General features: G+C 37.7%; 1 protein-coding gene across 1 annotated transcript; it reads right to left on the bottom strand.

Moving 5' to 3' along the window:
- Positions 1 to 12,653: 12,653 nt before the first annotated feature.
- Positions 12,654 to 58,970, bottom strand: KIF5B (kinesin family member 5B). The gene is made up of 26 exons (XM_049881688.1): positions 58,400 to 58,970; positions 48,778 to 48,865; positions 42,827 to 42,900; positions 41,547 to 41,651; positions 41,083 to 41,131; positions 40,147 to 40,202; positions 39,974 to 40,061; positions 39,591 to 39,715; positions 38,750 to 38,854; positions 38,098 to 38,243; positions 37,108 to 37,256; positions 36,475 to 36,668; positions 35,424 to 35,492; positions 33,260 to 33,466; positions 31,395 to 31,538; positions 27,760 to 27,948; positions 27,027 to 27,144; positions 26,257 to 26,318; positions 26,051 to 26,160; positions 25,012 to 25,113; positions 24,158 to 24,218; positions 23,976 to 24,047; positions 23,700 to 23,804; positions 22,642 to 22,858; positions 21,741 to 21,891; positions 12,654 to 15,136 (listed from the first exon to the last, which is right to left on the bottom strand). Exons 1-25 carry the CDS (start codon positions 58,523 to 58,525, stop codon positions 21,761 to 21,763), a joined length of 2,892 nt encoding a protein of 963 aa, XP_049737645.1. The 5' UTR covers positions 58,526 to 58,970; the 3' UTR covers positions 12,654 to 15,136; positions 21,741 to 21,760.
- Between the last annotated feature and the right edge of the window lie 11,881 nt (positions 58,971 to 70,851).

The following is a 70,851-nucleotide window of genomic DNA, read 5'->3' as shown; positions in this document are numbered from 1 at the left end:
TTTGTTCATTCTAATTCGCCTACATCTGCATAAAACAAAAGTTCATTTTCAAAGCAATGTGGAAGGGGATGGTGCACAATTCCAGTTATTGTATAGAAAAGCTGTATGTCTAACTTTTCATTCAACGAGAAAACAATATATCCAAGATGTTAATGTGGGTGTTTTCTGTAGCTCATACTGATGATGTCTTTTCCCTCTCTCTCAAGAAACAATGGGCGTTTATTTGGGATTGCTTAGATTTAGTTACACTACTTCAGTATTCATTTTAAACGGCTCTTAACTGTTAAGTGGGTGAAAAATGAGTTTACGTCTTGAATATTTGAAATAGTTTTCATAGGATCTAATTTTACCTACAGCGGGAACATTTGGAAGTTTATAGTGTTAACATTATTCTGGCAAGTTAATATGAATTGAAGATCATTAAATATTTCTGCATAGATCATGAAACAAATACTTATGGCAAAAATATTAGCACTTCCAGTTTTGAACTAATTTCTGCGGACATTCAAAAAAACAAAAACAAAAACTTTTCTTCCAAGTGTACAAAATTTGGAAGAGTTAATTGAATAAAGAAAGGAGTACTTTCAATACTCCTTTCTTTATTCAATTTGAGGTCAGTTTGAGTGACCTTATGGACTTTTTTCATATGAATATGAGGCCTTAATTAGAAAAAAAAAAAAACATATGTTATAACTGTAGAAAAGATTACTTGGCATCACAGAATTATAGAGCAACACGAGACCTAAGATTCACCTTGACATTTTCAAATGACAATTCTTTGTTCTACCAACGAGCAAGTTGAATTCTAGGTTAGAAGCTGGAATTAGGACTCAAAGCCATATATCCAAGGAGAGCCACCTGATGACAGAACACAAGCTGAGGCTTGAGAAGTCAAACAAGCTCTAGATACTTGTTTCAAAAACAAGTGCTCCCCCCCCAAAAAAAACAAAAAATTCAAGAAGAAAAAACAAAAAACAGTGGCCTACCCATGAGTACTACACACTTTAAAAAAATCATCTATATGAGATGAAATCGACTCGACAGCACTGGGTTGGGTATATGAGACAAAGATGAAAGGGTAAGAGGACAGGGAAACCAGGTTACTGGAAATGAAACATCCAGAATGGAATTAATGAGAATGCTGACACTTTGTGGAAAATGTAATCAATGTTACTGAACAATTTGTGTAGTTAATTGTCACATGGGAACCGAATTTGCTGCGTCATCTTTTCACTGAAAACACAATAAAATAATACTAAAAAAAACACTGGTCCTCTTTCCCACTTCACCGCTTTCCCATTCCCCAGATGCAACCATTTTTTACTTATTTTTTTAATCTCTGTATCTCTAGTACTCTTTGATTATTCATGTTCAGGCATTATCAATTGTCTCATCACCTTGGAAGATGAAGATTTGAACTTTTTTACCACCATCAACACACATACACACTAAACCCTTCTTCCTCCCACTAAGGCCCTATCATGCATTTAGTTAATAACCCATGTTTATATTACAATGACTGTGAAATACCAATCACAGCTAAGCCATGTACAATATTATGATTACTTTTCAATTCTTATTTCATGACAATTTTTTGCCAGCAATTTTCTTTTTTTGTTGTTCCATAGTATTCTCTCTAAACCAGTATCAGCTGCCATCAAGTCATTTCCATCTCATGGTGACCACAGGTGTGTCAGAATAGAACTGTGCTCCGTAGGGTTTTCAACGGTTGGTTTTTTCAGAATCTTTAGGTTAGCAGCTGAGCATGTTAACTGTCCAGGCACTTCAGTATTCTCTGTACTGATTATTTATTCAACCCTAAACTCTTCTCCAATTGTACAAATCTTCTCTCAAAATAGAAACCCCGGTGGCACATTGGTTATAGTGCTCAGCTGCTAACCAAAAAGTCAGTGGTTCAAACCCAGTAGCGACTCCACAGGAGGAAGATGTGGCAGTCAGTTTCTGTACAGATTTACAGCCTTGGAAACCCTATTCTACTCTGCCCTATAGTGTCACTGTGAGTCAGAATGAACTCTATGACAGTGGGTTTCTCGCAGAATGTGCAATCACATTAATTACTCCATCCATTTTACCTTGGAAACATATCTCTGGTTGCCTTCTGACTGGCATCAGTCTGGACTGGTTGCTCTTTATGCTGTCACCTTGGGGAATCCTTTTTTTATTGAAGGCTTCTTTTGTTTGTCCTGGGTCCTACATCTTCCTTTTTTCTTAGTTCAGTCCCTCCTATTGGTCAAGCAGTAGTTTACCAGGAAAGGGCACATGAGAGGTAAAATTTTTGAGAACCTGCGTATCTGGAAACCTTGCTAACTGAAAGGTTGGAGGTTCAGGTCCATCCAGAGCTGCCTCAGAGGAAAGGCCTGATGATCTACTTCCAGAAAATCAGCCACTGAAAACCCCATGGAGCACAGTTCTACTCTAACACACATGGGGGTGCCATGAGTCTGAATTGACTCGACGACAACTGGTTTATCCTAAGATCATTGCTCCATTTTCTTCTAATTTCCAAAACTGTTGTTTTATGCATCCTGATTCTTGGTCCTTTGTATGAAGTCTCTGTTATGGATTGAATTGTGTCCTCTCAAAACGTGTGTCAACTTGGCTAGGCCGTGACTCCCAGTACTGTGCGATTGTTCACCATTTTGTCATCTAATGTGATTTTCCTATGCGTTGTAAATCCTACCTCTATGATATTAGTGAGGTGGGATTATCGGGAGTTATGTTAATGAGGCAGGACTTAATCTCCAAGATTACGTTGTGTCTTAAATCAATCTCTTTTGAGATATAAAAGAAGCGAGGAGAGACATGGGGACCTCATACCACCAAGAAAGTGGTGCCAGGAGCAGAGCATGTCCTTTGGACCTGGAGTCCCTGCGCTGAAAAGCTCCTAGTCCAGGGGAAGATTGATGACAAGGACCTCCCTCCAGAGCCGAAAGAGAGAAAAAGGCTTCCCCTGGAGGTGACACCTTGTATTCGGACTTCTAGCCTCCTCACTGTGAGAGAATAAACTTGTTTGTTGAAGCCATCACTTGTAGTATTTCTGTTATAGCAGCAGTAGATAACTAAGACAGTCTGGTTTTTGCTTTTGTTTTTATTTTAGAGTCTTTGTTTACTGAAAATTCACAGTGATGTACCTTAGTATGGGTCTGCTTTTATTTATTGTGCTGAGCCTTGGAAATTGGTAAGCTTCAGTTCAGTTTTCTTAAAGTATTTAATTGATGCTTTTCTGTTTCCTCTGTCTTTGTGGGATGCCTATTCAGATTTGAGGCCTTTTGTTCTATTCCTCTGATTTTCTTTTCTTTCCTGCTCTCCATCTATATTGGTTTCCTAGGGCTGCTGTAACAAAACGCCACAAATTGGCTGGCTTATAAGTACAGAAATTTATTGTCTCAAGTTCTGAAGGCTAGAAGTGCAAATCAGGGTATTGGCTGTGTTGATTCCTTCTGAGGGCTCTGTTATGGATTAAATTGTGCCCCCCCCCACAATATGTGTTGTGAATCCTAAACCCCTATACCTGTGAAAAGGAGCCCTGGTGGTGCAGTGGTTAAGCACTCAGCTGCTAATTAAAAGGTCAGTGTTTCAAAACCACTCAGTGGCTCCGAGGGAGAAAGATGTGGCAGTCTGCTTCCATAAAGATTACCAAAACCTAACCAAATCCATCGATTCCAACTCATAGCAACCCTATCAAACCCTCTTGGGCAGTTCTGCTCTGTCATATTGCACCGCTATGAGCTGAAATCTATTCAAGGCACACAACATAGTTATGAATGTAATCCCACTTGGAACTAGGAATTTCTTTGTTACGTTAATGAGACCAAATCAGTGTAGGGGGTGCTTTAAGCCAATTACCTTTGAGATGAAAAGAACAAGTTAGGCATAGAGAAACCAAAAACCAAACCCATTGCCATCGAGTCAATTGTGACTCATAGCGACCCTATAGGACATAGTAGAACTGCCCCCGTGGGATTTCCAAAGAGCAGCTGGTGGATTTGAACTGCCGACCTATTGGTTAGCAGCCAAACACTTAGCACAAATGGAAGGGAAGATACACATCACATGAAGATTGCCAAGGAACGGAAGAACAGAACCTGAAAAGAGACAAGGACCTTCCCCCCAGAGCAAACAAAGAAAGCCTTCCTTTGGAGCTGGCGCCCTTAATTCAGACCGCTGGCCTCCTAAACTGTGAGGAAATAATTTTGTTTGCTAATGCCACCCACTTGTGGTATTTCTGTTGTAGTGCTGCTAGATAACTAGATAACACAGGCTCTGAGAGACGAACTGTTCCATGCCTCTCTCCTCGCTCCTGGTAGCTCCAGGTGTTCCTTACAGCTACAGCATCACATCAGGGTGCAGATGGTATCGCTGGTGATGTGAATCCTGATCACTTGGTTAAGATAAAAACTTCACTCCCCCGACACCCTTTTAACTCTGTACTGAAGTCACTCCTGAGGTTCATCCTTCAGCCAAAGATTAGACAGGCCTATAAAAGAAACAATAACACACATAAGTCAACCGTGTACATGAGACTAAATGGGCACAGCAGCCCAGGGATGAGGACGAGACGGCAGGAGGGAACAGGGAAAGCTGAACAAATGGAAGTGGGGAATCTAAGGTCAAGAAGCAGAGAGTGTTGACATGACATCACAGCGTTGGAAGCCAATGTCACAAAATAATGTGTATTAATTTTTAATGAGAAACTAATTTGCTGTGTAAACTTTCACCTAAAGCACAATTAAAAAAAAAAGTTAAGTGGTTGCTGTCTTCTGTAAGCCAGGTTTGATGGTTGGTGACGATATTATAGAACTAGGTTAGCTGACAGCAACAGGGATGATAGAATCACTCCACCCCCAACAACAAAGGTGAGGTGCTGGGGCTTAACTGCCAGAAGACAGGTGGATACAATTATCATAATAAGCAGCAAGTTGGAGTGGCAGCCAACAGGTACCTGATCCACAGGGAGTTAAAGAGATGGTTAACAGAACACAGCATGTCTAGGAAGGAAATAAATGTACAGCCAACAAGGGTACTCCTCAGCATTTACCATCAGATTATCCAGGATGGAAGTTGCCCTACTAATAAAAACTCACAATCCGTTGTCCAGTTACCTAAGCCAGATTTCCAACCCAGAACACATTGAATGAAGAGGCTGGGTCTCCAGGAGGAAGGACTTTGCAACACCACAGCAAGTACACACTGTAAAAATTCCCCCAGTCTTGCCTCAAAGGGGACTTAGAGCCATTTATTCAGGTAACTGTACACTGGAGAATGTGGAATATTCAAACTTTCTTTTTTTCATCTGATTTTTTTTTTATTCTGGTAAAAGTATATACATTTGCCAATTCCACATTTGTTACATGTACAATTCAATGACATTGATTACATTCATCATGGTGCACAACCATCACCAGTATCCATTGCCAAATTTCCCGTTACCACTGGGAATATCCAAACATTTTGAGAGCTGTTGGACACAGAGTCTAAATTGACACTGATACTCAGAGACCCAAAGAATTATCATGGGCGGGGGCAGGGAGAGGTTAATAAACGGGAGTCCTGGCCAAGATGTAAATGAATATGTAACATGTAAATACATTAACACTCCACGTGTTCCATGGACTGACTTGATAGCCATTTCCCCGTCATGTGTAACTAGAATCAGCATACTTGGTAGCTGGCATGCCTCCTACATTGTGTCTTTGGCCAGTGGATATGGGTTATCATAGTGAGAAAGGCCAAGGAGAAGCCTCCGAAACTGCCGTGCCCTCCCTCCCGACCCCTACCAGCCAAATCAGTCAATAACATGTTCTTTTTTCTTCAGATTAGAAAAGAGGACCAGAACCAGTTCCCATTCTCATGTTGCAGGCAACGATGTACATATACAATTTTGCCCCATGGCTGTAAAGTCTCCTGCCCTCTACTGTAATACAGTCCAAAGAGGTCTGGACTGTCTGGTGACCGACCCCGGAGAACATCGCATTGATGCTGTTGAGCTTATCGAGCTAGATGAGCCACAAGTGGCTAGCACACTGGAGGATTTTAAGACACATGTGCTTCAGAGTGTGGGAGATAAACCTTTACTAAGAATCAGAGGCCTGCCCATCTGTAAAATATTTAGGAGCCCAAAGTCAAGGTATGCCAAGATATCCCCTCCAAAGTAAAAGGCAAGTTATTGAATCTTGTACCAGCTGCCATGAAGGAAGCACAATGCCTGGTAGATCTCTGGGTTGTGGAATAGCATATTCCGTATCTGGAATTATTGCTACAGCCCATACCAGGAGAAGCAAAAGGCTGCCAATTTTAAGTGGGGCCCAAATCAGGCAAGGGCTCTGCAGGAAATGTAGGCTGAGGTGCAAGCAGTCCTGCCACTTGGGCCATATGACCTGAAAACCCTATGGTATTAGAGGTATTAGTGGTGGGAAAAGATGCAGAGTGAAGTTTGTGACAAGCCCGAGGCAGAATTGCAATACAAGCCCTTGAGGTTCTGAAGCAAGACCATGGAATTTCCGTAGAGAATTCTATGCCTTTTGCAAAATAATTCCTGCTGTGATACCAGGCCCTACTAGAGATGGCACACCTGACTGCAGGACACAAAATGACCATCAAGAACCAGGCTTGGTCAAAACCACAACATCGAAGGTCTGTGGTATGTCCAGGATCAAGCATGGGCAGGACCGGAAGGCACAAGTAAAGCTGCAAGAGCTGGTAACCCAGACCCCCATGCCATTTGCCACCATGGCAATAGGTCCTCTCCCTTAACTCATACCTACAGTCTTATGAGGGATCCCTTGTGATAAGCCGATGGAAGAAAAAACCCAAGTTTATTTATGAATGGATGGTCTTGATATATAAATGCAAGCCAAATATGGATTATAGCTGCCCTGCAGCTTCACTCAAGAACAGCCTTGAGCTTGAGACCATGGTCTCATGGAACAACTTAGTCATTGGTATAACATAGGTCATAAATATAACGTCCTACATCCAAGTTTGGTTGAGTAGCGTCTGGGGTCTTAAAAGCTTGTAAGCAGCCATCTAAGATACAACTATTGGTCTGTACTCATCTGAAGCAAGAGCATGAAGGAAACCAAAGACTCAAAGAAGAAACTAGTTCACAGGACTAACAGCCCACAGGAACAACACAGACTCTTCTGAGACCAAAAGAACTAGACAGTGCCCAGCTACCATTACCAACCATTCTGACCAGGGGACACACTGAACTCCTGTGTCTAGAGACTAGCAGGCAAAGAGAGGAATTACGATCTTGACAGGGATAAGTCACCCTGACCATCACCTCAACAAGATGGACTGATACAGTGGCTGCAACGATGGGCTCAGGCATAATGATTGTGATGGTGGCGCAGGACTAGGCGGTGTTTAGTTCTGTTGTACACAGGGTCACTATGAGTAGGAACCAACTCAATGGCACTAGTAACGGAATAGCATAGATGTTCATCTGTTTCTCTATACCTTTGTGTTCATCTGTGACAAGCAGAAAATAATTTAGCTTGCTTTTTTTTAGAATTAGTAAGGTTGAAAATTTTTTTAATTCTATCTTCAAATGGTCTTTTTATACTTACACTGAAATCATGAGAGCATATATCAGAAAAGCATCATCATGGATTGAATTGTGTCCCCCCAAAATATGTGTCAACTTGGTTAGGCTATGATTCCCAGTATTCTGTGGTTTTCCTCCATTTTGTGATTGTAATTTTACGTTAAAAGGATTAAGGTGGGATTGTAACACCACCCTTCCCAAGGTCATCTCCCTGATCCAAGGTAAAGGGAGTTTCCCTGGGGTGGGGCCTGTACCACCTTTTATCTTTCAAGAGATAAAAGGAATGGGAAGCAGAGTTGGGGACCTCATACCACCAAGAAAGCAGCATCAGGAGCAGAGCACATCCTTTGGACACGGGGTCCCTGCACCTAAGAAGCTCCTTAACCAGGGGAAGATTGAGGACAAGGAACTTCCCCCAGAGCTGACAGACAGAGAAAGCCTCCCCCTGGAACCAATGCCCTGAATTTGGACTTGTAACCTACTAAATTGTAAGAAAATAAATTTCTCTTTGTTAAAGCCATCCACTTGCGGGATTTCTGTTATGGCAGCACTAGATAACTAAGGCAGCATGTATTACCAGAAGAGTAATGGGAACGTCACTGTTTAAGGGATGGATGGATAAAGGAGTCCATGACAGGGAAAGCGAGCAAAGGTAAGTATGGATCAGAAAGCATGAATTAGAGCAGAATGGCCATTATTCTGGGCTGTGACAAACGACTGCAGCCAAGGAAGCCACAGTGTTGCTTGCTGGTTGAAAGTTCTCAGTGGAGCTATTGTCAGACATAATCAGAGGGAACTTAGTCCTATGGAGTGTGTATGTGTCTGTCAGGGATAGAGGTAGGAGGGGCCTTTGATGATTGCCTTTGAATTCAAGCTCAGCAATCTGGACCTCATGGCCATGCCTCTTCCCACCAGACTAGGGGACTCACTTTATAGCAAAGGTGATGGAGCGGGCCCATGACTAAGGAATATTATGTAGCTAACTGCCCCAAAGCTATTGGCCTGATGATAATGTGGAATAGAGTACTGACGCTGCAGTTGAAGGGCCATCTTGGAGATAAAAATCTACAAGGATGAGGTGCTATCCTCCAGGACACAGCATGTATTGAATCAAAGTCCTCTTTACGTTTTTTTGTCCCTAGTAGGAAGAATACATGGGTCCAGGACCAAGGGGTGGCTGGAGAAATGACCCCACTTACCATCTTTCCCAGTGACCCACTGGGGGACTTTGTGCTTACCTGCCTTGCAACTTTGAGCTCTGCAGGGTTACAGCTCCAGGTCAAAGGGGCACGTTTTTACTCAAATATAACTATAGGTTACAACTGCCACCTAAGCACTTTGAGCTCCTGTGTCTAGAGACTAGCAGGCAAGGAGAGGAATTACAATCTCAACAGGGGTAACTCACCCTGACCATCACGAAGAGAAAGGGCTATTCTGGCATAGTCGTTGTTAGGCTGCTAACCAAAAAGGTCAGCAGTTCGAATCCACCAGGCACTCCTTGGAAACCCTGTGGGGCAGTTCTAGTCTGTCCTATAGGGTTACCATGAATCGGAATTGACTTGACAGCAATGGGTTATAAGGAAAAGGCTGTTCCTCATTTGTGGGCAGAGGGAAATGTGGCACCTAGCTGACCTACTTGAGTACTTCTCGGTATTTCCTTCCCCGCTGTGTCAGTAAAAGGTCAAATGCAGGAACCCCAGTGTGGGAAGAGCAGAGATCATGGGCCGACTCCTCAGGAATGAGGATCTGCATCACACTACCAAGCAAGCAACCAGGAAGCGCAGCGATGGTAGCGGAGGGTGAGGGGACTCTGGAATGGATAGTGGAGGGAGTTATGGCCGACACCAGCAGAGGTAGCAGGGGTTTTAGTTCTTCCCACTGGTTTTTCTCTTTCCCCAGTGAGAGAGGTCCACTAGAATCTAGGAGGTGCTGATCCTTGACCAGTTCAGTTGATGTCAATGGCCAGGGGTGAACTGTGGTCAACTGGGATATACAGCCCTGATCCATCTTCAAGGAAGGTCTTATTGCCCAGCTGTCAGTTTCTTCAGGGTTTGCCTAAGCTGGACAACATCCCAAGGGTCTGCTGTTCTAGGATAATCCCACATCAGATCACTGATCAAGTCATGAACTTAAGGCCCAGCCATTACAGCATATGTGGGACAACTCTAATGGGCCATATACACTGCCAGAACTCCCTGTGAAGTTGGTCAAGGCTTTGCCAAGCCTGTATTACAGTTCAGCTTCCTCTGTGCAATCCTGCTTTCTCATCTTCCCTTCCAAAGGCATTGATCCCTAATAAATACCCTGCACCCTAAACTCTGCTTACAGAGGACCTAAGCTGCGTCAAATTGAAAGGATGAAGACTAAACTATTAACAATGTTTTTTACTCTTAAGAGGTAAAGGAATTAAAATGGGAAATGGAGTCAAGGAAAGCTGTTTGTAATATGTGTAGTAAGTTAAACATAGACTGGAAGCAAATGTCACAACTTTGAGAATAATTCTGAGTGGTGGGAAATACGGGACTTAGTACTTCCCAATTCTTTGTATTTTTTAGTTAAATTTCCAAAAGTTTTTTTTAAAAAACCTATACATCCTACCAGTGATCATTGCTTCATACTTCTTCCCACTAGCCAATTATGTGTGAATATGAAAAGTATATTTACTTCTTAAAAGTGAGAACAACTTAACTGCCTGGCCTTTGCCCATAAAGAAATATCAAATACTGCTGGCTGCATCAACTAGATCTAGAACTAGACAGTACAGACTCTGATGAATCTAATGACTTGGATTTTTCATGGTTCATTATCTAATGGTAATAGGACCCCTGGAAAAGTTCTCAGTTGCGTTAAGTCAACTGGTTAAGAAGAAATGGGCTTATCAAATTCTCTGGCCATATCTAACAGCTATATGATAGTGTATTCATTCCCTATCCTAGTTTGCCTACTTGTAACTGTATAAATCCTCACTAGTTTCCTCATTGATAAACTCCTTTATTTCACTCTGCATCCCACTCCTCAGACTTGTGGATTTTTTTTTCTTTTTAGTTTGGGAAAAATCCCTTTCTAGTTCCATTTAAACTGCTCCAGGAAAGGAATACAGTGATTTGGAGGTTCATAGAGCACATGTAAAAGATCAAAACCCAAACGAAGAAAAAACCAAAACAAATACAACTAACTGGTTATGTGGCCCTGAGATTAGCTGCAGTTTTTAGTTCCTCCCAGTTTTTTCTCATTTTCCCCAGTAAGAGAGATCCACTGGAATCTAGAAGATGCTGATCCTCGATCAGTTCAGTCGATTTGAATGAGGTAGGGGTGGACCACAAAAACAACTCATCGTTTTGGAACTTGCAAATAAAGAGAATCAAGCATTTATCTTGCTTTTCCTATACAAACTATACAACTGGGTAACCAAACTGATAGATGAGGACAAGTTTCTTTATACAGAAATACTGTAGCTAATGAATGACAGAATATCACCATTTTGTAGCCCCTAACAAATTGATGGATCTAGGCACTGACCATCAATGGCTGCTAACAACATGCAATGATAACCAACATTATGTACCACCTGACAGAATACCATCATCTATGAAGTCTCTCTTTAGTGGGTAGCACAAATTGGTTAAGTGCTCAGCTAATCAAGAGACTGGTGGTTTAACTCACCCAGAGGCGCCTCTGAAGAAAAGGTCACAGCTACTGAAAAACCATGAAGAGTTAGTTCTACTCTGAAATACACGGGGTTGCCGTCTAAGTTGGAATCAACACGATGGCAACTGGTTTTTAACTGATATGAAATACCACTACCTCCCCTCCCCCAACAAAAATCTGAATCTGATGAAGTCTGTAGGTAGATCCAAAACAAATTTACGAGAAATATAAAGGAGAGAGAAATTTATCTTAAATGAATCACAGGGATGCAATCAGCAATATCTGAGAAACTGTATAGGAAATGACCTGTTTTCTTGATAAATTAATCGTAAGGGGATAAAAAGAGAAGGGGAATTTATTGCAAGGTATGATATTTAATTGGATTCTGATTCAAATTATTTACAAAAACAAATTTTTAATACATTAAGAAATTATTTTTAGGTGTGAAAATGGTACTTTTAAGTTCCTGTAGGAGTCCCCAGGTTGTGCAAATAGTTAAGCACTCGACTCCTAACTGAAAGGTTCGTGGTTCAAACCCATCCAGAGATGCCTCGAAGAAAGGCCTGGTGATTTGCTGCTGAAAGATCACAGCCTTGAAAACCCCATGGAGCACAGTTCTACTCTGCAACACATGGGGTCATCATGAGTCGGAACTGACTCAACCACGAGGGGATCTGGATATCTTAAAAGGAATCCCTAGGTGGCACAAATGGTTAAGTGCTCAATTATTAACCAAAAGGTTGGTAGTTTGAATGCACTGAGAAGCATCCTAGGAAAAAGGCCTGGTGACCTGCTTCCAAAAGCCCTACGGAGGTAGTTCTACTCTGCACACATAGGGGCACCTTAAGTCATAATCGACTTGACAGCAACTGTCTTTTATCGTTTGTATCTTAAAGTACACATTGAAATATTTACGAATAAAAGCATATGAAGTTTGGGAATGCTTCAACATAAATAAGGTTAGCTCTAAGCTGATAACTGATCAAGCTAAGTGATAAGTACTTAGGGTTTCATTATTTATTCTGTCTGCTTTCATGTATGGTTAAAATGTTCCATAATAAATAGTTTTAAGAGACATAAACCAAAACAAGCCAATCACCACTTGAATTCAGAACAGTCTCTGTTTAGTCATTTTCCAGCTAGACCTGAATGACTACTGGGGAGGTATTTGAAAAACAAGTTTGAACAGAACATGTAGACCATACCAGAGCAACATAGGTGAGACAGATAATTCATTTCTAGCTCTTAATTCTTCAACCTATATATTTAATACCTGCTGTCCAAAGAGCCTGCGATACGTTAGAAAACAAAATATACATGAGTATAATAATAATTTATAATAGTTACTATTTGGTCAAGACAGAAAGCCAAATCATGGCTTGATAAAAAAAAATCAAATATTTCCATCAAATACGTTTTAAGAAAAGTCGTCACATTTCAAAAAAAATTTGCTTTATTTAAACACAAAACACATTTACAGCATGCATGTTAACTTAAAATTACATGGCGTCTTCCCCAAACCAATTATTTTTGAATGTATGTTCAAGCACTGAAAATAAACCGGCATATTCCACAGGTAGACTCAGATTCTTCTCTGTCATCTCATGTCAAACTGAGAGTTATGCACAGTAGTTAGTATTCTTAAGTTAGGCAAATAATTTAATTGATCACCATGAATAAATATTACTCTTTTATTTCACTGAGTTTCTCTTCTAAATCATTTATCAATACCATTTCAGAGGAACGTAAATATATCCAAAGAAAAATAAAAAAGATATTGCCATTTGAAGTAACTATCAATGTTCTATATGATCAGAAAGTTTCATTTACATGCTCTGTTTAATGACCTACCGTCACAAAAAGAGAGCCCAGTTCCATGCAAACAAATTTATGAAATTCCTGATATATTTTGTGGAAGGTTTGAAATTACAAATAGAAACGAACCATTATTTAAAAAAAAAAAAAAAGTATATTCTGAACCACATGCTAGTTACAATTTTATTGTTTGTTACACAGCACCAATACCCATGACATTACTTACAGGAATGAAACTACCATACGTAGACAAAAGAGAAAAAAATTCTGCTTCATTTATGAATATTGCCAAAGAAGTGAGTTTTCACTTGAAATCCATAAAATACAAACGTCTATGTGAGTGCAGCCAAATATTTCTCCATTTAGAAAACTATTATAAGCAAGCTACAGCGCTTTTTTTTAGTTAACTGCATTACTTCTATCTTGCTGCACCAAGATTTCATTTCCATTTGTGGAGTGTTTATTTTGAACAGTCCTAAAAGCAACACACTCATTTTAGAGGCTGCAGAATACAACAGTAAGGATTTTTGACTGTTAAAAAAATAAATAAATTTATCTTTTAAATCAAAATTATTATAAAAGTGGAAATTACAATAGTTAAGGAAATAGAAAAATAGGCCAATTATGATCTGAGTCTTCTGACTATGGCTCCAAATTTAATAATACAAATATCTGTGTATAAAACTTTTCAAAAGTTAATCCTGTCAGCCAGATCTTAACACAAAAACTTTCCAAGTTTCTCTACTGACTGAATAACCTTAAATCCCCATTCTCTCCTAATTTCTGCTAAAATAGTTGCAGTCTCCCCCACTGACGAAGCAAATATTGAAATCTCTTTTATTACTTTTATAACTCCCTAAAATAAATTGTTGACGTAGTCACTTAGGAAGAAGTGGCAAAATAGGTACACACTTAGTACTAATCACGAAATTACGGGTTTTAGCCAACAAAATAAGGATTAGTGACCTGCAAACACTTCACTATTATCTCACCTCAATAAGAAATAAATGATAGTGTATGACTTAGTGTAGCAGTTTAAAAGCACATCAGGGAGTTCTGACAAAAATTTCCCTACATATTTTTAAATTCACCATATATCTGTCCTGTGTCTTTACATTTACCCTCAATTTCCAGTCTAAAAATTTAGATCAACCAATACAGTACTAACATGAAATTATGTTTAATCCTGTAATTCCTTAATTCATTTCAACATATTAAAGATGACAAATGAATTATCTGTCCTATTATTATATTAGCTAGCAGGTTCACCAGAATCAAGCAGGGTATTTTCATTCCATCAAGCTATAAAAGTATGGAATGAGAAAGAAGAGAAATACAACTCTTCTTTCAAACTTTTTCTTAAACTTAAAATTTGCTTTTGATACTGTAAAATATTTCTATTCAATATCAACTTGGCAACAGGCGTTTCATGAGATAACAATTAAGTAGCCTTGTTCAGTCTCAGATGTCTAGTTAGGCAGTTTTAAGGATTCAGTGCTCAAACAGTAGTTTTCAGAAACAAACTTCAGGGATGATACAAATTATTTTAACCCTGAAGTCATCTCAAGGAATTTTAAAATACAGTACTGACCTGATATGATCTGATGCATTTTGTGGGCATGTAGTGTTACAAGTGGTAAAATTTAAGACATTTAATCTATAATGTTCTATTTTCCCTAAAATAAGGAAGACATTTATTTCAATAAGAGAAGAAAAACAAGAAGCAGTAGCAGCTAGGTAATTTAAACTGATTTAAAAATAAACACACACACACATGAACAAAAAACACAACCCTAATAAGGTACAGTTAGCTTGGCACAGTGAAGACTAAATTTAAGACATGAAAGACAAACTGTGTAATAAATAGGGCCACAGTCGTAAACTGTCATTTTTTTCCCTCCTAAGACGCCAAAATTGCACTCTAGTTGTGTTGGGAAGCAGCAGAGTTTATAAGAGTGGGTAGGAAACAGCTGTACAGGCCAGGTATAATTTATACATTAAAAAAAGTTATAATTCTACAGTCCCCGCAGGGTAGAGGTTAAAGTCACTGAATGACTCTACTTGATAATATGTCCTCTTCTTTCTTCAATTACTTTTCAATACCTGAAAATGGGAGAAAGCATAGAGAAGATCTTATTTATATAAAGCTCATGTTTATTTGCAATAATCATGAAGAATGACAATTAAAGTATACCAATAGTCTATATAAATATTTTAGTCAACAGCTTCACTTTCCCTAACACTAAAAATATGGCAATACTCAAGTATTTGATTTTTTCTCCTTTTATTTGTATCTTGAGTAGAACTATTTATCAGCAGGCAGTGCAACGATTAAAAGGAGGTCAAGTCTTTCGTTTGTTTTTATCCTCGCCAACAGAGCTATGACCGATGAAGTATTTGTTTAAAAAAAAAAAGGAAAGACGGCAAAATAAAATGGAAGCTAGCAGACTGTGTCAATGACATTCTTAAACCAAGGACCACTAAGTAGTAATGTTACATAAACAATATCTGCAAAAAAAAGGAAGGGAAAAAGAACAGGGGAGGAAGGAGGAATAACTAAGAAATGCATATGGTAGCAAAAGTGACAGTGAAATAAATAATTCCAGCAGTCAGCACCCTGTATTAAACTGTCTAGTTACCTTTGCATTTATAAAAACCCAAGCTATTTAAAGTGTATGCAAGCTAGGAAACCAGCCATGTAAAACTGGGAACTAAAGGCATCAGTGCTATTAATACAATGCCACCAAAACTAAACCAAGTGTTTTGAAATGTTTTTCTTAGCATTTTAAAAAATTAAATTATTTATCCACAAAGTATTTTTCAACAGTTTATCACCTAAGTGGATAATATACTCCTCAGACAAGGTTTAAGATTAATGCAAGAGTTTAAAAAATAAGAACACAATCATTTGGACCAGTAATAAACTTATAACCAATTATACTTTTATAATTATTTCAAGTATTGAAAACCTAGTTTAGCTATTTCCCTCATGTGTTAAACTGCTGTCATAATACTGGGGCCAGAGTTATACTTTCTAGCTAAAACTAAACTATATTTAACGAAGTTCCTGGTCTGTTTTTTCTGCCAATGAGGTGAGTGCAAAGTCTACACATGAGTTTTAATGTAAGAGCAATATCAAAAACGATCCACTCGATCTATTTCCACATGCTCTGAAAACCCCTGCCCAGCCACCACTTCCAAAAAGGTAGGGAAAGCAGCTCTGACCCACTGAATACCCACCCACTCCGTGCCGGGTAACATCTTAGTTCCAAGAACTACCTGCTATTAAAAGGGGGCTCCAAAACGTTCTTAGATCAAACAGGAAAAACACAAAGGCATCTTTAGTTGGCAGGAAAACCAGCTATTATATGTCTACTGATGTGACACCATGTTAAGCACATATAACCTACGATGTAGTCTTGTCAAAAAATGTTTTCTCTGAATCTAATTGTTATGGATTGAATGTGTCCCCCCAAAATTTGTTGGATTCTGAGAGTGCAGTAGTTAAGAGCTCAGCTGCTAACCAAAAGGCTGGCAGTTCAAATCTACCAGGTGCTCCTTGGAAATCCTATGGGGCGGTTCCACTCTGTCCTTATAGGGTCACTATGAGTCAGAATCAACTTGACAGCAACAAGTTTGGCTTGGTACCTGTAAATATGACCCTGTTTGGAAATAAACATTTTCATTTGTTATGTTAGTAAGGTCACACCAGAGTAGGGTGAGTCCTAAACTTAATCACTTCTAAGTGTCTTACAGAAAGAGAACGGACACAGAGAAAAAACAGAGAGGGAAGAAAGACGCCATCTGAGGACTGTTTACAAGCAAAGCAATGCCAAAGATTGTCAGCAGCCACCAAAAACTAGGAGAGAGGCCCACAGAAAGGATCAACACGACCAAGACCCATATCTGGACTTTTAATCTCTAAAACTGTGAGAAAATAAATTTCTGTTCTTTGCAGCAACCCACTTATATTTGTAACAGCAGGACTAGGTACACCAAGACACTAATCCATACTTTTCTACTTTCCCACATAAAGGAAATAGTAAGGATACAGCAACATAGCAATTACATATAGAAGCAATCAAACACATCTAAAGGTGGCATACATTCAAGATAACTGGACTATTCTCTTCAATAAATTACTGTCATTATAAAAAGCAAGGCTATCTTAGATTAAGAGACTTATAGGATATAACCAAATGGAAACAGTGGTCCTGGACTATACTCTGGTTTAGACAAATGAGTTGTAAAGGACATTTTATTTTTAAAATATTGGTTGGGTACATGCTTAAGTGTTCAGCTACTAACCAAAAGGTGGAATTCAAGTCCACCGAGAGGGCCTTGGAAGAAAGACCTGATGATTTACTTCTGAAAAATCAGCCACTGACCACCTGCGGAGCACAGTTCTACTCTGACACACACGGGGCTGCCATGAGTTGGACTCAGCTTGATGGAAGCTGGTTAGGTTTTGGTTAATTTTGTTAGGTGTGATAATGTTACTGTGGCTATGTAGAATATGTTATGTTTTAGAAATACAATAAACATTTAGGTCACGAATCCGCAGTTTAGTTCTATGCTAAAAATTTTAAATGAGAAAGCAGTTAGTTGTTTAAAAAGTAACTTGCTCAAATTCATAAAAGTAGAAAAGGATTCGCACTTAGATGGACTCCAAAATCCACGCTCTTTTCATTATCTGTCTCTCTTAAATCCTATATTGTCTCACAAAAATTAAATTGTTTGAAATGTGAACCTGCAAAAATAGTTAAGTCTCTACTCAAACTGAGAGACAGTATTATGTAAAATGTCAAACAAAGGACAAGGAAGAGTAAAACAGACTAGCTATAGTTATTTGTCAGAAACAATGAGAGTAAATCATCTCGTGATTATTTACACAGTACCTTTTAGTTTCCAAAGTACCACATATCCTGGATGTCTTAAAAGACTTAAAATCTGAGCTCCGGCCATAAGATGAAGTATTAGGCAACTATTAACTATTCATGTTGCAGAAGACAAGTTTAAAAAAAGCAAGCTACAAAGTAGTGTATGTATAATACAATAGGTATGTTACTAGAGTATTTATCAGCAGTTTATAAACTTTTAAAATGATGTCCAATTAGGATTTACTTTTCTGGATTTCTTTCTTTTTCATTTACTTTGCGGGATAACATTTTCCAAGGCTTACCTGTAGAAGGCGTTTTGAAGAGAGATAAAGTTACTCTAACAATATTTGATATAGTACCATGGATGACCTCTGGCAGCAGTTATGACCGATACGTTTGTTCGTATTTTTGTAGTCTACATTGTACTAAATGCCAGGGAAGCTTAAAAGTACTGAAAACCTTAGTTGTTCAGCTAGCCAGGCTACATTATCTGCGTTGAGGACTAAATGTCCCACTGTTTTTCTAAATAGCCCAGCTCACCTTGTATAGACATGATTTTAAATTCCCTATTAGCCCTTATTTTATTTTTCCTTTAATGTGGAAAGAGTTTCATTAATTCTTATTTAAAATGACAGATTAAGAATTGTTGAGCCTCTGGGATAGTAGACAAAAACAGGGTTTTTTCAAGAAGTTTATGGCTTGTCATCTTTTTCTTATCTTCTTCCTCATGGCTGCTTTCCACTTTAGAGTTATTAATGATCTAACCTTGACTGGGAAAAAGCCAGAGAAGTGATTCACGGCAGCAGCCAAAGGTGATTACCCCGCTTTTTTTTTTGTTTGGTTGGTTTTAATATTTTATTGTGATGCTAGAGAAAATTTACATAGCAAATTAGGTTCTCATTTAAAAGTTTCTATGCGTAATATTCAGTGACACGGGGTGCACTTTTTACAACGTGTCAGCATTCTCATTATTTCCATCCTGGTTGTTCTGCTTCCATTAATCTAGCTTCCTTGTTCCCACCTTACCTTCTCATCTTTGACCTAGGGTAGACGGTGACTGTTAGGTCTCATTTAGATGACTGTTTACAGGAAGGAGCACGGTATTCACGGGTGATACTGTTTATGTTATGAGCCACTCTGTCTTATGGCTGAGTGGTTTGAGCTCCAAGCTTAAAGGACATCGCAGGGCAATAGTCTCAGGAGCTCCTCTAGTCTCTATCAGTCCAGTAAGTCCAATTTTTAGGAATTTGGGTTTTGTTCTACATTTTTCTCCCGTTCTATCTGGGACCTCCTATTATGCCTCTGGTCAGAACAGTCAGTAGTGGTAGCTGGGCAACATCTAGTTCTTCTGGTCTCAAGGTAGGTGAGGCCGTGGTTCACGTAGACTATTAGTCCTACAGACTAGTCTGAGCCTTTGGTTTCCTTCTTTCCCTTTTGCTCCAGACGCACAGAGACCAATAGTTGCATTTCACGTGGCCACTCGCAAGCGTTTAAGACCCCAGACCCTAGTCACCAAACCAGGATGTAGAGCATTATCTTTATGAGCTATCTTATGCCAGCCAGTTGGCTGAGCTGCCCCTCCAAGACTATGGTCCTAAGCCCTCAAACCCAGTAATTCAATCCTGCAAGGTGTTTGGTTATGTCTAGGAAGCATCCATAACTGTGTCCCCATGTGCTTTATTTTATATACGAACATATATATGCAGCACACACAAACCTGTATATACATTTGCCTACATAAACACCTATCCGTGTACACCTATATATCTGTATGTGCTTACCTATACATATACAAGCATACATATACCTACGCAACCACACACGTTATTATTGGTTGTTGCAAAATTGTGTTATGTTGTGGCTTTTACCAAAATCGTCCCTATTCTTGTGTACTTCTTAGTCTCATCTTTTACCCTGGTCAAGTTGTGCTGACTCCACAATACCCTTATTCGGTATTGCCTTACGCGTCACCAAAACAAACAAGTGACTACTATCTAGAAAGTGATTCCTTCTCCCTCTCATCCCTGGTAACCACCAAAGAATGTCGCTTTCTGTATGTATACCTAGTCTTGTCTTTTTATAATAGTGAGATTATACAGTATTTGTCCTTTTGTGACTGACTTATTTCACTCAGCATAATGTCTCCAGATTCACCCACGTTATAGTATATCTTGACACCGTATCATTATTCTTTATGGCTGCACAGTATTCCGTTGTGTGTGTGTACCAGTTTGTTTAAGCAGTTTAAACTCTTTAACTTAAAAGTTATAATACAGGGACCAACTAGCTCAACTGGCTAACACAGTTTATTAAAAAAATGTTCTACACTCTACTTTGGTGAGTAGCACCTGAGGTCTTAAAAGCCTGTGAGCAGCCATCTAGGATACTCCACTGGTCTCACCCCGTCTGGAGCAAGGGAGAATGAAGAAAACCAAAGACACAAGGGAAAGATTAGTCCAAAGGACTAATGGACCACAAGTACTACAGCCTCCACCAGACTGAGTCCAGCACAACTAGATGGTGCTCAGCTACTATCACTGGCTGCTCTGACAGGGATCACAATACAGGGTCCTGGACAGAGCTGGAGAAAAATGTAGAACAAAATCCTAACTCACTAAAAAACACACCAGGCTTACTAGTCTGACAGAGACTAGAGAAACCCTGAGAGTATAGCCCCTGCACACCCTTTTAGCTCAGTAATGAAATCACCCCTGAGGATCACCCTTCAGCGCAAGATTAGATAGGCCTATAAAACAAAACGAGACTTAAATAGGCACACCAGCCCAGGGGCAAGGACTAGAAGGCAGGAAAGCTGGTAATAGAGAACCCAAAGTCGAGAAGGCGAGAGTGTTGACATGTCGTGGGGTTGTTAACCAATGTCACAAAACAATCTGTCTACTGTTTAATGAGAAGCTAGTTGGTTCTGCAAACCTTCATCTAAAGTACAATTAAAAAAACTTTTTAAAAAACCCCAAAAGTTATTAATACATAAAAAGGGCTCTAAAAAGATACATGTAAGATATCAGATGGTATCTCTGGGTGATATTTATTTTCTACTTTGTGATAGTCTTTAGGCCCCTACAATGGACAGATATTGCTTATATAACTAAAAATGAATGAATATAGATGAATAGAAAAAGGGCACGGAGGTAACGTATTTAAAAAAACAGCCCAACAAATACATTAAAAATATCCAACTTCATTAAATAAATCAACGAGAGGCCCTTTCTTTATTAAATCAAGAAGTTTAAGACTATTAACACTCAATGCTGGCAAAGATGCAACAAAAATGGACAGTATCCTTGGCTAATATGCAATTTGGTGCAGTCTTTCTGGAAAGCAACGAGGCACTATGTATTATGTATTAAGAATCTCAAAAACGTTCATAGCGCTTGTAATTCCACTTCTGGGAATCTTGAAGTAATCTAGTATGTGAGGGGGCATAAAAAGATGTACCATACTTCAAATTTCATATATGGAAATTTCAATTTTAGAAAATTTCAAATATGGTAAATATTAACATAATCAAATAACAATAAAAGGGAACAGTTATAAACTATGGTATATTCATTAGACAGAATACCAGGAACTAATAATAATAATCCAATGATAGGTTAAAAACAGTAAAGACACAAAATTTAATATATAGTATGACCTGAACTATGGAAAAAGACTCAAAGAAACCTTGCCAAGTTGCTTTTACAATCACATACATTAAAAAAAAATAATCATGACACTAACTGAGAATTCAAGACATTGTTTAACAACCTGTGACTGAGAGCTTCCATGTACAACTACAATTCAAAAGCCAGATACACATTACAAACCTGTGGACATGTGTAAAATGTTACGCTTGCTTGCCACCTCCGCCACGTACTGCCACTGGCTGGCTGTTCTGTACAAAGGCACCTCCTCCTCGAATTGCACCTGGATGTGTTGGAGAAGCTGCTGGATGTTGCCCAGGTCGAATAGGTTTAGCTAATATGAAAAACAAAGACTGACTTTAGAATAAAGTTTAACACATGACAACAATGACTACCTAGGTCTCTTCTCTCTCAGAACAAATTCCCAAATTTATGTTTCTCTTTGCCCTCCTGTTTCTCAATGCAGTCCTCCCTTTCTTTGTATTGGTTACATCTTTTTCTCCAGGAACCCGTAAAATCCTTGTTGTCACATTAGCTGCCGTAGAGCCAGCCCCCGACTCATGGTGACCCCATGTGTTACAGAGTAGAAGTGCTCCATAGTGTTTCCTTGGCTGTAATCTTTATGGAAGCAGATTGCCAGGACTTTTTTCCATGGAGCCAGTGGTTGGGTTTGAACCTCCAACTTTTAGGTTAGCAGCCAAAAGCAATCACTTACATCAGCCCGGCTCCTTAACCCTTAATATATCTTGTCCCGGCGCCCATAACTCATCTGAAGCATGAAATATTGCTGATGACTTGTTTCTTGTGATTCTCCCTCTGCTTTAATAACACTGTTCTATATAATTTCTCCTATCCCCAACCATTCTTGCGTGTTTTGCTAGTTCTCATTTATCTTCTTGTCCTGTAAATGTGGTCATTCTTCAATTTCTCTATTCTCTTCCAACAATGCTAATCTTCCATGAGTTAGAAAATAAAGACAAATATCTCCATACCAACACATTATGAATGAATCAGACTATGTTTTCAACTAAATAGAAACATTCAAACAGAGCGAAGTTTAAAGGTATGGATCTGCTCCACTAACCAATTTGTGCAGAATGTCCTCTCCTGGCCATATTCTTTGACCTGACTGCTTCCTTTATACGATCTACTTCTTGCTGATAGCGTTTGCGATCACGAGATGCGTTTTCTTTGGCTTCCTTCAGTGCTGACTCCAAAGCTTTCACTCTCTCAGCTGTAGCTCTAAGTCGCTTTTCCAACTTAGGAAGTTCACAGCGAAGATCTGCATTATCACGTACCAACTAAAGGCAATAAAGAAAATTTATCTGGCTTTAACATGAAATGAACTGAGAAAAGTATGAACATTTCACAATTTCTCTTTAAAAGGTAAGTAAAACTACATTTTATAGTAAGACTTGTTTTTCTAAGTAGCTAATTTAATTTAGACAGAAACATAAGGAGTACATATACATACATATCTATTTCTCTCACATATATAGTTTTATTTGGGGGCAGGGAGATTGCCCTCTCCCCCTACTACGTAAAGACTATCAGTTACCACACTAGTGATCTGTCACTTCAGTGAGATACTAATCTGGTGGAAATGAATACTCTTTTAAACATATAAGACCACAAGTAATCATAAACTTAGCAAACTATTAATACATGTTGAAGACAAGAAAAATTAGAATTTCTTTAACTTTTATAAAGTACTCTTGTGCAATCATCAGGTTTACAATAACAAAGAAAACAACTGAGTGTTATGAAACATTTTTTTTAGTAATATTAATCATTTATCATGCCATAATAAAAAATAAGCAAAAACACAGTAAGCGTTACTTTAAAAAAATATATATATATACTCTGGTACCTCAAATATAAACAGACCAAAAAAAAATACTTTAACTGTAAAGAATGTCTACCAGAAATCAAAAAATTATTATGGCAGACCAGAAATTGTACAGAGGAAATAAAATTACATGTTTTCATTGGCCTCTTTTGATAATGTGGTTATTAAATATTAATCCTCCTAAAACTTGCTAGTGGTTCTTTATAAAATAATGGAAAGGCTCAGGGTATGAAAATTCCTTAGGGCTTTAAAAGATTAAAATACTTGCCACCACAAAATATACTCTGTATTACCTGTTTGTGTACTTTAGTGAGTTGTTCAAGATTATTTTCAAGGAAGGAGATTTTCTGCTTTTGAGCAGCACTGCCTCCAGTGTCATCAGAATCTATCTCAGCACTCTGAGAAAAGAATGTAGATGAAGATTATGACAAAATTTAAAGATCACAGAATCCAAGCATTATACCTACATAAAAATTTTTATGACAGTGTAAAATCATTTCATTTATGAATACACACAGTTACACACAGTGTGATTTATACAAATACTTTCCTCAGTATTGTTGTATTACCTTTTTAACTCTGGTGGCCAGGTCCTGAACAAAGAGCTTCCGCAGGTTATGTAAAGTCTGAAGTTCTTTTGCCTTGAATTAAGAATAGCAGTATTTTGGGGATTCAGACTTCAAATTTAAGAAGGGGGGGGCAAAACCCACAAAATACTCCCCAATCCAATTTATTTTCAAGCTTTTCTTACCACTGTCTCTTCCAAACCCTTCAGGTCTTGTCTTGCTTGTTCTCGTCTATCTTGCATAACACTAAACAGTGAAAGAATATATATATTCTCAACTTTGAGTCCATAAAATTCTAGTTTTATTTAGCAGAAGATGTGAATCAAATTCTTTTTATCTGAAAGGATCAGTTCTTAAATTCAAATAAATGAAAAATGCTGAAGTATTTTACATTAAAATTATTCTAAACAAAATTATGACTGATGATTCAAAAGAAACTTTATAAAAATCAACTCTGAACTGGTCCTGATAGTGTGACCATTCCTAACAACAGCCTGTTTATTTGCCAATTATCTCTTGCAAATTCAAAGTATGTAAACAAATCAAGAGTTTTCTTTCTGCTCAGATTCTACCAAACTGAGTACTGACTATATACTCTTAGTAAATTAGCAAAAAGTAACTGGTAAAAACTTCTTTTGACAAAGCTAAGGCTAAAGCAACCATGTTCTTCAAGCAAAACCAAATTTTATAAAAATTCAGTTTTTGTGGTACATACTGCAATCTTTTAAATTATTTAATGTCCTGTTTTAGGTTCATTTTTTCTGATGGACCCTGAAGTCATAAGGTAACACAGAAATAGCAAGCAGACTGATGAACAGGAATCTGAATCTTGACTATCACTGAAATGCAAGGCCTTCCTTTCACTAAAATTCAAGAATATACTGGAAATTTTTAGGTATAAATCAAACCGAATCAAGAGAGTTTAAGAAAAACACAGTTCAGCCAACACAAAGTAAAAAATGCATCCACAAATATACCCAAGAGTAGTACCTGCAATCCTCTAAGTTTTTATTTTTAAACTCTCAAACATTTTACTCACGTAAGTTCATGTAGTTTCTTGCTCTTTTCCTGGTCAGTTGCTTTCAACTTCTCATGCTCTACTCTCAGACGTTCCTGTTCTAACATCATTTTCTGGTTTTGGCTGATAAAGAAAAGAAAAAAAACCCCATAGTATCAACATGACAGTTTTCTCAACGTGAGAGCTCACGATGAACTATATAACAATGTTATTAGAGCAAAAGGAAGGCTGCAAAAAATCAAGCCATCAGCAGTATTTCAATTAAAAGTTTTCAAACTTCTAACTCCTGTAATCTCCATTTTCAAATACTCAAGGCCTCCTCTATCATCCTGTCCCCCTTGAGAGCTGGGGGAGGCTGAGGAGAAGGGGACCTGGCTACTTGCAGCCAGCCACTATTTTTTTCATATTTTGCTTTGAAAGCATGATTCTACTCTTCCGTGCCTTTCATGTCCCTGAATCCTTATCTCTAATTCCACTAGGTATGAATAAGACCTAAGGCCCCAAATAAGTCATCACTTTTGTCTTGTCACTCTTTTCTGGTTCCTGTTCAAATCATGATTTAGTTGCAGACCTGTGATCTCTATAAATTCTATCCTAGGTGCATATAGTTATGGAAGTAAAGACTAAATTAAGATGACAACTTTTATTAAAAAAAAAAAAAAAAGCCCCAAACTTAAAATCCATAATTTCCAATAAAGTTTTTCTAAGTTAAGGATTTCTTAAAAAAGGAAGTTGAGGAAATCATTTGGAGACTGGTGTCAACTTGCAATAATAATGAGTTTAAGTTGGGGGATTTTTTCCCCTGCACATTTAGATCAAAATAGCTAAGAAAACTTCAAAAATTTTACTTGAAAATCTAGAAGTTATACTCATAAACGAGAAAATTCTGTATTTTCCCAGTTGAAAATATCAATTTCAATGAAAAATACAGGTTTCTAATAAGGACATACTGCCCATCAATAACCTCTTATTTCCTCTTATCTAAATATTAGGTTTTCCTAATTAGTTTCTAAATATCTCGGTTTAAGAGCAAGAGGACACAAAAGCATATAATACTTACTCTTGAAGATCAGTAATAAGTTTTTCTTTTGCCTCAATCTCATCTCTCAGATTACTGATTTGTTTTTGGTGAGTTTCTCTGTGGCTCTGAATCTGCTGTTCAACAGCTTGCTAAAATTATCAGGGGAAACGAAGTTAAAAGCAGACTAGTCAAAATTAATGACGATGAATTAAAGCCATTAGATTGCAATGTAGCATCACACTTGCCTTCACTTCATTTGCAGTCTGAACCTTATTTAAGTGTTCCTTTTCCATTTCATGGACTTTCTCTGTTTGAGAAGGGAGAGAAAAGAGAAGACACGAAATAAGCCTTAAAGTTTATCACGTCAACCAAGGAGCGAATACATTTTATGAGGGGTATGTTCCTTAGTAGTATTTGACTTAAAATTATCCAAATGCCACCCACTAATAATTTTTTCCCTCCAATGATGCGTTGACTAGTAAAGTTATATCCTTATACTTAGTTATATCCTGATTACTTACTTATACCTTTATAAAACCCGCTACCGTCGATGCTGACTCATAGTAACCTATAGGACAGAGTAAAATTGCCCCATAGAGTGTCTAAGGAGCACCTGGTGGATTTGAAATGCCAACCTTTTAGTCAACAGCCTTAGCACTTAACCACTACACCACCAGGGTTTCCACTGATATTATAAACTCTTCTATTTCCTTTGCTTAATCCCAGAGCAGAATAGATTAAGTGCATGGTAAGGAAGTGAGATAATTTTCAAAGTCTTCTATGTCTACACACACACACAAACTTCCTAACTTACTGTGAAATGTCCGGGTTGATCATTTCTATATTCAGACACAATTTCAAAAGTATGTTTCAAAGCCACATTAAAATGTATGATTTGTTTACTATTCTAAGTTATCAGTATTCCTAATATTTGCTATGAGTGTGAATATGTGTTCACTATAATTAAAGAAAGAAAGAATATAGATACAATTCATAAGTAACCGGGAACTCATACCTTGCGCTCGAAGCTGAACTAGTTCTTCACTGAGGGAATCGACAGATTCCTCCAGCTGTCTCTTCTTTTGCTCCACATTTTGAAGGTATTCAGTCAGTGATTTGATTTTGGCTTCATGCTTTTGGAAAAAATATACTGACATGAAGTGAAAAAAAATCTCATGTACATATTTTGTTGTTAAAGAAAATGTGAAAGTAAGCAAGTTTTATCACTATATCTAAATATGAGTTTAAGAAATTTAAACCAAAAATCTTCAGGGGCCAGATTTACAATGTTAAAAGGTTTAACCGATAAAAGGATCTTCTGTACAGCTTGCAAACTAAAGCACTGAAGGCTAAAATATGAAATGCCATTAGTTTTATCTCCGGCTAACATTACCCCTGCCTCCTTCCACAATCCCCTTCTTGGTGAACAGCCAAAGCCAGAAAACTGGTCCCCAGCAATTTTGTCTGCCCTGGAATTCTTCTAGATTCTTCATTAGTCACATCAGTCACATCTTATTAGTAAAATGTCTATCCTTAACATACATATGTCAACAAATTCAACCCATATTAAATCATTCACGTTGTATTATACTACAGCTGGCTATAAAAAACCCACTAAATTAACCTGTTAATGTTGTTACCCAAAATAACCAATAGAAGTTCATTTTTTAGAAAACTTTTGCAATAAGTAAAATTTACATGTGCCTGTTTCAGTCAGCAAAGAAAAAACTCTGCTCCGTAATACATACCTGAGATATACGAAGCTGGCATGCTGCTAACTCCTTCTCATTTTCTTCCATTTTTTTGTTGCTCTCAGCTTGCGTGCTTTCTAACTGTTTGCAGCGTTTTACCATTGTCTTTACTTCTGACTTCATTTTGCTAATGTAGAGTCTTGCAACAGTAAACTCTTCGTCTATCATGCCAGTTCCTTCAGGTTGCTGTGGGAAAAAAAAGTGAAATAAAAACTTAAAGCCAAAAACTTTCAGTGTGTACTTTCCCAATTAGACTCTAAAATCTTGTAACAAGATATATTTTAGTATTTTTCCATACGCATAAGGAGTCTGGAATTTTTTTCTTCTGTTACTGTTTTCAGTAAGCATATATAAATACAGTTTAATTTTTGCCTTTTTTAGATTCTAAAACTTAAAGTAATAAAGTTAATACACGCCTACAAGTAAAAAAAAAAAAAAAAAGAATATAAACCTAAAGGAAAAAAAAATAACCTTGATAAATTAGCCCCCTTTCGATTTTTGGATTTCTTCTTCACAGGACTTCAGTAAATTCAGTGTTAACTGTGTACAAGTAAATCCATCTTAAAGCTTAACAATAAGGTGATGTGTACGGTACAATGAAAGAATGATTTTTAAGTTCACCAAGGAAGAATTCTGGTCACCATACATTACTTTACTTTCATGGACTTCATTACAAAGTTCCAGCGACATTTATACGGAAAGGCAAGAGACCCAGAATAGCCAACACAATATTGAAGAGTATGTAAGAGTGTATCAGAGGACTGACATTACCTGACTTAAAGGCTTACTATAAAGCAATAATCAAAGACAGTGTAGTACTAGCGAAAGACAAATATATATCAATGGGATAGAAGAGAGACCAGCAATAGACCCCAATGAATAAAGTCAACTCATCGTTGACACAGGAAAAAAGACAATTCACCGAAGAAAGTTTCTGGAACAACGGGACATCCACATGCAAATAAATGAATCTAGACACAAGCCTTAAACACTCTTCACAAAAATTAACTTAAAATGGATCAGAGACCTAAATATAAAATGCAAAACTATAAAACTTTTACAAGATAACACAGGAAAAAATCTAGGTGACCTTGGGTATGGCAAAGAGTTTTTAGATACAACACCGAATGCATAATCCATGACAGAAAAGACTGGTACATAGACTTGATTAAAATTAAACACTTTGCTCTGTCAAAGACACTGTTAAGAGAATAAAAAGACAAGCCAGATTGGGAGAAAATACTTGTATGTAAAACACTTATCTAATAAAGGACTTCATCCAAAATATACCAAGAACTCTTACACCTCACCAAAGAAAATACACAGATGGCAAATAATCATGAAAAGATGCTCAACATCAAGTCAGAGGGAGCTGCAATCTGGATACCACTTCACACGCCTATTAGAATGGCTAAAATCCAAAACACAGGCACCACCACAGTGGCAAGGATGTGGAGCAACAGAAACTCTCATTCATTGCTGGTGGAAATGCAAAACGGTACAGCCACTCTGCTAGACAGTCTGGCAGTTTCTCACAAGCATCGACACATTCTTAACCATACGATCCAGCAATTGTGTTTCCAGGCACCATATTTTTACGCAAATAATGCACGCGTTATACTTTTTTGCCAGTCTCCCAACCCTTTGTGCATCATTTTCCTAGGTGGGCCCTGCATGCTGTGTGTGTGGGCGGGTGTTATTTATGTGGGCATATTATTTGGAGAAAAATACAGTATTTACCCAAATGAGTTAAAGGCTTACATCCACACAAAAACGAATGCTTATAGCAATTTTATTTACAACTGCCAAAAACTGGAAGCAAACAAAGATGTACCAACAGGTGAATGGATAACAAAAACTATGGTACATCTGTACATATTGTTCACTGATAAAAGGAAATGAGCTATCGAGTTGTGAAAAGACATGGAGGAACCTTAAAAACATACTGTTAAGTGAAAGAAACCAGTCTGAAAAAGCTACATACTGTATTCTTCCAACTACATGACATTTTGGAAAATGCAAAGCTATAGAGGCAATAAAAAGATCAGTGGTTGCCAGAGGCTGGGGTGCGCGGGGGGCGGTGGGGGGAGATTAATAGGAAAAGCACAGGGTATTTGTCAGGGGGTGAAATTATTCTGTATGATGTCGTAATGGTGGATACATGACACTCTACGTTTGTCAAAATCTAAAGACCGTGCAACATAAAGAGTGAATGAACCTAATATCAAAACAAACAAACAAAACAAAAAATTAAGCAGTGCTCAAATCAGTGATTACCGATGATGTCAACAGGAAAAAAATTATGTAGGAACAATGAAAATAATGAGGGATTCAGAGGTTTTTCATTTTATTTTTTAAGAAACTATTTGCAAGGTTCATTTGTTTTCAAAATACTATGTAGTGTAGTGAAAAAAGCAGTCTAGGAGTCAGAGGACCTGTATTGTATCACTGGCTCTGCAACTAAACACGCTAAGCATTTCAACTCTGTACTTTCTGCCTTCGCCACCTTTTCCACTTAATTACTTCAACATGAAAAGGTTTTTTAAGTCGTAAATTTTTCAGCAACACGTTTCTAGTGTTCAGTGATAGGAAATAAATCCTCTACATTTTATACTCAGAAGATTCCCATTTCTACTTATGACGTCACTTCAGCATAAACAGGTAAAGGGGGAATAATGCTCAGACTGATGGTGAAGAAGCCAGGTAGGTCGCCCAGTATTTAACAGTACCCCATTCCTTTGTTTCACTGAGGTAAGTCAACACTAAGAAATGAAATGATACGTGACAGGTCACCAGAATCCTTGCCTCAATTGACAAACGGCATTCTCGAAAAACACAGTTAACAAAAGCAATGTGTTCTCCATATTGAAAACTTTTATTTCACTTTCAACTCTTGTTAAACTGAGCTCCTTGGTATGTTCTCACTATAAACCCAAGTATAAGTTTCTTCTCTTTGTTACTATATTTAGGCTTTAATTAAAAGGGTAAAGTCCAAGTAAATACCCACTACAACACATAAAACTTTTATTTTATGTGCGTGTTTTTGCAATTAGTCTTTGTTTTTTTGATCTAAGTTTCAAAATCTACGGGTCACTAAAGTTTTCACCACATGCCTAGTGCTAATACACTCAATTATTAGTACTCTTAAAAAGATTATTAGGAAAGAAAAAAAACACAGTATAGAAAATTTTTTAACTGGTAACTCTAGGGTTCACTATATTATTCTCTTTGCACGTTTGAATTTTTTCATACTAAAAATTTTTAATAGCATTTAATTAGCAGTGTTCATCTATCTTTATTCATTTATGAATTAGTTTACTATCTGAGCTTATCTTCACAGTTGTTCCAACATGATTTCTAAGTATAAAATCTTTATGTAGTAGAGAAAGAACCAGAATGGAGTCTGACAAGTGTTGCATATTTAATGTGTTTACTTAGGCATTCCTTATCCTTTCTCTCTTTCTTCATCTTTTTAAAACAGAGTTAACACCATCTACCATACATTTTTTTTTTTTTTTTTACATGGCTGGTTTAAGGATGAGATAATGGGTATGTCAACAACTTTGTGAAAAACAGTAAACAAAAGCAGGAGTTCTATACAAATAATTACACTGAGTATTTATTATATTTACCTTTACATCATTATTTCCCACAGCAATTCCTATTTCTGCAAGGTCTTTTAGTAAAGATGCCATCATCTCAGCTGCTCGTTTTTTCTGGTGGTTGGTCATTTCCTTAAGTTTCTGAAGCTCAGCATCTATACTCGCCAAAGTTGCCTAATAGGACCAAAAACAAAGATACAGTTACATCTGATAAAAACTCAATTCAAATACTTATTGAAATGGGACACTTAAAAATTAATTAGACACAATTTCCTTTCATTGCCATATTATGGCTATCTTTGCAAACTGAGTCTGAGTAATTAATGTTAGAAAACGATAGTTTTCTAGTTTTATTTTATGTACTTTCTATATACATACTCACTGAAAAGAATTCTCCAAATGATGATAATTATCATTTTTGATACTACGATACAAGCAATTATCTAGCAGTTAGTGATGAAGTAATACCACTCCCTGACTTTAATTACTATAATTGTAAATTTAAAATAGCTGGTTTACCAACAACAAAGAATTCACAATTTCGGAAAATCCAATCCAACTTGGCCCATTTTAAAACTATTCATTACATCACAGATGAGACACTGCATTTTTAATGCAACTTACTGACTTTTAGTCAGTGTCTTTTAGTGAAAAAACCATCATCTCAGCCATTTGTTTGGTGGTCGGTCATTTATGAATATCAATGGAGCGCATGTTTATCCAGTTTAATTCACAACATACTGGTTATCGTGCAAATCTCACCTAACAGGCTTCTACCACAAATGTTTAAATTACCAGACACTTCCTCTAACAACTGAACAGCAATTATTGCAAGCATATAAAAAGATGCTGACCACTAGGGGTTTACAGCTTCTATCGCTATTTAGTGCTGATGGATTTCAAATCCACAACTGAGACACAAATACACCTGTTTTAAAGACTGAAGTCAGTAACCATGGATGAGCCAGTCAACTCTGAGTTCTAAGACACTACTGTTCTCGAAACAGCCATTAGGTTTGCTAATAGTACAACTAATCAAGAGTTACAAAGATGTCTTCATCTTCATGGTATTAAATTGTAACTTCAACCTAACTGTAACTTTGAAGATGAAAAAGGGAAATTGAACAGGAGCAGGAAACCTTTTAAAAATGCTATTTCATTGTGTTGAACCTCTTCCTTTAGACAGGAGAACGTGGACAGGGAAATAAGTGGTACACACTAATAATGATTCCAAATCTAGCTACTGACTTCTAAACTTGAAGTCAGTCATTATCAGTAACAAAACTGCTGAGAAAATGTGCGTCTGTGGTGATGCTGAAAGGAGTTTAGCAGTTACAATCACAGCTACCTACCGTTTTTTGGCATCAGTGTTATTGGCTGGTAATTATTGTCCTATAGTAAGTAATAAGCAGAAATCACAAAAAGATCTTACTATGTTGTGCTAGGTAGGCACTGTTCCAGGTGTTGGGAATTTAACAGTAAATGAAATACAAGCTACATGAAATTATATATCTTTATGTCTACTCTAAATAATTCACTTAGTTGATTAAATAGCATCTTATTATTTTTACACTTGGTTTTTAATTTGTAGTTTGAATACTCATCTAATAGCTTTACTGAGTAGCACGAAACTTTTTCTTTTTTAACATTAGGTAGAGCAAGCATCTTTCAAAAATAGTTTTTAAATTACAGATTACTAGACCTTCAGGAACTAAAAAGATAATCCTCTTCCTCTACGGTTTCATATACAGGAGGAACTGAAGCTGAGATCTGAGCCTGTTTGAGAATTGATGCTATCAGTTTTGGGTTTATTTAGATATAAGCAATTTAAATAGTTGTTCAATTAAGAATACTTATAGTAAAACATTAAGAACGCAAACAAAACCATATCCTACCGATTTCTGATTTAGTTCATCGCTAAGCAATTCATATTCCTTAGTTTTATCTTCAACTTCCTGGGACTTCTGGTCATAATTGACAGCAAGTTCCTCTAGAGCCTGTAAAACTTCTTTTACTTCTTCTTTAGAGGCATCGTTTTCTGCCTGAAGGCGGTTCAGCTCAGCTTGCATGTTATCTTGATCTCTTCTGGTAGATGCTAGAAGCTACATGAAAAGAGCAAAAAATCTCTTTTCAACCAAAATAAACTTTTTTTTTTTTAAATACAAAGAACATCTATTTGCTTCACCATTTGCTAAGCACAAAGGGAATGAAATGTGGATTCTATTAAGTTTAGCAATACTTATTTATTCAACAGATTCACTGAATGTCTATGTGCAGGCACTGTATTAGACACTGTGGGAGACGAGGGAAATCAAAGACTTTGCCTTTGAGGAACCTAGTAGAAGAGAAAAAAACCAGTTGCCATCAAGTCAATTCTGACTCATGGTGACCCCATGTGTGTCAGGGTAGAACTGCTCCTACAGAATTTTCAATGGCTGATTTTTTTTTTTTAAGCAAATCACCGGGCCTTTCTTCCAAGGCACCTCTGGTGGGCTCAAAGCCCCAACCCTTCAGTGAGCAGCCAAGCATGTTAACTGTGTGCACTACTCAGGGACTCCAGTAGAAGAGAAACAGATACATAACTACCTGTAATATAAGATGGAATATAAGAACCATAAAAAAGGGGTAGGGCATGACATAAAGTGCTTGGTAATACAGGCAAGGGGGATATTTCTGGAGTGACAGTACTCATGGAAAAGGTGGCTAGGATAGATACAGATTTTTGTCATGCACAAATTAATGTAATAGGGAGAAGACAGCCTTGTAGGCTCATGAAGTGTGTGCACAGAAACAAGAAAGTAAGTCGTAGGAGATGTTTAGATTTTCTTTGGGCAGCGGGGAGGAGAGGCACATAAAATTTCAACCGGAGGGAAGCCAAAAAACTAGTTGGGAAGATACTGCAATCTTCCAAAGTCAGTGGCTTTCAAGTAAGAGCATTTGGAAATGTGTGCACGTGTTACTAAAGGGAAGGGCTGCTAATGGCGTGTAGGAGTAGGGGCCAGGGATGCTAAATGCCCTTTAAACCACAGACAGAATATAACAAGGAATCATCCAACTCAAAATGTCACTAGTGCCTCCTCTGAGAAACAATGGTCTAGTTGAAATAAGCATAAAATACTCTAACGTGGGTTAATTTGACTGATCTGAGAGGTCGGATGGATTACTATTTAAGCTGTATGGCCTTTATCAAAAGACAAACCAACCAATCAGCCAAACACAAAAAAGTCTTAAATGAAGGATCATTTTCAATCATCTCCCTGATACACCAAGTGAGGTAAAGATAGAGTCCAAACTAGGTGACAGGGAGAGATGAGAAATGTGGAAGAATTAAGATGAAAGTAAATATGGCAGAAATGAGTAACAGATTGATGTGGGTAGAAAGAGTAAAGGTGTAAAAAAAAAAAAAGATTTTTATTCATATGACATGCTTGCTTACATGACAAGAGTCATACTCAGAATTACACAATTATTAGAAGCAAAGTAAATGGACTTCAGACACTGACATTTTCTTTCCTTAATAATCCTCTTAGAGCTATATCCGGGTGTTTAAGTTAATGAGTGAGAATGAAAAATTGTGTTTCTTATATTCCTTCTCATCCGTGGGCAAATACTTTTGATTAAGGCGGGAGGGAGTCTAGGGTTACTCCAGCCCAATGCTGTGCATCTTCCCCAGAGGATCAATAAGAAATGTTTTGGGAGAATAAGGTGATAAACAACATTGTACTTCAAAGCAAGGAAAGTAGAAGACAAGAGTTAAAAAGTCTAACAGATGCAGCTGAAGAATATTAAAAAAAAAAAAAAGTCCTCTTCTCCCTCCAGTTATATGCAACACAAATTAAAAAAAAAAAAAAAACCTTAAGAATTCTTGTCAATCTGCTTCAATTCATATGATGTTCTGATCTAATATCTACAATGAAGCATGCACATACTCAAGAACTTTTAAAATATACTCTTTAGTATATTCTGAGCTCTGTAAATTCTTTTATCTCTTACATATCGAAATGTTAAGGCCAAACTATAAAGCTTTTCTGGAAGCAATATGAAAGGTATTTAACTTGCCTCTTCCTGATCCAACATTTGTGTCTTCAGTTTCTCTACCAATTGGCTCTGCTGATTAATTTCTTCATCCTAGAATTTTAAAGTATCCAGTTAACAAAACAGCTCACAATCTGGTTCTAATTGTTTCCTAATACAAATTGTAAAATTAGGTAAGATAGAATTCAAATGAATCAAATGAGAATCAAAGTCGTTTATTTTTTCTAGAAAATCAGTTTATTATTTTTCTAAAAGATCAGTATATACCAAAATATTTCAAAACCATTTCTTCAAACGCAGCATAGCTTATTTTATCTCTTTTCTTGAGAAAAGGCTGAAATAGCATTTCTTCCAATTATCAACAAATGCAACAAGAAAAAAAAACTGTTTATTAAAAACTACCAATTAAACATTTTAAGTGCTAAAAAAAATTAACATATTTAAAGCTGTAATAACCATACAGTTACTTCAAACTTGCCATCTGTTTGGGGAAGAAAATAATTAAAAATATCAACTTAAAAAAACACGATTATTTTCTTGTTTTTGTTCTTGCCTTTCTTTTTTCACTTCATAATCTGGTATTTTTCACACTAATGACCTTAATGATACAAACAAAGCAGGAACATATTTCCATACTATTCTGTTCCCCCAGTCTAAACTCTTATCTGGTTGTTGTTGTTAGGTGTCGTTGAGTCAGTTCCGATTCACAGCGACCCTATGTACAACAGAATGAAACACTTCCTGGTCCTGCGCCATCCTCACAATCGGTGCTATCTCTTATCTAGTCATCTTTTATTAGGGTCCTTCAGATTCCTGCTTCTAACAGGTCATTTCATCTTGGCTCTCCAATGACTGAATGTCAAACTTCTTTAAAACAAACAAAAATGTCTCATACACAGTTTCTGCACAGAAGTAAATGTGATCAAATTATAATTTTATATTTTCTAATACACCAATTTTTAAAAGTTAACAGAAATCAAGGAAGATTTATACATATCAAGGACCTACAAAGCTGAATTAGAAAAAAAAAAGTCAGTAATATTCTAAAACAAAATAGAACATGAGTAATACCTACTTTGTCATCAAGTTGTTTGTACAATTTAGCAATTTCTTCTTCACACTTTCTTCTTTGACCATCAGTAAAGTTTCCAGTAACTCCAATTGTTGCTGCTGGTTTATCACTGGTAATAGTAATATCCTTATCCACTGTGAAAGCTTCCAAGTTGGCTTTCTCTTTGTCAAACTGTTCATCAATAGGCACTGTCTCCCCTAAATGAAGAGAACAGAACGTTTAACAGAAATCATCGTGTCTAAAACTAACTGCATTTTTATTCCACCTCAGCACCTCTTACCAGCTCTTCTATCCGCCCAGTTTCTAAGACTTAAAAACATGGAATTACCCTTGATCCTTGCCATCTTGTAATTCCAGTCAACCAATTCTGTCCTTTTTATCACTTCTGTCCTAACCTTAAGCACCCTGCTACCTCATGGCCTCTATAGCTTCCAAGTTGGCCTCTGCGCCTTCATATTTATTATCTTAAGTCATATCGGAATTTAACATAAAAAACTTTATTCATTTTTATTTGATGATCCTTAAAAGGGAAAATGGACAGGCTTCCTTATTTTCATTTATATTTACACACCAGAATCTCAAATTTATAAAACTGCTCTAAATCTGTATTCAGTAAACTTAAAAAAACAAAATTACCATTACGCCACCGGTTGAGTTCGTTTTCAAGCCACTGAATGGTATTCCGCAGGGTCTTATTTTTTTCTTTTTCTTTTTCATACTTCTTTTTCCATTGTTCTGCAGTTAACTCTACATTGACACAAACTGTGTTCTTAATTGTTTTGGCCCTAAGAGAATTGGAAAAAGAGAAAAAAAAAAGTATGTGACTGAAAACAATTATTTTCAATTGACATCTAGGTATATCTCTAAGTAATATACATATATATAAGTAACTTAACTCTTCTTGTTCAGTTATTTCTTAGACTAAATACCAAAAGCTATATAATCAGTATAGTGTTCACTCACAACCCAACTAAATTTGGGTCAGCCCAAACTTCTATGCATGGTTTAAAAAAAAATCGACAACTCAATGAGGGTAAAAAACAAGGACCAATACTTTCCCAATTCATTTGTAAGGCTGAATTAAGAAATTACTGTTGAAGGTCAACGATACAGTCATTGTTATTACTTTTTCTAGGCTAACCATCTCATATTATTTGAACCTATCATAATACCTCAACAGGTTTAACACAGGATTTTATTTGTTAGGCTTTTACTTTACTTTCTGATTCAAAGCTTATTTTCTTTACTGATGAATTAAAGCTTCTCCCATAAATTTGACTAAAGTAACATTTGACTTTAATGTGTACTAGACATAATTCAAATCCAAGCAACCTAAAATTGAACCTTGCTTGTATTAACTGTTTCTTAGTTAAAAAGGAGTATGTTTAGCACACTCATAATATTCGCTAATTTGAATAAAAACCAAAACCAAACCCATTGCCATCGAGTCAATTCTGACTCATAATAACTCTATATAGGACAGAGTAGAACTGCCCCATAGTGGTCAGTGGATTTGAACTGCTGACTATCATATAATATTGAATTGTATCTATTTGACATTTTCTTAAACTTAATAAATTAAAAGGCCCGCCCACATTCAGGCTTTGTATTTTTTGAACAACAAACCTTTGACCAAATAGGAGTGTAGATTTTGTTTCAGATTCATTGTATGATGACGGAGAGCAGCAAATTACAATAGTGGTTCTACAGTTGCCACCTAATGAATCTTGAAGGATTCTTGTCATTTTACTATCTCGGTATGGAACATATGTCTACATTCAAAAAAGAAAACAAAGAAGACTAATGGGTTTCTATATAGTTCAATGTTATTTAAATATGCTACTTTAAATACATGACAAAGTGAATATAAATTATTTCATCTGCTTGCTTTTAAAATCTAGCATATGCATACTATAAAAAAAACCGCTGCCATCAAGTCAATTCTGACTCACAGTAGCCCTGCAGGACAGAGCAGAATGGCCCCACAAGGTTTCCAAGGCTGCAGATCTTTACGAAGGGAGACTACCACATCTTTCTCCCACAGACCGGCTGCTGGGTTCGAACTGCTGACCTTTTGGTTAGCGGCCAAGGGCTTAACCACTGCGCAACCAGGGCTTGTTATACCTACTATACTAATACTATAAACTTACACATACTGATTCAAACACAATAAATCTTTCTCACTTTCACACATACACCCACCCATATATATAAACATCAATATTTAAATAATTCCACACAAAAGCACAACAGGGAAAGAGAAGACGTGCATACTCACATTACCCTCAGCCAAAGCAGAAATGACATTTCCAAGAGCAGAAAGTGACTTATTGATATTCTTAGCTTCATCCAGTACGGCGCCTTCTGCTCCAGTTTTACTAACCTATACATAAGGTTCCAAAATAATGAAACAAAATTACGAGTGTAAAATATTTCCTTTGTATTTTCTAGAAGTTCAGCGTTCAATGAACAGCAAAAATCCTTAACCAAACCAAATCACGAATTGCTTCATAATGATATATATCCATGCCATTTCTTAGAATTCACAAGATTTAGAGATAGGCTTTGAAAGATATTTGTAAGACTTTTGAGTAGAAGAGGTTTATCATTCTAATCAGAAGAAACAGCATTAGCAAAACAGTGAAAATGGCCAAGAATTTGAAATTATTTTGATATGAACTAGAATCAGATTGTACAAGACTATAATAATGAAATACTCATCGCGGGAAAAGAAGTATAACCAAACCAGAAAGGACGAGTGGAAAGTTACTGGTTTTAATAGGTAACCTACTGTCAGTATGAATAAAATAGTTAACCAAAAATCAGGAAAAGGATACCTAATAAAAGTCTTAACAATGGACACATATCGAATGTCTCAATATAAACAAGTCAGAGAACCCAGAGTTGAACTAGACTACAGTCCAAATGACAGTCATTTGGAACTGATTATTCTGCCTAAAGCACTGTCATCGATGGTTTTAACTCTCATAAATATTACCAAAACCAATTTGATAAAGTTTTTCAAGATGCAACAATGAATACTGTGTAAGTATAAATTTAAGCTAAAGTTCATGGAAATGCTTAGATATCTACCAAAAATATATATATAAAGATTTTACCTTTTCACTACCAGCTAAATCAACCAGATAAAGTTTTCCACTCAGTTTTTGTTCCGTTTGCGTGTTTTCTTGTTTTACATTAATAAGAAATATACTGTGACTCCTAGAGCTATGTTCATTCATATCTGCAATAAATTACATAAACAACTATAAACAAACATGGCTGAGAGACTGACTTGATCTGTAAACTTTCACTTAAAGCACAATTAAAAAAAAAAAAGAAAATCAATGTAAAAATTCTGAAATCTAAAACAAACAAACAAACATGGTTTTCCGTTACTAATAATCTCTCTAAGGCATTATTTTACAATTAATCAACTGGATAAAAGATACTTTAAGGGTGTTTTGTACCCTAGCCAGTGTTAATAAATATTCTAACTTACTTGTAACTGCTACATGTCTGTTGGATTTTCCTTCATCTATGGTATCCATAACTTCATCTGGGCTACATACAAAACGCTCCGTGCACCCCTGTAAAATATTTTTTTTAAAGTATGTCAACATCCTTTAAAAAAATTATTAGAGTTTGTCAAAACATATTCTGTATTATAAATACCTTTACGTAGGGAACTCGGTTCTTGTCTTCATGAACCGAAAGGTTGGTCTTTGAAACTGGAAAAAAAAAAAATCCTCTTTAATCTTAGCAACATTCACAAACTCTAACACTACCTGTGATACAGCTAATTCTATTGATTGTTTCCTTTCCCAAGCAGCCTAAAGACAATATGTGAACTTTAAAGAAATATGAAAACATTACTATTAAAGTTAAGATCCTGTGGAAATAATAGATTCATACAGAAACCAATGTAGCAATGCAGAATTTTAGGTCTAGCCCAACCTCTACCACCCCCATTTTTAATAAGACTTTAAGCCAGAGTGGTTCATCAGTGGTTTGCCCAAGAACAAATATCTAATTGACAACTGAGAGAAGACTAGAACTTAAGACTCAGGTTCTCTTAACTTCCAGCCTAATGCTCTTATTACTACTTAAGAAGTACCCATACATATCTGCTTTAATCAGGTTATTCTGTATGTCAAAAGACATTCAACTAAAACTTTAAAATAAGATTTTTTAAATGTCCTATACACTTACTTCCATATTTATCAACATGGTTAGGTTCCAGAGACCAGGTCACTATGTGAAAATCGGGGGTATGTGAAAATCAGAGTATGACCACATCAGATCATAAAACAGAGGATGGCAACATCATTACATAACTGCCAAATTACTTCATTACGTAACTGCCAAACCAGAGAATCATGGCCCAGCTAGGCTGACACAGAACCTTAACCATCACAGCCAGCATTACTCTCACCTGGGTGTTTGTTACTGCCAGACGTACGTCGTTAATGTGCAAAACAACTGGATAGGAGATTTTTTACCACAGTAATTAAGTCAGTTTCATGTAGTATATGAAATCGTCTCAAATCTACCACTGAAAAAGTGACAGGTACTATTTAAAGATGATCGAAGACAAAGAAGTTAACATACCATCTAGTAGGTCCCTTATCTTATCCAAATATATTTCGAAGTATGAAACCTAAATGGTGAAGAAATAAAAAAAGAACAAATATCAACTTAAAAAAATTACGCGATGATTTATTCACTTAATCATTAGATAGTTACTGAAATCTGAGTGCCAGGCTTTGTCCAGACAAGGGAGACATAGCTCGCCTTCTTATGGGAACACATAAATTAGCTAAATTGTTTAAATAACTGCAATTAAAAGTGATTTCCTTTCCACCATCTGAAATGAATCAGAATATTGAGTAGTCAGAACCTGTGATTTCAGTAGTAGAATTAATTCCCTTATTTTATAGATAAGGAAGCTAAGGACACTAGAAACTAAGGTAATTTGTTTAAAGTTATGTAACAGCAAATCAAGTTTACTAGCCCCAATGATCTTTCAACTATACTTTTCCACAAAAATAACACCTTTCCCCCACAGACTTTACCTTAATATGAAATTCCAAATTTTCATCCATGGAGTAAATATAATTAAAGATATCTTGCACTATTCTTGGAATAATTCCCATGCCTTCTGGATCATGAAGTTTACCCTAAACAGAAGGCAAAACCAGACTTCTTAAACTATGAAGTATAAAGTGAAAACTAAAACCTTCAATCTACAGTTTACAGTCAATAGAGGCTAGGAATTGTAATTGTTAATTCTGGTGGAAGTGGCTCTACAAATCCTTTAAAAAAAAAAAAAACCATTATGTATATTAGTAAGTTACACATACTAATGCATGTTAACCATACAAGGCTTGTCTAATAGATCTTAGCTTTTTATTTAATCATTAAATTATCTACACTCGTAAATAAACATATTCTAGGAAAAGGTTTGTTTCATTCCATATCAATCTGTGTTTTCCCTTCTACTTGAAGTCAAATACAAACAGATGCTAGGAATGTCCCTGTTGTTCCCAACTTTATGAACATTATTATGAATAAGAACTCACTGCTTTATACAGCATGCTCAGATAGATGATAAAAGCAGATATTCTGTAACAGCGGCAAAAGATAACAGGTTGCTTTCTAGAAGCAAAGCTACAGCAGGTAGCTTAAAATTTATATTTTTATTATAATTTATTAATAGCAGCACCAATAATTGTGGCAACATTCTTATTAAAGACTGGCAGGTATGGGGGGGGGACAAGAGGAGCAAAGAGTAATCATTCTGAATGTAAGTATTAAAAATTTTCTATAGTACAGGGTGAGAGGAAATCTGTTTGGTACAATCCAAAAATTTACCAGAAGAAAAAATTAATTTTGTACACAGCTAACAAGAGATACCAAAATGTTCATTCTTTTCTGGTTATGCTACCTGATAAAACAAACAAACAAAACCCACTGCTGTCAAGTTGATTCCAACTAGTAGCAGCCCTATAAGACAGAGTAGACTTGCCCCATAGGGTTTCCTAGGCTATAATCTTTATGGAAGCGGACTGCCACATCTTTCTCTCACGGAGTGGCTGGTGGGTTCAAACTGCCAAACTTTCTATTAGCAGCTGAGGGCTTCACCGCTGCACCACCAACAAAGCTGTGTATAATTTCAAATACAAGCATCCCTCACTATTCAAACTCAGGAAGTGGTTACATTCCAGCAATGATGTTCATATCAGAAGATGCAATCAAGAGCAAATAAAGATGTTTAATGGTAATATAATCCCACAAATAATGAATGCATTGTCTATACTACAAACTAGACTCAGTTACAGACTATAAAATTTACCTCCATTGTGTGTGTCTTCCCAGAGGATGTCTGTCCATATGCAAATATTGTTCCATTGTATCCCTCAAGTACATCTATGAGAAAATAGATTTTATACTCTTATTTTAAATACTCAAGGGATTTTTTCCGAAGCAAGATTTATAAGAAATTACTTAAGGATGTTATTAGAAAAATGTAACATGTTTACCCTTAGTGATATAGAAAATCTCCTAAAAAAATCATACACACATAACCTTATTCCTTAGCCATGCATGAAAAAAATAATTATTTGTGGCAAGAATGGTGAGACAGATTCAGATTTTCTTTATTATTTATATGAAAGACTCCATCAAAGTTTAGTACATAAAAGATTTACAAGACATTAAAGGAAATAAATAGGAATATATTTAATAGCAATTTTCTTAGTAATGATTCATCCAGGCAATTACTTTCTCTCAGGCCCAGATTAGTTTCTGTGGTCAAATGGAAAACAAATTTTAAATTATGTTGCTTATAATTATCTCATATGTCAGTGTATACATCTGCATTCCAAGTTCTACGTGACCTAATAAATGCTTTACCAATTTACATACAGATATGAATTATTTTTCAGCAACAGGACTGATTGGTAGTTAATTGGTGGTTAAACCTCACAAAACTGTACCTTCCTCCTTATTCCATCCATCAAGTACAACAAACCCAGTCCTTCCTCAAATATCGGAAAGTTCTTATGAAATTAAAAACATTTCTAGTCCTTTGTGTACCTCAAGCAGTAAGAGAAATGTGACGGAACAAGAAGGTGATCCACTTGATTTCCAGTTTTCAGGGATTTTGTTTGGTCTGTTTTTGGTAACAAGAAAGGCCCTATGAAATTACATTCTAGACGACGCCTAAGGTAAAAAGAGAAGCCTCTCTTGGAAACAGCAGATGGTAACAGTGGAAAGTAAGGTTGTAAGCAAGCCAATACTTCTTTTTTTACTGATTATTTTTTTAAAAGGGAGAAAAAAAAAGAATGATCCCAACACCAAGCACACTAACTAGGTAAGAGTTTTCCAAAAAAAAAACATTAAAGAGAAAAGGCAGCATCAGTACTTACTTCCCTGGGAAGATTTTTAAGAGAACCCAAACATTCGAAACTTTCGTTCAACATATCTTTTACTTTTTAAAAAGGAATGTGAAACAACTTCATGAATCACTTTTGAAAATAATGAGCCTGTAGCACTCCGTCAGCAATTCTGAATAAATCACCTGGTTAAAAAAAAAGCACTAAACCCCTTCCAATTACCTGCTTTACCATTTATCTTTCTCAATATTTATGCTACCCCTCTGCTTACAATCTTCTAATCACTCACATAAAACTCAAGCATAAAATCCAAATTTTTAATAGAGGTGATAGCTGTACCACACAATGAACATAATTAATATCATTGAATTGTACATGTAAAAAATGTTGAAATGGCAAATGTTTTGTTATATACATTTTTACCACAATAAAAAATAAAAATTCAATTTTTTTGTTAGGCCTATAAAGGGTCTAATCATGGTATGATTCAATTACCTAGGAACTAACATAATAGGTGCTCAATAAATAGCTGTAGACCAATGAATAAATGACTTTCCCAAGATCACATTAGTAGTGTATTTATCTATGATACAGTCCACCTGTGCTATGAGAAACTATAATTGTATATATGGACTCCTAGGAAAATAAATCTACATAACACATTTGAATCTATTATTTGAGACTTTAAGCATAATTTGTAGAATTTTAAATGATAAAAAGAATCTGGAATATTCAACATTCAAATATCTCCTAAGTACCCACTATGATCTAGGCTCTACTCTGATGCAGGGGATACAACAACGACTACAGGTGATTTCGAGGTAAGTCAAGTATTATTATAGTAACAGCATTTTTCTCAATTAGGAACATAATCACTTCACTTTCAAATTCACTCCTGGCTTGCTTTCTATAGTGATTTATTCTCTAATATTTAATGATAAAATTTTTTTTAATACATAAAAGTTGCATGAATTTTACAGTGAACACTTGTTTAACTATCACGTAGATTCCACCATTAACATTTTATCACTTTACTGTTTGCTTTAATCATGCTATCTATATACCTTTTATCCATCCATCTCATTTTTAAGTAATGTAGTATTTCAAAGTAAACTGCAGACATCAGTACACTTCCCTCTAAGGAATTCAGCATGCATATCATTAATTAGAATTTGTTTAGTTTTTTTTATTAGAATTTATTCAGTTTTTTTTTTCTTCTGAGGTAAAACTGTCATACAATGAAATGTACATAATTTACATGTAGATTTTTAAAAAATACAAATGATACTAACCTGTTCGAAAATTCTAGAGAGCACGCATCTATAACCAGATAAAATCAGGCACTCTTTGACCTGGCTCTCATTTACTTTTTTAGTTCCATTTCCCACCATCCTTCCCCTCATAGTCCGTATTTCATCAGGTGGAACCATATGAAATTGCTGTTTTTGTTGGTGAAAATGGTCAAATTAGACAATTTCATATAGTTCAACCTAAAAGTCATACCATAATATATGTTCCCCATACATGCAATGCACTTTTCTCATATGGGCATGCCTTGGCCCATATGTGCCATCCCTCTGCCTGGCAGGCACTCCTCCCTTCTCCTTCCTACTATCTGTGCATCCTTTAAGACTAGCTCAGCCTTTATGTCTTCCTCTATAACTTGACCCCCAAATAAATCTACGTTAAGAGTCCCACCCTATGTGTTCATACAGCATCTGCATTTAATCCTAACAGTTATCACAGTGTATTAAAACTGTCAGTTTACTTTGTCTGCCTTCCTTACTAGCCTGTGAACTCCTAAAGGACCTTCTGGGACACCATCAAGTGGACCAACACTTGCATGACAGGAGTCCGAAAAAGAAAAGAAAGTGTGTCAGAAAGAATATTTGAAGAAATAATGGCCAAAAACTTCCCAAATTTGACAAAAGACATGAACCTACACATCCAAGAAGCTCAATGAAAGAACTCCAATTAGGATAAATCCAAAGAGGTCCACGTTATAATCAAACTGTTAAAAACCAAAGATAAACAGAGAAGCCTGAAAGCAGCAAGAGAAGCAAATCGTCACATACAAGGGATCCTCAATAAGCTGTCAATTTCTCTCTCAGAAACCACAGCGGCCAGGAAGCAGTGAGATGACATACTTAAAGTGCTGAAAAAAAGAACCGTTGGCCAAAGATTCTCTATCTGGCAAAACTGTCCTTCAAGAACTGAGGGTGAAATTAAAACATTCCCAGATAAACGAAAGCTGAGGGAGTTCATTATAACACCTGCCCTACAAGAAATGCTAAAGGAAATCCTCATTAAAATGAAAAGACACTAGATAGTAACTCAAATCTGCATAAAGAAATAGATCTCCAGTAAACGTTAATTCCACGAGTAAATATAAAGGCTAGTTTTACTGTACTTCTGGTTTGTAACTCTACTTGTTATGTCCTACATGACTTAAAAGACAAATGCATAAAAAATAATTATAAATTTATGTTGTTAGGAACACTATATAAAGATGTACTTTGTGACAACAGTGACAAAAGGAGTGGTACAGTAACAGAGTTTCATCTGTTCCTGGAGTTAAGCTGGTATCAATTTTAACTAGGTTGTGTAAATTTAGGATGTTAAATATAATCCCCATGGTAGCCACAAAGAACGTATCTAAAAGATTAAACGCATAGAGACAAAAGTTAATCAGTGGTCACCAGAGGCTGATAAAAAAAAGGAGAAATGGGAAGCTGCTACTTAAGGAGCACCGAGTTTGTCTGGGGTGATGAAAAGCTTTTAGAAGTAGTGGTGATGGTGGCACAACATGGTGAATGTAATTAATGTCACTGAATTGTACACTTAAAGGTGGTTAAAACAGAAAATTTTTTGTTATATATATTTTACCACAGTAGAATTATATATATTTTTAAAATCCAATTTAATCTTAGACTATAATAAAGACAAAAATATGTCATAATCAAAGAGTATAATTTGAAGCTACAACCTAAGACGATACTGCCTGCTCCTCTTTGCTGCAGTCATTTACAGAATCCAAGCTAACACTTCCTAAATTTATGAAGATTTTACCATTGTCTCTTGACAATATCATCCCTGCTATAATCTTTGGTGACTTCGATGTCCATAAAGTAGATGACTCCACTGAAATACCCTGGCCTCTCAACCCCTGCCTTCATTTTCTCCCTGATCTCGTCCATCACTCCCTTAGGCACCAACTCCCGCGGCATACCCCAGACCTCTTCATCACTAACCGCACTGCCTCTGTATCTCAATTTCAAGTATCCACCTCCTATTACTTTTTCTAGTATCTTGATTCCAACAAACCTTTGACCCCACTGAGACCTATAATCGACTAATCCTACCACCATTTCCTTGAATTTCCTCTCCCATCCTCACTCTCTGTGATGACTCTGCTTCCTATATCATAAACAAAAATGGAATTAAGAATGGAATTAACAAAGAGAACATCTATATAACTACTTGTATCCATAATTCTGCTGTATCTCCTACTATGCGGAACTGTCTGTGATCATAATAATCCCAATTTCGCCACTTTTATACTGAATCTCAGCTCCTCTCCCCCGGTGAATGCTATAAGACAGATTTTGTCTCCATCTAAGAAGCACTTTTTAACAAATACAGCTGTCGAAAAAATGGGATATATTATATCATATCATAAAGTAAAAAAGTAGTAGCTATTAAACTGTAAGATTCTTTAGATAAAAGGGATTTCTGTAGCAACTAGAAACACAGATAATCACTTAGACCCTCACACCTCCTAAGGTTCTATAGTTTTAAAAACCATAAAACTGAAAACGCCCTTAAGTATATGCACTAGTACTAACTGGAATGCACAGACTTTTCTCATCTTTGGTAACCCCTGTTAAATTCTTCAGGAGTTTCTCTCAACTACACAATAAGTCTTTGGGGAAGAAATAAAAATGGAATAGAAAAATGGTAAAGATTGCCAATTTCCATCTGGGGTCTTCAGGGCTAGCAAGTTGCCATCTAAGATGCATCAACTGGTCTCAACTCACCTGGAGCAAAGTAGAGTGAAGAATACCAAAGACATAAGGAAAAGATGACCCCAAGAGATAGAAAGGGCCAAAAAACCAGAGACTACATCAGACTAAGACCAGAAGAACTAGATGGTGCCCAGCTATCACTGATGACTGCCCTGAAAGGGAACACAGTAGTGAATCCCCAGTGGAGCGGGACAACAGTGGGATGGAGATCTCAAATTCTTGTAAATAGACTTAATGGTCTGATGAGACCAGAGGGACCCCCGGGGGTCATGGTCCCCAGACCCTCTGTTAGCCCAAGACAGGAACCATTCCCAAAGACAATTCTTCAGGCAGGGGTTAGACTGGACTATAAGACAGAAAACGATACTGGTCAGGAGTGAGCTTCTTGGCTCAAGTAGACACATGAGGCTATGTGGGCAGCTCTTGTTTGCAAGTGAGATTGGAAGCCGGGGGAGGGGGGAAAGGAGCTGGTTGAATGGACACAGGGAATACAGGGTGGAGAAGAAAAGTATGCTGTCTTATTAGGTGAAAAGCAGCTAGAACATAGCAAGGCATGTATAAGTTTTTGTATGAGAGACTGGCTTGATCTGTAAACTTTCACTTAAAGCGCACACACACACACACACACACGCAAAAAAATCCACCAATTTCTGCTTCCTTTTAGAAAGTCACCTAAACTTGCCTAGCTATTTTGTTTTCATTTTCATATTGTTTTATTTCTAAATTGCTTACACAGAAAATCTCCTGAGACTAACAGAATCACATTTTCTAAGAACACGTATACAACATTACAATTCTTCTAATTGTAATACCCTTCACTAGAAGAGCATAAACAAAATTTTACTTATTGCTGGAACAACTCAGTAGCTTTTCAATATATTTACCTTTAACAATCTTCTTTGCACAGTCATTATACACTTGCTCTTGAGATGTGCTTGACTGGAATACCCGATCAAATGCATAAGGCTTGGACTGAAAAACAAAATGAAAGTGTTTGAACTTCACAAATTAAAGGTGAACGGACATTTCTAAGTTCTCTTAGAGACGCCATCATTTATTTAACCTTCAAAAGGCTGCCTACTATGCATTACTTCACATCACCGAATCTCTGAGTGGAAGGCACCTTAACCCATTGCTGTTGAGTCAATATTGACTCAGAGACCCTAAAAGACAGGGTAGAACTGCCCATAGGGTTTGCAAGACTGTAACTCTTTTACAGTAGCAGACTGCTACATCTTTCTCCCATGGAGCAGCTGGCAGGTTCAAACCACCAGCCTTTATGTTAGCCGCCGAGTGCTTTAACCACTACAATATAAGGGCTCCTAAAAGAGATTTTAGGGGTCACCAAGTACAAATCCACTATAATATAAACTTCATGAAAACAAGAATGTCTGTTTTGCTCTTTGATGTATTTCCAGAGATTAGTACTATGTTAAAAAACCAAACCCACTGCCATCGTCAATTCCAACTCATAGTGACCCTGTAGAGCAAGGCAGAACTGCCTTACAGGGTTTCCAAGGAGTGGCTGGTGGATCTGAACTACCAACCTTTTGGTTAGCAGCCAAACTCTTAACCACTGTGCAACCAGGGCTCCGGCACTATGTTAGACACTCAAATACTGCTGAGTGAATTTTTATTTAATGTGCATCTACTCTGTAGGTATTAACTGTATTTTAAATACCAGTATCTTTTTACAGCAAGGAAACTAGAAACCTGTAAGGTACACAAGTCATTAATGACAATATTCAAAGCTAGAACGCCTATCTCCCAGTCCAGAGTTTCTTATTCTACTCCATTCAGTTTTTCAGTTTACTGCAAAAGCTTTTCAAACGTTCATTCATTTAACAAATATTTACTGAATGCCTGTTATGTACCACCTACAATGGTGAACAAGACAGACTTCTCTCTGCTTTACTGAAGTTTAAGTAACAGTGGGGAAGATAAACAAGTAACTAGAATGCCCATTCACACAACACAGTGTTATGAGACCATATAATCAGAAAACCTGAGTCAGGTGGGAGCAGAAGAGTACGTACAAACACTCTCAGGGAAGGTATGTTTAAGCTGAAATTGAGGACTGAAGAATACGTAGTACCTAGTTCACTGTCGGAGTTCCTGGGTGGTGTAAAGGGTTGCTAACCAAAACCCTGGAAGTTCAAGTCCACCCTGATGTTATCAGAAGGAAAACCCCCTCAATTCAAACAGGCAGACAATGATGCAAAAGCAGGTACATTTCTTGATTTGGAACTGTTAGTTGCCGTCGAGTCGATTCCGACTTGTGGCAATCCCAAGTGTGCAGAATAAAACAGCTCCATAGGGTTTTCAAGGCTGTGAGTCTTTGAGCTTTTGAAAGCAGATCCCCAGGCCTGTCCTCCCAGGAGCCTGTGGGTAGGTGGGTTAAAAATGGCAACCTTTCAGCCAGTTGTTCCGCACTTAACCATTTGCGCCACCCAGGGACTCCCACGGATTTGGAAGTGGGAATTCCATTATTATGGCTTCAATTTTCTCTGTGAAGTAGAAGGAAAAGTTATCTACCAAGCAAAAAGGTTACAGGAATACTACACAATAGAGAATGATGATGAACATGCGAAACATGTCACAACATGGATGAAGCATTATGCTGAAGTAAGTCAGTCACAAAAGGGCAAATATTATATGAAACCACTATGATAAAAACTCATGAAAAGGTTTACATAAAAAACGAAATAATCTTTGATGGTTACAAGGGAGAGGAGGGGTGCGGAGAGAAAAACACTAAATGGACAATAGGTAAGTAGTAACTTTGGTGAAGCGTAAGGCAGTACACAATACTGGGAAAGCCAGAACGACTTGTCCAAGGCAAGGTCGTGCAAACTCCATGGACACATCCAAACTCCCTGAGAGACCAAATTACTGGGCTGAGGACTGGGGACCATGGTCTTGGCATAACACAGTTTATAAAAAAAATGTTCTACATTCTACTTTGGTGAGTAGCATCTGGGGTCTTAAAAGCTTGTGAGTGACCACCTAAGATATATCACTGGTCTCACCCCTTCAGGAGTAAGGGAGAATGAAGAAAACTAAAGACACAAGGGAAAGGTTAGTCCAAAGGACTAATGGACCATAACTACCACGGCCTCCAGCAGACTGCATCCAGCACAACTAGATGGTGCACAGCTACCACCAACTGCTTACAGTGATCACAATAGAGGGGGTACCAGACAGAGCTGGAGAAAAATGTAGACTAAAATTCCAACTCACACAAGAAGACCAGACTTACTGGCCTGATAGAGACTGGAGAAACCCCAAGAATATGGCCCCCAAACACCCTTTTAGCTCAATAACGAAGTCACTCCTGAGGTTCACCCTTCAGCCAAAGATTAGACAGGTCCATAAAACAAAATGAGACTATAAGGGCACACCAGTCCAGGGGCAAGGACTAGAAGGCAGGAGGGGACAGGGAAGCTGGTAATAGGGAACCCAAGGTTGAGACGGGAGTGTTGATGTGTCATGGGGTTATTAACCAATGTTATAAAACAATATGTGTACTGTTTAATGACAAGCTAGTTTGTTCTGTAAACCTTCATCGAAAGTACAATAAAAAAAAAAAGAAAAGAAATAAATAAAGTGATCCCCCAACCCCAAAAAGTTACAGAGTATTTCAGAGTTTTGGGAGAAAGTATAAAGCAGGCATTTCAAAGAATGCGAGAGCCCAACGAGTAGAATAAGGTAAGTCTGGGAGGCAGTTTTGAGAGCCCAGTTGAGACTAAGTGTCTTTATTTCCTAAGTTACGCGATTTTCTTCAAAATGCTGTTATTTGGATAAAACAAAAGTACAGAGTAGCAACAGGTTTCTGGATATTTGCAATCAAGTGTCTACTTGCTCTCCAGTCTCTTCTAAAGGAAAGGAAGGAACCTGGGCCCTAAAAATGAAATAATCATGACTCCAGAACAAAACCCTTAACATTATAGAAGACTTCTTAGATTTTAGCTGAAAAAGGCCTTCTTTTTTAGAAACTATACCATACAATTCCACTCCCCAAAGCTTAGAATAGCAGTAACAATGAAGCAGACACTCTCTAAAGGGCATGAAAAGCCAGCCTCAACTCCCCTTTCCCTTGCCACCTTTCATTAGTTAGACAGGAAAGCCAAACACCCACTTGCATATGGCACAGTGGTTAAGAGCTCAGCTGCTATCCAAAAGGTCAGCAGCTCAAATCTACCATCTGCTCCTTGGAAACCCTATGGGGCAGTTCTTCTCTGTCCTACAGGGTCGCTATGAGTCAGAATCAACTAGATGACAACGAGTTTTAGTTGCTGCATGACCCAGTTCTGGGTCTACTGGGAAGTCTCTGGAAAAGTGTTTTGTTTTTCTGAAAAAAGGGATCATCTTAGCTGAAGCTGCCCCATCTCCCTTCTGAAATCAATGTCTGGATCTACAGCATCCATCTTGCAAACCTGATCAATATGACGGTGAAAAGTCAACAGCCAAAGATGACAGAGTATAACACAGTCAGGGTCCTTGAAGTGGCAGCAGGAAGGGCCAATCTCAGACTTTTTCTTATGTGAGAAAAATAACCTCTGTATTTATTTAAGCCACTATTAGTTGTTTGTTTTCCCTCTGGAGTTGAAAGCACTCCTGACAGATATACTAAGATGACCTCACTTGGGCGTCACTTAATTAAAAATAGGCATCAATGTCTGATTATTCTTTAGCTATGGCACACAAAAAAGTGCCCTTTTGTTACAATGCTACTAAGATAACAAAATCCAATTCTTCAGGTATGGCTGAAAAAAAAAAAAGACTACTGTCTTAATGACTGGAAGAGATATATTCATGGCAACCAATTTTGAAAACAAATAAAAGAACAATCAAAATAACAATCCTAACTCAGTGATAACCCATGTTAGTATTGTTATTTCTTTTTTCTATTCAAATAGAAAATAATTTTCCCTCTTTACCTATTCAGCAGACATTTATTTAGCACCTAAAAGATATCAGATATTGTGCTAGGAGTAGAAAAAAATAAGTAAGACAATTTTAGAAATGATTCTTATTAGTATAGACTGCAAGGTTCAAAGAAAGTAAGTAAGGCTGGGTAGATTCTTACATGCTAAGCTAAGAAGCTATATACTAGGATCTAATATAGATGATCAAGTAATGCTAACTGCATTGAAATGGTGACAGCCTGTGGCCTTAAGGAATCAAAACCTGATAAAAAGTCAAAAGAGACTGAAGCCAGCCAAAGTAAATATTTAAAAACAAATGTGTAAAAAATGAAGTGAAAGCAAAAATTAAGTAAGAATTCTAATTTTGCTTGTAAGGAACAAGTTAATCACTAGAAAACAGGTAAAAGCGTGAAGACAACTACATCTGTTTAAAATAAGTCAAATAAAATCTTATTAAAATACATATTTAAAGATACAAACAAATTAACACTACTGAGTTTCAAGTAATATTTTAATTGTTACAGCAACAAAAAACAAGCGCCACTAAACTATTTTGAAAGATCTGTCAAAAATACCCGATAATAGTAAAGACTGTCTCTCAAAAGTACTTTATGTAGCTGTTTACTCTAGCATCACTAATAACATATGCAAATTACCACTTCAGCCTTATTAAATGAGACTGTAGGCAATGACTGAAAGGTAAGAGCCAAACACAAAACCAATTAAGAAGCTGGGACTAAGTGATTTTTTTTTATAAGTTTACATCATTGTTAAATAAAAAATGAATTCAAAAGCTTAACACAAAATCATCTTAGATGTAATTTCAAAACTAAATTACAGTTTTATTAAGTAAGACAAATGTTCTGACTGGATCTAGCCATAAAGTTACTGACTACATTGGCTTCCTGAGATGAAGATTTATGAAACATAAAAATTATTATTATTTTGCTTTTATAATTAAGGCATTCTCTCTTAACTAATCATCTTTCAAAAAATTAAACAAAAGAAAACTAAGTATCTGGACATCTATATTTTAAAACTTGGTTCTTAACTGCCTCCATGAACACCTGCCTCCTCCTCTGCCATGAGACCATAAGAACTGGATAGTGCCTGGCAACCATTACCGAACATTTTGATCAAGGATTCCATAGAAGAATCCTGATCAAAAGGACAAAAAGGCAGAACAGAATTTTAAATTTTCATGAACTCCAGACTTCTGGGAACCATGAATTTTGGATGAATCCCTAAAACTATTGCCCTGAGATAATCTTTAAACCTTAAACCAAAAATATCCCCTGAAGTCTTCCTAAAACCAAATAATAGTTTAGTTTAACTAGAAAAATGTCTGCCTTGAGCATTATGCTCTTTAAGAACTATCTGCACGGGACCATGACAATAGCAACTCAATAGACAGGAACAACTCAGAAAAGGAAGGTGAGGATAGCTGCACAACTCGAAGAATGTAATCAATGTCACCAAATGGTACACGTAGAAACTGAACTGGTGTATGTTTTGCTGTGTATATTTTAAGCAACAACAACAAAGTAAAAAAAAAATTTTTTTTTAATCATCTATATGAGACCAAATATGGTCAACAATTACTCTAAAGCAAAGATGAAACAGCCAGGGGACAGGGAACCCACACTACTGGAGGCGAAACATCCAGAATGGAATTACTAATGAGAATGTTAACACCTTGTGAAAAACGTAACCAATGTTTCTGAACAACCTGTATTGCTAAGTGGGAGCTGAATGTGCTGTATAAACTTTTGCCAAAATAATACTTAAAAGAAGGAAAAAAAAAAAAAAAACCCTGGTTCTTAGCTTTGAATTGTACATTACACCACCTTTATTTCTACGTATCTTTGAAGATACTTAAAATTTCAGATTTCAATTTTACAAACTCCAAGTCACAAGACGGAGTCACGTCTCATTTAAGCATCAGGGGACAAAATCAAACAGGAATAACTTTATTATCTGAACTGCAGCCATACCTTAGATTTCTTATATGAGGCAATTCCTGTTTGAGTCTGCACAGACCAAGCTGAACACCAAATTTGGTTATGAAGGACACCCTTCTGGAAAGGATATGCCTTCCTGTGGGATTTTTCAGATTACATGGGATTATACCATATTAGATTTTCCTTAAACAATGACTGTAGGCTAACATTCCAGTATTTTAAAGGTATGTGATAAATAGAGGCACCCTCTCTTCTTTCAATCTTCACTGTTAAGGTAACAGAAGGTTCAAACACCAAATCATCATTCACTTGAAAAGGACAACAGTGTTTTGCTTTAGGCAAGGAACTGGACAAGATGATCTAATTAGCTTAATTCTCTAATTTCAAAGAACAGTCTGTTTTTGGCAGCCTTTACAGTATTTTTTTTTTTACAGTATACCACACAATGAATACTGATTAGCACAGATACTCAATGATGCAAACAAGCATGTTCTACCTTTAGGATGCATAAACAGGTTCAAAAGTAATTTTTTCTACTGACCTCCCCCGCCCTGCCCTGTTTTCAGCAGGCTTACTGAAACTATACAAGGGGTTTCCCTTGTCCTCCCTTTTTTGTGGATAACAAGTTCTCTTATTTTAAAAACCTTTGCTTTAAAAAAAAAAAAAAGAAAAACTGGTGTTGCCTATACTATTTTCCTAAAACTGACCAAACTCCCTTTTAAAAGAAAACAGATTCTATTTGTATCATTTAAAGGTTTTTATTAAATAATTTATTTCATTAATGTGTGATATTTACAGCTCTTCACTAAGGACTTAATTACAAATAAATGTGTATAAAAGGCTGCAGAATACACAGAGGAACACTATAAATTACAAGGCTTGCCTGCCATGGGGTTATATTACATTAAAATCACTGATTACATGAGTAAAAGGGAACATTTTTAATGTCACAGTACTGGAAATGGAACTCAGGAAAAAAACAGAATTACTGTAAAGCAATTTAGTTTTAAATGCTGCATTGTAGCAACTCCCTCCTAAACTCTTTATTTTGAATCAAAATCAGGACCAGTATTCCCAAGAGATGATTTTACCTAGTGATTTTCTAATTCTACTTCCCCAAGCTGCCCTTATAAATTCCTAACCTCCTTTAGAAAGCAAAATAATTCATTTCGAAATTGTACAAAAATATGAGACCTTGGAGTAAATAATGCACTTACTATGCTCAAAAAATTGGTTCCTAAAAATAATAAACTGAACATGCTGCCTTAAATTTTTTAAAGCTACTCAGCTATAATGTATTCTTGCTTATATATACATATTTACACCAGACTAAAATGCCTACCAGTTTACCTAAAAGCCAACTATTCATTACTGATTCACAACTCCTATCCATCATGTCTAATACTGTCATTTAAATCTATTTACATTATTAAGGAAATTTTTAAACAAAAAGATATATTGTAAATTATTCCAAAGGAAAAAAACCTAGAATAAATGTATGCTTCCTGTGGCAATTACTTGTTTTCCTTTAGCTCTCTCCTCATATGTCATATTTGGGCCACATGAGAAGGTTGACTTCTAATCTTAATACATTTTATGAATGCTAACTAAATGCTAGCATTTTAAAAGAATCTTAGTGATACAGATATTGCATAAACACATACGAAATCCGGAGAAATAAGACATCCTTAATACCAATGTGAAAAGAAAATAGCTTTGATGTGTCAACCACTGTTGAAGCTGAGTAATCACCAAAGCTCTGAGAGAAACGAGTAGCCTCATGTTTGCCAACTAACAATCCAGGCTTCCCCTGATTCTAGTAAAATATAATATCCTAAACAAAAAGGATGACTACTTGACCTCCCTATGATGTCATGAGAGCGAGAGTTTTTCTTGGGGACTTGTTAATAAAGAACCAGCCTGACAGTCTTCACGCAGTAGTGGTTGGCAGTTGTTAGTGACCCAACGCCTTGTCTACCAAAATCCTACTGATAGCAATTGGGAGCTACGGCATTAATTTTCTAGAGACAACATTCATTTGGAAATATTTGCACAAAGCCCTAACGAACTTCAGTCCTATCTTATATGTCAATGCTTTCCATCATCAATTCCCATCTCTTATGACCTCTTTGCCCTACTTCTAAATTAAGCTGCCCAAATATGGCAAATTAACATAGCAAACGTTTGTACTGAAATGCAATGCAGAAAGTAATGTAGAAAAAAGTTCTGCCCCACAGCATCACCAAGAAATGTGAATTTAATTTTCAATCATAGTTCACTGTTTTGTATGCAATGTTACTATTCATTTTTAATTTCCTTGAACTGAGAATGCCATTTTCCGATATTTCGACGCCAGGGGTATAAAGACAGATAAGACATCAACGAATCAACCTCACATTCCGGTTTCCTCGACAATGATCCAAACCAAATCCAAACGCGCTGCTGTGGCGTCGATTCCGACTCATATAGACTACAGGACAGAGTAGAACTGCCCCATCGGGTTTCCTTGGCTGTAAATCTTTACGGAAGCAGACTGCCGTATCTTTCTCCTTCAGAGCGAACAGCGTGTTCGAACCGTCGACCTTTCGGTTAGCAGCTCAGCGCTTAACCAGTGCGCCACCAGCGCTCCTTGACAAGGATCAGCCAACTCTAATTACCATGCTTTATCCTACAAAGGGGCAATATCTCACCATGCCTGGGGTCTTCAAAACCTTTTTTCTTCAAGGTAGTTCTTAATTGCGTAAGTACAAATCTAGCAATAAAATAAGAAATCTACCTCACTGGACAACTTTTTTACAAAAGTTTGCTATTATATTTAATGATATACAAAAAATAACACCGTCTTAGACTATTATCCCATTAAATCCGTTAAGGATGAGGTTCTGGATCTTGCTGGGCACTTATTTCACCCGATCTGGACCTGACCAGCTAAAATATTAAACAAAAATTCATCACTCCGATGTCAAAACTCACTGTTCTTTTTAGTCCTCGACTCGCCGTTTGTAATTATTAACATGAAGTCATCATTCAAAAAGGTGAGTGGGTGAACATTTTCGGTTCAGGTACACAATATATATAGTTTGGTAGTTTTTCTTCTCCCGCAGGAGATAGTACACGGTTTAACATGCAGTTGTAGGTTTCCATAAAACCAAGCATCTTTACTATTTAAGGTACCATTTTTTTTTTAGGGCTAGGGCTGGTCTCACAGTCCGTGAGCTTCTAAATTAACCTTACTTATTTCATGCATGGCAAATTTGGGGGTTGTCCAAAACACCAACAGCATCGGCAACAGTAAATGCACACAAACATAAACACACACAAATATGCACTAAATTTGCTCCCCCGACGATTCCTCCACCGCCCCAGGTAGGGGTGTATCCCAGGCTGAGACGAGGCGCCTCCCGTCGCCGGGCGCCTTAGACCCGGGTGGGGGCGATCCAAGAAAACCCGTGGAGCTGCGCAGCCTCCCTCCCCTGGGTTATCTGAACCGGCAAACCCCGCCCGGGAGGCTTGGGAACACCACTGCTCCCCCAACCCTGCACTCCGCCACTTCACTGAACTCTAGGCCCAGTCAGGCCCGATGGAGCACGATGCGGGTAAAGGTGGGGGTCACTCACCGCCATCATAACTGTGTCTTCTCCCTGAAACTTGGCGACGTACTTATCGCCGCGGTTCACCTCAGACTCATTGAGAGGTCTGAAGCGACACATCACTTTGATGTTGCACTCGGCCGGGTCCGCCATCTTCCTCGCTGCGGGGCCAGAAGCCGGGAGCCACTCCCCGCCGCTCAGTCTTGAAGGAAGCGTGCACGAGCTGAGGGTCTGGCCGGGAGTGCCAGCGAGCGGGGGTCGCGAGGACGGTGGGAATCAGCAGTTTTCCGCGCAGCGCTTCCCCGGCTGAGGGTGGCCGACAAGCGGAGACTCGAAGTACCGGCGCCGGCAGCCGTCGCCCTGAGGCTCACTTCCGCTCCATCATGGCAGCCATGACGGCGGCGGTACCGGTAAAGTGTCCCGGGGCTCCTTAACTTTTTTCCTCGCCGGCCAGGGCCAGCTGCGAGGCTAAGAAGATTCTCGAGGCCAAGGAAGTCGCCCTCTCCTCCCTTCTCGGGAAAGAGCAGACCGGGCTAACAGTCTGGCCGCCCGGCTGTACCCCTGCCCGCTCGCGGGCTGCCGCCCGACCAGTCTCGAAGGCGCAGCCGCGGCGATGGGGCGGCGGGGAGCCGGGAATGGGCGGTGCGAGCGAAGGACCGCGCGTGCGCGGCGGGCCCAATCCCCGCCCGCGCCCCACCGCCTCTTCAGTGTGGCCGCCTCCTGGGATCGCTCTCCGCTCGCCGGTTGCAAATTCAAGTTTCATTGGATGCTGTCTTCAAAAAGTGCTTTTGGAGCCCAGGCGGCAGCTTCCCAGCACCGTCCGGCCGCGGAATTCCCCAGAGCCAAGGCAGACGCGCCTAGCTTTCTTTTCTTTGTCAGGAGACGGGACCTGTTACTGTCGTAGCTTGTTTAAATAAAATACTATATTCGGAAAAGGAAGTATTCGCTTTCATTTTGGTCTGGGGAAAAACTTTACTAGCTGATCTTTTTAGAGCGGTTTGCCAGAAAAAGGAAGGGTGAGATGTTACTTTCTGATTTAAGGCGTTGCTCCATTCTGACGGTGGGTTGGGACGACAGGAGTAAGAAAGAAGGAAATTTGCCCTAGGGAATATAGAAGGTTGCGGAAGAAATGTGGAATGCTGCGGCAACATGTGAGAAGGCCCTCAGTGAATCCGAGGTCCCACCTTAGCAGATAATAAATTCATGGAGCTCCTCAACGCCAACATCTGAGAAATGACTGGCCTGGGGCGGGCTGAAAGTGTAAAAATGTTCTCAAAAGGCTTGGATAAATTTGCGGATTACATGTCCAAGGAAAGCCACTCCACAGTTGACTTCACCTCCTATTTTTAGATGGATACCATGAAGGGTTTTCACGTGGAAGTGGCTTTGAGATGCTGTGGAAAGAGAACTATAATGACAATTTGGAATCTTTTCTCTGGTCCTCAATTTTTGTTTGTAAAATGAAGGATGGGACTATGAAAACGTCCAATGCCCCCAATCATCCTTGTAACACCAGAAACTAAGCCGTGATCCAACAGCTTGAGGTTTGTTCCCTTGCTGGCTCTTAGAACCATCATCAGTTGTCTCACCAAACAAAATCTGGGGGCAAGTGTGGAGTTTAGGTAAAATTTAAATGAACCAGTGATGTGAGCCAAGGTATCAACATAAGTCCTGGGCTACAAAATGGACCCAGGATCCTGTTCCCTGGGAAACTAGAAAGTTTTGATGTGGAATGTTTCTTCAGAAATCCCTTCTCCGAAACTCTGCACACGAATTGGAAATCAAAGCTGTTTCTTTATGTCTTAGATCCTCCAGGCAAGAGTGGAATGTTTCATTCTTACTGGGATAATTTCACACAGTAGTTTCTGATAGTCTGTGACTTTGGAAAACAAAGCTCAGTAAGAAAGCAGTAATCCCTCAAATAAGGGAGCTGCTATGATACTTCACAAATACAGCTTGTCTGTGTGTATTAGTTATCTAGTGCTGCTGTAACAGAAATACCACAAATGGATGGCTTCATCAAAAATTTATTCTCTCAGAGTCCAGTAGGCTATAAGTCCAAATTCAGGGTGTCACATCCAGGGGAAGCTTTTCTCTCTCTTTCAGCTCTAGAGGAACGTCCTCTTCCCTTGGTCTAGGAGCTTCTCTTGGAAGGAACCTCAGGTCCAAAGGATGGGCTCTACTTCCAGCACTGCTTTCGTGGTGGTATGAGGTCCCCCTGTCTCTCTGCTTGCTTCTCTCTTTTATAACTCAAAAGAGATCGGTTTAAGACACAATCTAGTCTTGTAGATCTCATCAATATAACTACCACTAATCCATCTCATTAACATTATAGTGATAGGATTTACAATGCATAGGAAAATCACATCAGATGACAAAATGGTGGACAATCACACAATATTGGGGATCATTGCCCAGCCAAATTCATGCACATGTGTTTGGTGGTCACAATTCACTCCATGACACCATGCGAGAAGTATTGTTTCTTAATGACTTTGCAGCTGGCTTTATCTTGTCTGTTAGTCTGGTCTGATGGATGACAGAGTAGAGTTTTACTTTCTCACCGCTTCAGTCCTGTTTTTCTTATCCTGGTTTCTTCATCATATCTATATACTGTCATTATTACCTCTAATTTCAGAAGAAGACAGTTCTCTACCTCCCTAAAATTAATTTTTCATCTATATTCTGAATCTCTTTTAACATCACTCAACACCTGGATCCCACTAGCAGTCCCTATCTTCTAGCATATTTGATTTCTTCTTTTTGTCAGCCTCTCTAGGGTAGGGAGTGAGGAAGGAAACATATGCTTAGTCTCTCCCGTCTTTCAAGCAACAACAAAACCTAAGCCTTCACTCGTTCCCATTGACTATTAATCTTCTTGCTGCTATTAAATGGGTGAAATTGACCAGAATGGACTGTGTAAAACTGGACAGTAGCTGCCGCATCTAAAGGGAGCAGCAGCTACTCAACTGAAGCCATGGGAGAATGTGACCCTAACACTGTCAGGTCTTCTTATTTTCAAGAAAAGTTATAATCCAGATTCTTTGAAAACTCTCAAATTTTAAATTAAGTTAAATTGGCTATTAATTAAAAAAAATTTTTTTTAAATGTGTAAGCTAAGTAAAACACACCTGTGGTCTGGATGTGGCAGGTGGGCCACCAGCTTTCGACCTGTGCAGTGGGATCTCATGAAGGCTCTGTCCTCAACCCTCTGCTCTTTTCTCTCTGAGCTCACTTCTTCAACAATTGCTGGAATTTCTTATTTCCAATCCCGACTTTTCACCTGTGTGATGTTCCCATCTCTTCCAGCTGCCTGTAGGCCACCTTGTTTAGGATGCTGTACCATAATCTCAGATTTAGCATTCCAGAAATGAAATGAAATATCTTCCACTTCAGGTAAATACTTAATCCAACTCTTCAGCTCTCCAGTTTCGATGATGGGTATCCATAGTCTCAGGCTGGAAAAGCTGCAGTCACCTGTAGCTCCATTTCCTTTACCCCCATACATGCAGAAAACAAGCATGGTAGTCTGTACCTGAAGTTCTCCAACTTCTACTCTACCGTTCCTCTTTGTTCCCCAACTCAGAAGATCTCAGGAATGATTAACCTAGAGGAGTGATTTTCAAACTCTACTCCATGGAATGCTAGAGGTTCCAAAGAGATGACCTAAGAGACTTTATGGGTGTGGAGAGGGAAAGAAGGTGAGGGAAAGGGCCAAAGAGTGAAGCTGTGGGAACCTTTGCTGATGTGGTACCTGCCAACTTCTGTTGCCTTTCGACTCTTTTCCCTTCCGCCTGCATAAAAGATTCTGGAAGCTCAGGATTTTTGAAAACAAAATCCAGAAAGGGAAGTGTCTACAAGAGCCTTCTGCTTTCAGACCTAAAATACACTTCTTCTGGGCAAGGGAGCACAAAGATTGTCATCACAGATCCAGGAAGGAGAAACATGCTATGTGAAAACCACGTATATTTCCAAAAATTGTCCTGTCGTAGTAGTAATGAACAAAGCAATAGGGGTTTAAGAAATATTTTGCTGAGGGAACAAAAGATGACTAAAAAACTGCTTAATTCCAGTTTTTTGCCCAAATGTAGAAAATATTGCATTATTCTTTAGCAGTGAAGTAGATTTCCTTGAGAGTATAATTTGAGACTCATTAACATTGCTGTCTTAGTTATCTAGTGCTGCTATAACAGAAATACCACAAATGGATAGCTTTAACAAACAAATTTATTTTCTCACAGTTCAGGAGGTTAGAAATCTGAATTCAGGGTGCCAGCTCTAAAGGAAGGATTTCTTTCTCTCTCTGTTGGCTCTGGAGCAAGGTCTTTGTCTCTTCTGATCTTCTGCTCCTAGGCAATCTTCATGTGGCTTGGCAGCTCTCTTCTCCCATCTCTGCTTCTCTTGCTTGCTTATTTAATCTCTTTTGTATCTCAAAACAGATTGATTCAACCCTACACTTTTCCTGTCATTGACATAACAAAGACAACCCATTCTCAAATGGAATTTGAACCTCAGGTATAACCAAATTGCCATCAAGTCATTCTGACTCAGGACAGAGTAGAACCGCCCATAGGGTTTACAAGGCTGTAAATCTTTATAGTAGCAGACTGCCACATCTTTCTCCTACAGAGTGGCTGGTGAGTTTGAACCAACAACCTTTTGGTTAGCAGCTGAGCGCTTAACCACTGTGCCACCAGGACTCCTACCACAGGCATTAAATCAAAACCAAACCCATTGCTGTCAAGTCGATTCTGACTCATAGCGACCCTATAGGACAGACTAGAACTGTCCCACGGGGTTTCCAGGGAATGGGTGGTGGATTTGAACTGCCAACGTTTTGGTTAGCAGCTGAGCTCTTAACCAGTACACCATCAGGACTCCACCACAGGCACAGAGGTTAAGATTTACAACACGTATTTTTGGGGAACACAATTCAATCCATAACAGTAAGTTTTTCTTATAAAAATGTGAGTGGTACTTTCTCCTACACAGATTTAGAATATTAAATCTTCACAATGGAACTTAGTCTCCAAAGATGGTGCTCCAATGAACCATGCTTACCTTTGTGTAGTCTCTCTCCTTGAATCTGGGCTGGCCCTATGACTCACTTGTAACCAGTGTAATGTGGCAGAAGGATGACAGTGTGTGATATCTGACATTAACTGAGAAGAAGCCTTGCAGCTTTCACCCTGGTCTTTTGGAACACCCTTCCTAGGAGCTCTGGACTGCTGTATAAAAAGGCCAGCTACCCTGAGACCATGCTGAGACCAAGTAACATTACAGTGGATAGTCACAGGTGATCCCAGCCTTCCATCCATCTCCACCCAGGCACCAGACATACGAGTGAAGCCATCTCAGATTGTTCAGATCAACACACCTACAGCTGACTATCACTGAGTGATCTCAATTGACACCCTTGAAGTGGAAGAATCACCCAGCTGAAGCCTGCCCAAATTCCTGACCCATAAAATGATGAGATATAATAAAATGATTATTGGTTTAAACAGCCCAGCGTTGGATAATTTGTTAGCTGGCAATAGATAACTAGAATAATACCCTATAATTTGGAACTTAAAATTTATGTCTTGGAAATAATCCTATAAAATGTTACTTCTGTACTTATATCAGACCATATTTAGACTGATTATAAATTAACTAGTTGGAGGGGGTCTACAAACATAACCATTGTTTATAACATTACTATGGAAATTTTGTTTTAGAATTTCATGCGAAATGACTATTTTTAAAAGGTCTTTTAGAATAGGAAACTATAGCACTTCTTTTATTCAAGCGTATATGAGAGACACCCATTCCTCTCCATTTCCACTACCCCTTCCTAGTCTAGGGCTTCATTACTTCATGCCTATGGTATTACAATAGCTCTCAGCCTCTTTTCCATTTGATCATTCAAATAATCATAAATATGGATTGAGCGCCTACAATGAGCCAGGCACTGAGATAGGTGTTAGAGATGAAATGGAGAAAAAGATTAAACAATTCTCTCCCACAGCCATTATTTCGTCTGAATTTTTCAGATTAAATTTCCTAAAACATTGCTTTTATTACATCATTTTCTAATTCAAGAACCTACACCAATTCCTTTTTTTCCTACCCAAACAAGTTCAAGTTCCTCTACTTGGCATCTTAGTTACCTCATGTTACTGTGACACAAATACCACAAGTAGGTGACTTTAAAGAACAGAAATTTATTTTCTCACAGTTCCTCTACAAGCCAAGGATGCTCACATGGCACTGTCTTCCCTTGTATGTATCTGTGTGTCTTCATAACTCAGAAGTGATTAGATTTAGAGCTCAACCTACTTAGGTGTGGCCTAATTAATACAACAGAGAAAAGCCTATTTATGAAAAGGATCATATTTATAGATATTGTTGTTGTTGTTAGGTGCCATTAAGTTGATTCTGACTCATAGAGACCTCATATATCAGAATAGAACTGCCCTATGTGGTTTTCTTGGCTGTTAACTTTATGGGAGCAGATTGCCATGTCTTTCTCCCAATTTATAGGTGTATGGGCCAAGATTTCAATAAATGTGTTTGAGGTACATAGTCCATAACATTTGGATTCCAAGGCTTTCTAGAATCTGACTTCCCCACTGTTTCACAAATAATTTTTTAGACTCCTGGCACCTGGCATTTTCATTGTCCCCTTCTTATAATTTGCTATTTTCAAACTCGTGCTGATCCCACCCTGGAATATTTCTCTCCCTTATGCCCATACATATTCGATCCATCTTTCAAATACTTCTATAGGTAGTATTTCAACATAAAATTATTTGCCAGGTCAGACAAAAACACCGCACCTATACTGTATTTAATACTATAGTTTAATTCTTTAAATTCTTTTCATATTTTATCAGAATAATATATGTTTATCTGTAGTTTAAAAATTACAGTGCAACAATGAAAAATGGAGGGTCTTGCTCCACTCCACTCCAAACCCCATTTATGTTCTCCAGGGCATCCGCTTTAACTCTTTAAGCAGTTTCTTCTGGTTTTTACCTCCAAGTTTTTAAGTAATGTTCTTTTACTGCTGCTCCTTGATTAAAAAAAAAAAAATTTTTTTTATTATTAAATGAATATATAGCTCCTATACACTGTCCCCCATTTAAACCAACACACGCATTGTCTTTTCCTTATCTTTTCAATATATTTCTATCACCGTTTCTAGTTAAACCAATATGTTGTTGTTAGGTGCTGTCAAGTGGCTTCCAACTCATAGCAACCCTATGTATAACAGAAAGAAACACTGCCCAGTCCTGTACCATCCTCACAATCATTGCTATATTTGAGCCCGTGTTGCAGCCACTGTGTCAGTCCATTTCATTGAAGGTCTTCCTCTTTATCACTGACCTTCTACCTTACCAACAATGATGTCCTTCTCCAGCACTGGTCCCTCCCTCTAAAATACGAGAGACGATGTGTTGCCATCCTTGCTTCTAAGGAGCATTCCGGCTGTGCTTTTTCCAAGACAGACTTGTTCGTTCTTCTGGCAGTCCATGATATATTCAATATTCTTGACCAACACCATAATTCAAAGTCATCAATTCTTCTTTGGTCTTCTTTACTCATTGTCCAACTTTTGCATGCATATGAGGTAATTAAAAATATCATGACTTGGGTCCTCAAACTGACAATATAGTGTTCCATGGTAAGTAAAGTGTTAATTCACAATTTAACCACATAATGCAATATGGTCACATTGTCTATTTTGTACAACTTCTGTTTCTTCTGGCGTTAATAATTGCCTCACTTTTTTCCTCTTGTTTACTGTTAACTCATCCCAAATCTCCACCAGAGGTATGAAGCTACAGTTATTATAGTTAAACACATCAGGAAGCTTATTGGTTCAATTTTTCCCTTGGAGACATCACCTTTGGTGCTCTCTAAAACCCAAAAAGTAAACCCGTTGTCATTGTGTTGATTCTGGCTCATAGCGCCCTATAGGGCAGAGAAGAACTCTCCCATAGGGTTTCCTAGGCTGTAATCTTTATGGAAACAGACTGCCACATCTTTCTTCTGCAGAGCGGCTGGTCGGTTCAAACCACCAACCTTTTGGTTAGCAGCCAAGTGTTCAACCACTGTGCCTCCAGGTTGCCTACTCTGCCCTAAACCAGTCTGGTTGTTCCCTAGTGCTGCTACATAGTTGCTACCCTGGAGCTTTATTCACCATTATCTTTGGTGGTCTCTTTGCTTCTCTCATGGGTTCATCCCTTTTCTCTCTTATTTTAAAGAATATTCTTATAATAAATATTTATTGAATGCCTACAATGTACCAGCCACTCTAGGCACAGGAGATTGATCAGTGAACAAAATTTCCTTTTCTTATGGAACTTATACTCCAGAGAAAATACATGAAAGGTAAATTTTTTGAAACTTTACATATATGAAATATCTTTAACGTCAGTCTTTGTTGATAGTTGGGCTGAGCACAGAAATCTGTGTTACTAGTTACCTTCCCCTCTAAATTTTGAAGGCATTTCTCCCGTCTTGTAGCTCCTGTTGTTGTGGTCGAGACATCTAATTTCTAGTCATTTGTATGTGATCTGCATTTTGTTCCTGGCAGCTTTTCATCTTTTTATCTATACTTCTGTTTTCTTTCCATATCTCTGGTTTTTTGTTCTCCTTTTTGGGAGATTCTCTCAACTTCATTTTCAACTCTTCTGTTGATAGATATGTATATTTCCTGCAAGAAATCATATTCTCCAAATGGATGTCTTCAGTGAAATTTTGTTCTTGTTTCACAGAGCAAGATCTTCTCTTGTCATTCTGAGATGTTTTGTTTTGTTTTTAGCTTTCTTCTGTTTTCTTTTTCTAAATTGTGGTTTGTTCTGCTTTGTCACTCACGTTACAAGATTTTCTCAAATGCGTGTTGGGCCTTCGTGCTCATATTTGAGTGAAAAACTAAAACACTTAAGGGAAGTTCTGTGCATGTGAGTAGGGTTTGTAGACTGATGAGTTTCATCACAGATGATCGGGCGGGACCTAGCCATTTCATTTGGGAACTTCTAAATGTCATTTTATGGAAACTTTTGTTTTGGGCTGCTTGTTTTCCCCAGAGAGAAATTCTCTGATTTCTTGCCAAGTGAACATAAGTCTGGCGTCCAGTTTTTTTTTTTTTTTGAGGTAAATGGAGTTGGCTGATCTCAACATCCATTTTGTAGACTTTTATTTTATCTCCATTGTTGTGGATTGAATTGTTCCTCCTAAAATATGTTTTGTAATTCCTAACCTTTTTGCCTGTGGTTATAATCTCATTTGGAAATGGGCTGTATTTATTATGTTAATGAGGCAGGATTAGTGTAGGGCGTGTCTTCAGTTAACCTCTTTTGAGATACAAAAGAGATTAAACAAGCAAGCAGAGATGGGAGAAGAGAGATGCCAAGCCACATGAAGATAGCCCATGAGCAGAAACTCAAAGTGACAAGGACCTTCCACCAGAGCTGACAGAGGGAGAAAGCCTTCCCTTAGAGCCAGCACCCTGAATTCTGACTTCTAGCCTCCTAAACAGTGAGAAAATAAATTTCTGTTCATCAAATCCACTCATTTGTGGAATTTTTGTTACAGCAGCACTAGATAACATCCATATTTTCAGTAAGGCAACTCACCCTTATACTTAGTAGTGTCTGGTGTCCTCCAGTCCACAGCCTCTCTGGTTCAACTTCTCCACAGAATGAGCTTCCTTCCTTCTGTCATGCTGGGGATGGAGCAATTTCTTGGCACTTTTGGTTGGAGGAATTGCATTTTACCAGCTCCTTATGTAAACATTTAACTAAATCTTTCTATTTTCACCTTACCTGCACTCCTGCCTACAGCATACCTGATGTCTATAACTCCTCAGGCTTTCCAGGGTGGGTTCTGTGTGAAGAATTGCCTTGCTTCTTGTTGGCGTTCTGTCCTGCAGGCTTAGGTTTTAGCATTCACCAGGCTTCTTAGGCAGTTACACATTTCCAACATTTCCCTAAAATCCTATTGGCTGATGTCTTCTTTTTGCTTTTCATTACACTCGTGGCTTTAAGCTTTTTGCATTTCTTTACTGTCATTTTAATGGAAATTTAGGGGGATCAAAGATAAACATGAATATCCACCATGCGATATTTAATTGGCCATGGTTTAACTCTTGGTTCATAGTTATTTAATTCTGTTATTTTATCAACCCACAAATATAATAAGTTCCTTTTCTCCAACAGTGTTTAGCTCAGTGTTTGGGATCTCTAAGTGTTAATAAATCCTTCTGTACTGATTGAAATTGTAATTGAATGAGTACCTATTAGTTATCATACTCTGCTCAAGAGACGGTGATATACAAACGTGAATAACTTCCCATTGAAGAAGTCCTGGTCTGGTGGGGGGGTTAGGTTAATAAGTATAAATCAGTGCATACCCAAACCCAAAACCAAACCCGGTGCTGTCAAGATGATTCTGACTTGTAGTGACCATATAGGACAGAGTAGAACTGCCCTCGTAGGGTTTCCAAGGCTGAAATCTTTATAGGAGTAGACTGCCACATCTTTCTTCCAAGGAGCAACTGGTGGATTCAAACTGCAGACGTTTTGCTTAGCAGCCTACCACTTTGACCACTGTGCCACCAGGGCCCCTCAAATCAATGTGTAGGTTCTATAAAGCAGTACTAGAAAAGCACAGAGAATGGATATTTTGGGGAAAACTTCCTGATATTTTCGAGTCCATGGGTGGTGGAACCAGTTCAGAGTGTGGCTGCTAACTGAAAGGTTGAAGGTTGGAGTCCACCCAGAGGCATCTTGGAAGAAAGGGCTGGCAATCTGCTTCCAAAAAATCAGCCATTGGAAACCCTACAAAGCATAGTTCTACTCTGACATACATAGATGGGGTTGCCATGAGTCAAAGTTGACTTGATGGCAACTGGTTTGGTGTTTTTGGTTTTCCTGATATTTTGAAGTTGATATCAGAGATGACAGCCAAGATCTTTCACAAAATCTGCCTCTTATATGCAGAATTTTGGCTTGGATATAGCATGGTTTGACCAGGTGTAGTCCTCCCTCATATTTTCAGAGTTCAAGATGTCATTCTTATTCAGCAAATCACCCAGTATTAATAATTTATTATATTAGAAAGAAGAATGTGTGTGGCTGAGAAAGTAGAAACTGAAGACTCTTATATTTACTGTGATTTGACAAGATTGTTATCTATATTAATTAAACAGATTTGTATATATTCTACCTTTTTCTAGAACTTTTTAAAACTGATACCTATACAGCCAAGTCTGTACACCTAGAATTAAGCAGACTGTTGCACAGAGAAGCAAGGAGGAGGGATTTTATAGCGGTCAGTCCTCTTACTCAAACCAGATTAACAGAGCAATAATCTACAAAGTTATAAAAATGGTCATCTTTAATGCTACTGAAAAATTTTGCCAAGTGTCTTAGGTTGGGTTAGAGGGGGAAAAGTCTGTCAATCAGAGATTTGCCTGCAGAAGGTGAATTGGGGAGCACTCTTGACAAGAGCAAGGGTGCTCTGGTGGTACAGTAGTTAAAGTGCTTGGCTGCTAACCGAAAGGTCAGCAGTTTGAACCCACCAGCAGCTCCAGGGGAGAAAGATGTGGCAGTCAGATTCTGTGAAGATTTACAGCCTTGGAAACCCTATGGAGAAAGCTCTACTCTGTCCTGTAGGGTCACCATGAGTCAGAGTTGACTTGACGGCAGTGGGTTTTTGGTCTTGCCAAGACCACCTACAAGGAAGTGAGGGAAGCAGGCTTAAGCAGAGAAGTGACGCAGTTGCAAAAGAGGCCTTAGCTGATCAGGCATGGCCCGAGAGAGTTGTTCTAATGGAGACAAGAGGCTAATCATTGGATGCTGGCTGCCGCTGTGGAAGGGCCTAATCTTAGGCACCTTCCAAGGAGGGCAATTCCCAGGGAGGGATGCTGTGAGCCACCACCAGCCTGGGTCATGTGTGAGGTGTTCGGGGACCTGGGTAGCGCATCACAGCATCTACTACACCAATGTTCCAGAAATTTAGGAAGTCTTTATATTGTCTCTTTCTATTTTTAGAAAGCTAATAAAATGTCCTCTTTTATTTTGGAGGCTCTGATGTGTGATAGGTGTCCAAAGTATAGTCTGATATTTTGTCATAGGCAACTTAGTTACAGACAGGATTAAAATAGGTTCTTTAAATCAAGAAAGCAAAGTTCCTGTCATCCTAATCATAATCATGTTGTAGCATGTCTATTCTAGCTAAGCCTTTGGCAGGAGTGTACTACCTTAGTCAGGACAACTGCAGCTTCACCACCGGCTTTCGCTGTACCAATACTCAGAGTAATAATTAAGTTATTTACTCTGACAAAGATGTATAAACATAATCTTTAAAAAAAAAAAAGATGTATAAACATAATCTTTGTAAGAGGTTATAGACTTTTTCAAGACCCTGGAAATGTAATATGTATCATTTATAGGTGGTAATTGAATAGTGCTGGCAGAAAATACCTT

The sequence above is a fragment of the Elephas maximus genome, chromosome 4 (genome assembly GCF_024166365.1).
Source record: "Elephas maximus indicus isolate mEleMax1 chromosome 4, mEleMax1 primary haplotype, whole genome shotgun sequence".
Taxonomy (NCBI): Eukaryota; Metazoa; Chordata; class Mammalia; order Proboscidea; family Elephantidae; genus Elephas; species Elephas maximus.
Note: the sequence above shows the minus strand (reverse complement) of the source record. Positions and strands in the feature narration are given on the sequence as shown.

Bases quoted from the DNA above. Each gene is read 5' to 3' on its own strand.
- KIF5B (XM_049881688.1), bottom strand. From the start codon at position 58,525: ATGGCGGACCCGGCCGAGTGCAACATCAAAGTGATGTGTCGCTTCAGA. The intron at 41,652-42,826 runs GTAAATTTTATA...CCTTCTGTTTAG, and splicing joins GGAAGACACACACAATGGAG to GGTAAACTTCATGATCCAGA. The intron at 31,539-33,259 runs GTAGGATATGGT...TGGTCCTATTAG, and splicing joins ATGAACTAAATCAGAAATCG to GCAACTTTGGCGAGTATAGA.